General features: G+C 42.1%; 1 protein-coding gene across 1 annotated transcript; it reads left to right on the forward strand.

Moving 5' to 3' along the window:
* The first annotated feature begins 1,870 nt into the window (after nt 1-1,870).
* MFAP3L (microfibril associated protein 3 like) lies at nt 1,871-36,098 on the forward strand. Its single transcript, XM_066573534.1, has 3 exons — nt 1,871-1,959; nt 25,609-25,949; nt 30,657-36,098. Exons 2-3 carry the CDS (start codon nt 25,622-25,624, stop codon nt 31,472-31,474), a joined length of 1,146 nt encoding a protein of 381 aa, XP_066429631.1. The 5' UTR covers nt 1,871-1,959; nt 25,609-25,621; the 3' UTR covers nt 31,475-36,098.
* The last annotated feature ends 35,991 nt before the right edge of the window (nt 36,099-72,089 follow it).

A 72,089-nucleotide genomic window follows, 5' to 3' on the forward strand; every position in this document is an offset into this window, starting at 1 on the left:
ATGCTGTGATTTTTCTTCTGCTTGTGGAATATGGAAGGAATGTTCGAAAATGCGTGCCTTTCAATGTTTTACCGTAGATCGTGAATCCGCAATTCAAATCTGGCTGTGTAAGAGCGCCTAATACACACAAGCAGCTTTTCTTTCGAACTAATGGTCCAAGTTTGAAAAATCACCCCACATCTGATTTTTGTGATTCTTCTTCAAGAATAATCCATTATTTTCTATGGATGCGATTTAAAAAAAGGGCATCACAAACGCACTGTGATTTGTACGTGAGTGTAAAGCTGGGGTCACACGGGACGGGAGTCTCGCGGAATGACCGCACCGAAAAACCGCAAGATTTACGCAGCTTCAAAACCTGCGGCCTCTAACCGTGGGTTTTAAAGCGGCTTTGCCACCTGCATCTCTGCTGCGGCCGTCTATCGCCATAGAGAGGAGAGCGGCCGCTACAGAAACGTAAAAAGAATTGACATGCAGCAGCTTTGTTTTCCGCGCCACATGTCCGTTTCCGCGCGGCTTGGCCACAGCGTGTGGACGAGATTTTTGCAAAATCTCGTCCACTTTGCTGGCTAATCCCGGGATTTGGAGCCGCGGGCGGAATTACCGTGCCAACATTCCGCGGCAATTCCGTCCTGTGTGAGCCCAGCCTAAGACCGGTTTCACATCTGCGTTGGAACCTACTCCGCGGATCCAGCTCAAAATACCGGAAGAAAAGCTCTGCACTGCGCACCCTTACTTCTCTCTAAATACCGGACAGCTGAGCGGAAACCAACAGGCCCCAATTATAGTCAACGGGGTACGTCCGGCGCTGTTCAGGTCCATCCAGCGGCAGAGCGTTTGGCCACGGGGATTCCCCTTTCCTGCTCCCTGAACGTAGTAGGAAGGTGGACCCCCGCCGACGTGCGACCACCGTAATGCATTTTTACTATAGGAACCACATGCCATTTTCATTACGTGACTATAAACATGTCAATCTAATTTAAATTGCGGCTTTTTATTGCAAAAACGCATCGAACATGCATGAAAATCTCAGTGAAAACTCTTTCCCTGACCGCCATGGCCGCCGCCCGCGTGCGTACACCCCGATGGTAGATCCAGTCCTTCCAGGTCCTCCATCCATAATTATTCACGTTGCCAACGCAATTTGCTGTGTTGTTCCGCAGCAGCGCTGTGATGGAGACGCCGACGCGAATGGGAAGAGAACGTAAAGTTCATGTGAAGCCCCGCCCACAATTACGGAACCTATAGACTAAATATGGTAAAATGCAGCACAGGCTCCATAAATATGACGCCCATCCTGGGGTCACCGGCGCAGACAGGGAACTAGTATTATACAGGCATGGCTGAATGCTTCCATATTGACACCCTGAAGCACAGACTACCAGTGCTGCCCCTATGGGGGGATCACTGATACTGTGATACCCCCAGATGACGTGCCAGCAGTGTGCAGCCTCTCCTTACACAGCGCCGCGCACACCCGCATTACGTTTCCACAGAGACCCAGCCAGAACCGCACGAGAACTCACAAAGCGCCGGTATCAGTGATCAGCGCCTGCGCCGTTGCCCTCACTCTGCAGTGAACGAGATTACAGATGAAGTGGGCGTGGCTGAGTCGGGGTGGGTGCAGAACTCTGTTATGGGTGGGAAGCGTCCTCTGTGAGACTACATTGAAAGACAGGCGTCATCTATATTATTTTAGGGGGCGGGGCTATATAAAACCGTCCTTGTGATTGGGTATTTGCTGTGTAGACCCGCTGCTGATTGGTCACATTAGCAGGGGTGTGTTGGGGTGTGATGATGGGCGTTTACCTTGCGAAGTAAAGGCGTGCTGTGAAAGTAATGGGCGTGCCTAGCAGCACTTGTGGGCGGGGCAAAGTGTCAGCGGCTGTGGAGGCTGTGCAGTGTCCTGAACGGAGCGCAGCATTGAGCCGGGACCGGAGAGTGGAGCCCGGGGTGCAGGTGAGGGGGTGACCGCTGTGTGGTCGGTCAGGGCTGGGGAGTTGTAGGGAAGTCCAGGGGCTTCTCTGCCTGCACTTATCGCTCTCTCATCTGTAGTTCTGACCGCTGTGGTTATCTGTGCGGTCCCTTTAACCGTGTCACCTCCAGGTGTTCTTCTCTGTCTCCTACGATCTAGTTGTCTGCACGGCGGTCAGTAGGTGTGGAGTGCAGCACATGGATGTGACGCTGTACACACCAGCCGCATCCACCGCCTGCTGCAGGCATCATCATAGTCATCAAGTTTATCCATCCGAGGACAATCAGCCTGCCCTACACTGACTGCAGCCCCTTCCTCCGGAGCATCCACTAGGCACACAGCTGAAGCCACCAGTAAATCACCATTAAGACATTTGCTGAGTTCCATCTGAATTCTTATATTTGTTTTAGCTACAAGGACAGAAGTAGTCCTACAGTAAGACCCTGAAATAGTCATAAGAGGAGGAATTCCCAGTTCTTGCCATAAACCTCATGTGCACAAAGCCGTAAACACATAAAGTAGTAAAGGCGGTGGAGCCTGTGAATATACTGGCTAGACCAACACTGCATTGTGTGGCCGGCTACCATACTGCTGACTTTCTGGAACACTGTAATGTCACAATATTACGTCTTTCATTGAATCATATGTGTGCCGCGTCTTCTTCTTGTGGTCACTTCCAGATATTTGGGTCACTAATAGTCATTGCACTCCCTTCATTCTCTTCTGACTTTTTTGTCACAATTCCTGGAAAGTTTTCGCCTTCATGTTGTATAATTACAAACAACTTTACTGCAATGTCTGCGGCGTGAAAAGGAAGTCTGTCTCTATGTTGCGTAACTGATGATCTCTGCCGGGATCCAGGCTTATTGTATCACTGGAGTGTTACTGTTACCGTGTACCAGTGTTTGACTACCCCAAGAAAAGTTTCTAATAACTGTATCTGCCAAAGTTCTGCCACTTGGTAGGGCCCTTTTACACAGAACAATTATCGTTCAGATCAGTGGGGTCTCACCACTGAGATGCCCTCCAGTCTTGAGAATGGGGGTCCTGTGTCCCTCGTCCTTCTCACTATGGGGTTACTGCACCCCCTGCAGCGAGGAGGAGATTGAATGGAGTGCTGGTCGCGCCAGTGTGCTGGCGCTCTATTCATTCTGATGTCATTGCGTGGGAGAAGCAATCCTTGCAGTGACATACAGCACCCTGCCCCCCTCTGCCTGTCACTGTTGAGATTAGCAGGGGTCTCAGTGGTGAGCTCCCCATCATCAAGTTATCCCCTATCCACAGGATACATTAAAGGGATTCTCCCGAACGTTTATTGTGGATGACCTTGGTCATCTACTGTTGATTGATGGGTGTCCAGCGCTTAGGGTCCACGGAAATCAACTGGTCCCCAAGCCCTCCGTCAGTGTAGACATTGCTGAAGGCAGATAGCAATATCAACATTGCAGCAACCTGGTTTGGTACTGCAGGCACATCTCCCATTGAAATTGAAGGGAGCTGTGCATGCAGTACCAAATTGGGCCACTACAATGCGGACAGCACTATCTTCTTCCAGCTCTGTACACACTGACGGCTCAGGGCTCAGCTGATTGGCAGGACCCTGAGTGGTGGAAATCTGTCAATCAACAGTTGCTGATCTAGGACATCCAGACATCCACAGTAAAAGTCCTGGAGAATCCCTTTAGTAGATATCTGTATGCTGTCCCTGTAATCACAATCACTGAGGTTTTGTACCAACACACTATAGACAACCAATCACTTTCGCTTATTACATGATGGATTTGTAAAGCAAATATGTATTATGTAAACTTTCCTAATTCGGGTAATGTTTGCATTCTGTCAACTACCATGCAAATAGAGAAAGTGTAGCAGACGGGTGCTACAAGACATATATGGTAGTAGAGCAGGTGTATCGTGTGTAGTTCCAGGAAGAGAAGATACAGGTTTATTATGGAAAAATCTACAGGAAGGGGTAAGAAATGTAATCCACACACTGCATGTCCTAAGTGTCTTATAGTAAGGGCCTATTCAGATGACTACAGTGGGTCCAGAAGTCTTCAAGATTCTTTTACTTGTTTTGCATCTTATGTTTTGACCAAATTTTTAAAAACCGTTTCTAAATTTCCCTCTATCATTCTGCACTCCATAATGACAAAGTGAAAACAGAATGATAGAAACACTAGTATTTTGCATTGACATAAGTATTTACACCCTGTACTCCGTACTTAGTGGAAGCACCTTTGTCAGTGATTACAGCCTTCAGTGTTCTTGGGTATAATGCCACAAGGTTTGCACACCTTAATTTGGGGATTCTCTGCAGATCCTCTCAAGCTTTGTCAGGCTGGTTGGGGACCATCTTTGGGCAGCTACTTCCAGAGATGTTCCATTGGGTTCAAGTCAGTGCTCCATCTCGGCCACTCAAGGACATTCATAGAGTTGTCCCTATGCCACTCCTGTGTTGTCCTGGTTGTGTGCTTAGGGTCATTGTCTTGTTGGAAGGTGAACCTTCTGCCCAGTCTGAGGTCCCTTGCGCTTTGGATCAGGTTTTCATTAAGACTATCTCTGTACTTTGCTCCATTCAACTTTCCATCAACCCTGACCGGTCTCCCTGTCCCACTCGCTGGAAAACACCCCAACATCATAATGCTGCTACCACCATGCTTCACTGTAGGGCTGGTATTGGGCAGGTGATGAGCGGCGCCTGGTTTCCTCCTGAATGTTTACAATTGAGGCCAGAAAGTGCAGTCTTGGTTTCATCAGAACAGAACATCTTGTTTCTTACAGGCTGAGAGTCCTTTAGGTGTGTTTTGGAAAACTCCAGACGGGCTTTCATGTATCTTTTACTGAAGAGAGGCTTCTTTCTGGCTACTCTGTCATTAAGCCCAAATTAAGAGTGCTGCAGTGATGGTTAATCTTCAGGAAGTTTCTCCCATCTGCACAGAGGATCTTTAGAGCTCAGCCAGAGTGATCATTGGGTTCTTGGTCACCTCTCTTACCAAGGTCCTTCTGCCCTGGTTACTTAGTTTGGTGGGTCGTCAGGTCTAGGAAGATGCCTGGTTGTCCCAGTTAATGGGAAATATCTATGTGCAGCCGACTCGCATGAATTTTGCATGGAAACTGCATCAAGAATTAATACACATCCATTTATTTATTTTTTTATTTCTGTGATGTAAATTTCAAAATCTGCCTGTATGAACTATGGCGCTTACTTCCATAGCATTCAAGTAAATGCTAGAATGATGCAAATTTCAGCTCAGAATCCACACCAGAATTATTCTGTGTGAAGAAGCCTGAAGGAATGGGACATTAAATTGAATCAATGGAGAAAGTTGCTTGGAACATGCTCCAATCAGTAGTCTGTAGTGTCCACGGTGGTTGGGTGAGTGCCGCTATCCCTTCACTGCATACCAGGCATAGTCATACATTTCATAGCTGCTGTGCCTGATATTGTAGTTCACACCCATTCATTTGACTGGAATTGAACGTGTCGTCACAGGCTTGAGAAGATGTCTCAGTGCTCACCCAAGTAAAGCAACCTCTTTAATAAGCTGATCATTGGTGGACCCACACTGATCTCATATCAAAAACCTATCATGAAGACTGGTCATCAATCTATTAGTCCTGGAAACCCTTTTTAACATTGTTGCCTTGAAGTACTGAGCTTCCAAGTTCAAAGCCAACCAAGGACAACGTCTGCATGGAGTTTGTATGTTCTTCCTTTTTCAGTATGGGTTTCCTCTGGATACTCTAGTTTCTTCGCACACACCAGGACTTAAAGGGGCATTCTCATCTTGGCTTTTCAGGGTTGAGATAGGAAAGCATGGAAGTTCGTTTCCAACCATGTGTTGGACAGAGCCGAGCGCTTACCACTATGTTCATCCCGTAGCTTTCGTTAAAGTAAATGGGAAATTGCAGAAACAGTATAGTGCACTGTGCTACACTGTTTCCATGGCTCCCATTCACTTCAATGAGCGCTACGGAAAAGCACAGCACTAAGCATTCAGCTTTTTCCGTAGGCCTGGTAGCCATGTAAATAGTTTCTCATCTCTGCTATGAAAAGCAGCGATGGGAATATCCCTTTTCAAGGGGTTTTTCATGAAGTGAAAAAAATGCCTGCCATCCTTGCAGCCCATGATAAACTCATCCTAGCGTGTGAGTAGAGGATGGGTAGAAGGCATCTCCAGACCAGAGGAGGAAGAGGGTATGGCCGCGCTAGGGTAGAGTCTAATACCATGCTATTGTTCTTTTCTGTCAGGCTTTGTGCAGTTAGCCTGAAAAAAATGAGCAGTGTGAGCCCTAGAGACCCCATAAGGTCTATCTTCCCTATAGGAGACCAATACTGTAAATGAAGCATTATAGTTGAAGGGCCCCATTACAGATTTTAAAATTGGGCCCATCAACTTGAAGATATATCTCTGCACGCAGAGTCATCTTTGATGCAACATCTTTTCATGTTGCCCCAAAATAGTGGCACCCATCGTTTGATGTCCTGCATGAATTCAAGTGCATGCTCTGCTAGTCAGAAGTCACAGGCAATAGGAAATGGTTTGTGAGATGCGACCCGGGGTACAAGCACCGAGCACCCCATGCTGCGGCCCTTCTATATGTATTTACAATTATGTTTGGAGTATCTTAACCAGCAAAGCTTGAGGCAGACGTGCGCTTGAACTTGCTTGCCATTAGCTTCTGGATTTACGAACATGTTTACACAAGTTTAGTGTTTGAAGATTCCCTGGCATGCTTCTTTAGGAATGTCTGGAGTTGTAATACTCACTATGCTGCAGATATACGACATGTGGAATCCAAACCTGTGTCATCCTGCAAGACTGTTAATGCTCTCAATCAGAGAAACAAACCAACTGATCTTGTAGATATGATACAAAAAAAATGTTACAGCAAGTTTTGAGGCTACTGAAGCCCCTTCATCGGGCTTGTGTAACAAGGTATCTGAAGAAACGCATACCATCCTGATGAAGGGGCCTATGGCCAGTATCACACAACCCAGATTTAAATTGTGGATTCCACGATCGCCGTCCGCGTTAGAACGCAGACATTGAAAGGCATGTATTTTCTTTCCTACTCGTGGGTAAGAATCTATTTTTATTGCGGATTCCCCGCTGATGTCACGAATGCGTGTTTCCCGCAGCCTATACGCCGTTAACATGGAACTTGGTATGAGAATACATAGAAAACCCTGAATTCTGCCCAGAAGAGACAGAGGCAGAGAGAGAGAGTGAATCTGAGCGATGTTTTACTACTTTCTGGTGTCGTATCCCTGTCGGCCATCTTTCTTTCTACGTGGATGATATTCTGTACATTCGCACGCATCCGCAAGTTGCAGGAAAACCACAATTTGTATCCGCGAATGTGCAGGAAAAATAAAAAATGCATGCTATTCAATGCCCATTTAGACACAACGATTATTGCTCAAAAGATGTCGCTCAAGCGACTTTTTAGCGATAATCGTTGTGTCATTCACAGCGCAAGATGATCGCTCAAGATGAGCCATCACCTTGCGCTGCCAGCAGAGGATGCAGTAGACAAGCGAGGTGTCCCCACTCTAAGCGCCCGGCTATTATACAGCTGAGCGCTCGGAGCGGAGGATGCAGAAGACAAATGGGTTGTCCCCGGTTGTCTTCTGTATCCAGATGTTTTCTGCACGGAGCGCCCAGGTATTATACAGCCGAGCGCTCCGTGCTGGGTATGGAGAACAGAGCTGGACTGCTCTGTTCCTCATACCCAGCCTGTCATCAGGGAGTGGGATACTGCTGAAATAATAGTATCAGCTGTATCCCGCTGTGAATCCCTGATAAGGCTCATAGCTGAAAGACAACGATGAGCGACAGCATAACGAAAACTGCATGATGTCAGTGCAGTTACACACAACGATTATCGCTCAAAAGACGGCTTTTGAGGAGAATTTTGAGTTATAATCGTTGTGTCTAAATGGGCCTTAAAACAGGGAGTGTTAAGCCCACAATTAGGCTGGGTGATCAGTTAAAAACTTAAGAATTTTAGGATTTTTTTAATATAGACTGTGACATTAAAAATTGAAAAAAAAACAACAAATTATTAAAAACTATAACATAAAAACTTGATTTATATAACAGGTCATTTTAAAGGGAAAAATAAATATATAGATTTCAATTTAAAGGTTATGTTTTCCCTTTAAAATGTCCTATTGTATAAATCAAGTTTTTAAGTTAAAGATAAGTTTTTTTGTTTTTTTCAATTTTTGACATCAGTCTAGATAAAAAAAGAAAAAATCCTAATATCCTGAAGTTTGCAAACTGATTACCAGGCCTGATTATACGGCTTAACACTCCCTATTATATTCTGAAATCTTTGCTGCAGTCATCTCATTATCATCACGAGTAGGATTACAGTGAAAGAGTACACCAATATACAGAAAACACAGGATTCGTCATTCAAAATAGTTGATAGACACAGCCCCCCCCCCCCCCCTATGACCTCTGCAGAGGTCATAGAGTATGCCTAAATTGGTCTACTATAGAAGTGTATGGGTCAACTCCTGTCCATTGTGTGAATGGTCCATGATTTCTGCCGTAAAGTGCATCTCCACAGTTTTAGCTGGATGGCAGCCCCCATAGTCATATGTAGGCAATAGGAAAAAATCTACAGCCAGAAAATTTAAAAAAAACAGTTAAAGAAATGAAAAACGTTTGACTACCTGGTGTTAATTGGTAAGAAATATAGGTATGCATATGCTTTAAGATACCTATTTTAAAGTTGTGTTAATTCAGTTAAGTATTTCACAAACTTATACAGTATATAAATGTACCCTGAAACTAGGTTAGTTTCCTTATGTAAAAAAAGTCATTGTGATGAGATGAGACAATGCCTCGAAGCAACTGTCATTCTTAAGCATGATTCCTGCTTAGATCCTTAGACGTGTAAGGATATGTAATTGGTAGACTTGTGTGCTGAGCCCCCTAACATGCTGTGTTCCTCCATCAAACCTCTTAAGGTTAAATAGGTTGTTCAAGATTGGCCAAAAGCAGTAAATATGAGTAATATAAATAATAACCAATATTCACTCGTTAAATCCACTTCGGCTCTAGCATTGCCTTTCCTGCGGTCCCCACCCAACTTTGTGCACTCTACTGCAGAGATGACATTTTGTCCACTCATGTTACTACTGCAGCCAATTGCTGGCCTGATCAGTGATGCCTGCATGAACAGCATGAGTCCGCTAAGGTCAGAGGTTGGCAACAGCGGGCATATTGGCAACAGCGGGCATATATTACAGATGTACAATCATTGCTGCGACAAAGACAGCCAGGGATCACTTCGGCAGCGGCGCTGCATATTTAACAGGTGAATATCGGTTATTTTATTACACTTACTGCTGTTAGTCAAACTTTTTAAATCCCAGACCGCCCCTTTAAGTTATACACACACGGTTATGTTTGATTTTGGCTTGTATAAAAATTAATGAATTCCATACATTTTTCATTGTATTTTTGTGGCTTTCTTTTTTTTTTCTAGGACACGTTTAAACATGCATTTTTTTTCTACTAAGAAAAGCCTAAAATACTCTGAAAAAAAAACCAAAATTCCAGATCGTGAAAATGTAATTTGTGTGAGCGACACAATAAATTTCCTAATATTTTCCCTCTAATTGGATTTTCTGATACCTAAACCATCTGCAAGTATTCCAGATGTTAAAACAACAATATCCTAATGTACCTTTCGAATTCTGTGCTGTTCCCATGCTGTCAATCCACATGCTTGCCTGTTGCAATTTGTCCTCTTGTGTCATGTGACTGCAAAAGTCACTTGCTAGCCACAGGCCGGAGGTCACTGTGGACGACCCATTGCTGCTGTAACCGCCAATTGGCTGTGGGTGTCATGTGGCATCAGGCGACGCGCCCTTATGCAGTGATGACGGGAAGCAAAGGAGGACCCTGATGGCCAATGGAGCAAGAACAGCCCTGAATTTACAACATTATTGGCTTAAATTTTGCCTTTACCATTTAGAGCCATTGGCAAGTTTCAGTAGAGCGTGACGCAACATGAATCACACCTAGTTGTATGCACTCTCGCTCTTCTCCAGAATTCTTAGTGTCCTTCCTACTTTGTAACATCTTGTGAGCAGGGTTCAATCTCACTGTAACAAGCTTATGCTGGATTTATTGTTATCCCCATAACAAACATCATTTACACTGTATTGTTTATATGTTGCCATCTGCGATTTTACTGCCGGTGAATGTTTTTCATAGTATGCAACTCGTAGGAACGTAATGTGCTACATACATATATAATGGGATTTCTAAATAAACTCTATGTAATTAATGATACAACTGCATACCATACTTCATTGTAATCATACAGTAATGTAATTAGTAAGAGTCTACTATAAATAGCCGGAGAAAGCATGATGAGCCATTCAAGTACAGTAATATTCCCGTAAAGGGGTTGTACCAAGATTAGACATTATTTCCTATCAACAGGATAGAGGATAACTTGCTGATTGGTGGGGGTTTTCACTGCTGAGACCACCGTCAATCCTGAGAACAGGGGCCCCGTGTTCTATGTCCTCCTCAATGCAGGGTTACTGCACCCACTTCAGTGAGGAGACTAAATAGAGCGCTAGGTGCACTATCACTCCATTCACTTTCAATGATATTGCGGTGATAACCGAGCGTCACCTGCTTGGCTATTTACGGTGACCCAATTGAAATGAAGGGAGTGCGGACAGCTCATGCTCGCTCAGCCAGTGCTCCACTCATTTTTATGTTACTGCAGGGGTTGCAGATGACCCCCACAGTGTCAGGCAAAGCATAGCTCCCATTCTTGAGATCAGCGGGGGGCTCAGCTGTGGCACCCACCGATTGGAATGTTATCCTCTATGCTATGGATGGGGAATAACTTGTAATCTTCCGGTAGAACAATCCCTTTAAAGAGTAGCTGCGCTTCTAGAAAAGTTTTGACATGTCATAGCAACATCTCAGAAGTTTTAATAGTGTGGGAGAGGGCTGGGTACGGAGACCCCCACTGATCGATGAAATGAAGTATCAGCAGTGTGATGATCACAGCAGGAGAGGCACTGTGCTTAGCTTGGTGCTTCTGCGACTTCTTCAATGATTGGTGACCGGTCTCAGCACCTGGACCCCTACCAATCAAATTTTCCAATGTGTTGCTATGACATATCAGAAGTCTTCAAAAGTGTAGTTAATTTTTAAGAAGCACATGTCCCGTCTTCTGATCAGCGGGATGGGGTGCATAGCTTTACGACTATATCACGTCTGACTGACATTGGGTGGTGGAGACTGCCCATTTGACAGAAGGATATATAATGGGAGCCATTACGGTGAGGGAATCAGCAGAGACCTAGCTGAAAAGAATGCAATCTGTGGATAAGTGTCCAATCAGTAATGGTCCTATCTTTGAGACTCCCAATAATCATAACACTGGGGGGGGGGGGGTACTTTGTCCCCTCCTATGAATGGAGAAACTGCCTGGTATGCATGCTGCTGCAACATTCACCTCTGTGATACTTGGCTATTGCTTGCAGTACCATAGAGATTAAGAGAACATGCTCGACCGCTGCTCTATTCATCCGCGGGGGTTTATTTATGATTTATATATTTTATATCTCATAATTTAGGTTTTGTGTTTCTAAATTGCCCTGTCCTCTTGCCATTTGTTTGATTGTAGCATATGGTGCTTGCTTTTAGGGCTTATTTAGATAGGCATGGTTCATTGTCCTTTTCAACAGAGTTCTGAAAAAAATCACATCATGCGCTACTCGGTGCATTTTCGGGGACGAGAACAGTCCTTTCAATGTTAATAGATCTGTTTAATTTAGATAGCACATGGATAGCGCTTTTATGCTGTCTGATCTTCAGTGGTCAGTAAACGGGCTTGCTCATGTGAATAAGCCTTAGATCGCGGGCCCTCGTATCTTGGTGGTCTGTATCATTTTTTCACCAGATTCCAGACGTGTTTATTTCTTATATTGAGCTGCTAGATTTGTGCCAACTTGCTGACATAAAAGGGCATTGCAGCTGCTGTTAGCATTGCAGCCTGCTGGGAGAAAGTAAGCACTCAGGCAAATGACAGGGCTTGCTTCGCCTGAATGGAGGCAACATGCGTGAAAATAGTTCACTAGTTTAGTGCATTTGCTGGATAAGCTGTCTGCTCTCCCTGCTTATCTCAGCCAGCATCTAAAATTAGCCGGGTAGATGTTTTATAAACTGCTTTTAAAATCTTATCAGACACATTATATATTTAGTTTCTTTGCATCAACTAAAGCATGAAACCCCAAATAAATATTTACAGAGTGTTTTTAAACATCCAGATGCAAAGAACATTTCTTGTTATATGAACAAAGTATAATATGTGTCATTATTACGCTACGTGTGAACTTAGGGAAAGTGTGCAATTGTATACTTTTTATATTGCATGTTTTTATTGAAATGTAAAAAAAATACACATACAAAATCCAAAGACTATCCAATAAAATAAAACATAAGCCAGCAAATAAGAAGTCTGTGTGATCTTCTTCCAACTGTAGGAAAATGTCTTTACTGGATCCCAGCGTGTTCCATATAAACAGCCATCATATAGTGTCAGTGTTCCTTGTCAGTCCCACTTGATCAGAAACCACATACAGATGATATTGACATGTAATAAACTTAGTATAGGTAAAAACCATGCTGTACTCTGCATTCTTAAGTGGTATAGAACATTGGGGAACAGAAACATTTTTTCAAGGTGCCTGTAATTTTGCACTATATTCTGGGTATTTTTGTGCCACTGATACCAAAAAATACCATCCATTTTGTTCTAGGAGCTCTAGTTTTTGAGAGATTCCTGATATCATTATCTATTTTTGTGATATTTCCGTTTTTTTTCCCGCCAGCATTTGTTTACTGTTAGTACATATGATATATATCGCCACCACCGCACATCACACTTGGGTTGAGGAAACAATGTATAAAGACATTGAAGAGAAATGGAACGTGTTTTGGCTACAAATGTAGAAAATTTCCTGCGATGAGCATGGAGAAGCTAAAAGCAGGTAAATTTGATGGACCACAAATCCGGAAACTCATGAAAGACCGGCGTTTCCAAGATTCAGTGTTTTGTATGGTTGTAAAGTATTTCCTTGGGAACTATAATGCCGCTAACTTTGCTGAACTTGTGGAGAGTATGTTCACGTCTGTTTTTCAACATTTGGTTGTAATATGTGCATCGAATTGCAGTACCTGCAGTCATTTTGGATCGATTTCCAGATTGTTCCCTGTATCTTTAGGCCCCCTGTCAACGGCCATTGCGGAATATCGCTAGCCATATTCCGCAGTGGGGGATAAGGGGGGGAGACCTGTCGGTTCTCTGCGGTGAGCCTATCTGACAGATGGGCTTACCGCAGAGAATCGCGACATGCCGCAAATTGAATCCCGCGAGTGGAGAATCGCTATGATTCTCCGCTCGTGGACAGGGGGCTGCGCTTTCTATAGCAACACTATGGAAAGCGCGCACTGCGTTACCCGCGGCTGGATTATCGTCATGGATGACACAATGCAAGAACGTCCGTGGACAGGCAGCCTAACTCGCCATGTTCATCTTTTACATCACAAAGACAATCAATGGGATTTACTACAGATATCTGGAGAACTCCTTCTAGAATTTCTCGCCATTGCCTGTCCTCAATAGGACTGATATCCTCTTCCCATTTTATTTGTTGTGCACAGGATGTTCAGCTACGGTAGTATGACATACACTAAAGATGTCTATAATCTTGATCTACAGTAACTCCAGCTGACGTTCCCATAGTAGCAATTAAATGAGTTATTTTATTTGACCTGTATTGGTGATCTGTAATTGATAGGCATGCCTGAGTTGTCGATATTCCTAAAACTCAACTTGTGGTGTGTCATGAATAGAAAATAGTTTGAGGATGTAGAAGATGTGATCGTTTACGGAGACTCCTCAGCTTCTGTCTCTTAAACCTCTCTGCATGATAAAGGTTAGGGAGCCGGGGAGTAGCTCATATAGAGGTATACTATGTGGCCCCATGGATGGATTGTTAATTAATTTCCAATCATAATTTATGCATGACTTTAAGGCCAGGTTCACAGGAACGTAATTTCGTTGCATAATATGAATGCAATGTGTGCGCATAATACTTGGTGAATGGAGTCAATGCAAGTACATTGATTTTCATTGATCCATTGACATTTGCGAATATTCATGGCGTTTACACTCATAAAAAAAATTGAGTTTGTTCGTTTTTTACCGCGGATTACGCCCGATAGACCCCTATTGTTCTCTATGGGTGCGTACAAAAACACTCTGTACATGTGCAATCACATTGACTATGTAAGGCGTTTTATTACGTCTGTTGCTAGGAAACATTATTTTAAAAGCTGAAAAAAACAAACAGGTGATATGCAACTTTACACGCCAGTAAAACGCTGCTTTCAAGGCCTCCTTCCACGGCCACATCAGTAAAATGCTGTGGGTCTCCCCGCAGTGCTTTACTGGTGTTTGTAAATACCCTGTCTGCCAGCAGAGACCACGTATGGCTGTGAGCGTACTGCGCATGCCCGCGTATCACACGCATATGTTCATGCGCAGTGTGACTTTTTTTTTCTCTACATTTCCCGCTCTGTTTCATAGCGGGGTTGCATATGAAAACGTCGTCTATACACAATGTGTTGCATACACTGCTTGTACCAAAGTATAGGGCTCACACTGCGTGGAACGCCAAGAAATGGGGCATGCCGCAATCTGTTACTAGAGCATATGGATCATGCACGTGGATCAATTGCCTTCCATTGACTCCATTCACCGTGTATCACTCAGCTGTGCATCGCACTCGTAATACGTGGTGGACATGAGCCCTCACCATACAGTCATGTGAGCCCGGCTTTAAGACCCATTTAGACTCAATGATTCTCACTCAAAGCCGTCTTTTGAGTGAGAATTATTGGGTCTAAATGCACGGACATCGAGCACTTTTCGTTAACTATTCGTTCATCGTTGTCTTTCAGCATGCTGAACGACAACAATGAGTCTTATCAGGACCACGCGCTGAGTTTTCAGTGGGATACCGCTGATACTATTGTTTCAGCTGGTATCCCACTCCAAAAATACAACAGAAGTATGCGGAAGACAGCGCTCTAGCTGTCTTCCATATACCCCACTCGGAGTGCTCAGCTGTATACCAGCTCTGCGCTCTGTGAACACAGCAGGGGTATGCAGAAAACAGTGCTCCAACTGTGTTCTGCATACGCCGTTTGGAGCGCTAAGCTGTATGCAGAAGACAGCGATCCCGCTTGTCTTCTGCATACAGCATAAACCTTCATTTGTGTTTTGAGCGACTTTTGAGCGATAATCGTCTAAATGGGCCTTTAGAATGGGTGTAGGGAAGAACTATGTGCCAACGATGAACTGAGGCGTGAAAAATTTATAGTGGCCCGGGCAGTGTGGAACTGGTTTCGTGATACGCCGGAGCTGATTAACTGAGTTTCTAATGGAAGTACTCCTCCCCCACGATAATCTTAAACTTGTGTTAGGTTGGCTGAAGGTTGACAGATTGTAGTGCGACGGTGGCCAAGCCAGTAACCCCTCCCCCTCCCCTTCCCTCCAATGTCGCTTACTCTTATCTCTATTCTTTTCTATTTTATCCTTTTCTCCTAATTTTTTGTTGTCCTCTCGTTTTTACAATATTAATAGCAGGGACAAATTTTGTGTTGGAACAAGCCAGTTTCGTATATTTTTTAACCCTCATTGACGGGGGGTTAAGGGTTTTATATTGCCACTTAATAATGTCTGTTACATAAAGAAAAGGAGACTGGCTATTGCAAAACAGTTTTATTGTCTAAACCAAAGAGTTTTTCGATGACATTGTAGTTATTGCTTTGATTTGTCAACTCTTCTATAAAAGAAAATAAAATACCTTTTGAACCATAGAATGGGTGTAGGATTCGCGGACATCTCAAAACTATGTGCTTCTAGTGACTTCTATAAATTTGTACTACCAAAATCATGTTTCAGTTCTTATAGTGAGCCACCTGTGGTTTCCCCCCCTATCCACAAAGAGGGTGACTATTAGCCACTTTACAGTATGCTCACAAATTTGGTTCCGTTATACCTTCATCCTCTTTGCCCCATAAAGTGAGCATTAACTTTATAAAAATACCCCAAGGGTATTCTAATGGCTGAATTGTGTAACATGTATATTAGGCCCTCGGTTTGAAGGCTTCGATGTGCAAGAAATAGCTGCATGTCCTATTCTCATTTGTTTTCTCGAGTACACGTATACTGGGCAGCACATGAATAGGTCTCTGTGCTGTCCGATGCAACTTGCACCTAAGTTCCTGGGCTGTAATTCTTATATGTAGCATGTTAAGGCCAAATTCAGACAGCCATAAGCCCATAATCCCTTTTCCTTAATGGGGTTGTCAGAGTTAACACTTTTATATTACAGCTTTCCCAGGGTAAAAATACAAGAAAGGGCTCAAACCTATCCACACTTGTCCCTCGGTGGCGGCTCCGGGATTCCCTCCTGACTTAATGTTCCCAGGCTGCCATCAGCCTGTGCCGTTCTGTAAACCCTCTGCAGACATGGGGAAGCCGCCTGTAACATAAGTGTTAATTCAGACAACCCCTTTAAGTATATCTTCCCATGCCAAGTATTACATATACAGTAGGGTAGTAGGTGGGCTTTCTACATAGTTGATGGAGCATTCATCATGCATTGGTCTGGAACAAATCCTACTGGCCCAGTGTCCAGGATTGGACAAAGATATCGATTCATATCCTCTGTTACTTGGAACAAAGAGGGGTTTCACTGATCCTCTTAATTGTGGGAATGCTCTTGTTTTCAAAGACAGTGCGACTAGTGTGTTTACAACTGAGAAAACACGGGGACGTAGAACGCTTAGCAGGGTTTCCATGCGGGTAATTATACAATCTTCAATGTTTTAACTTGTAGGGACGCACATAATTGGGTTATTCCATCTGAAATAAATGTACTGCTTGCTGTAGATGCTTATATATAATTCTGGATTTGTGCATGAATGATTAAAGTTATTGCATCCCGTCGTTTTATAATGCTTCAATTTCTGTATCTTGAGCAGCTGAGGACTTACAAGCCTATCTGGCTGCATGCTATTTGGAATAAACATGTTTTCTCTTAAAAGGTTTGACTTCTGAAGTCCGTATGCCCTACACTCGAGTTTCAAATATAAGGAGCAAGGCTACTATCATGTAATAAGCCTCCATTTATTGGATAGGTGATGAAACGGAACTACATGAATACATTGAGGGTCATTAATTTAAGAAGTGTTTGACACATTTTCTGTATAGTGTTGAATTATAAAGATGCTTGCTGCAGGTAGTACCTCCTTATACGGCATACAATGGAGAATGCCTCTGTATGCATCCAATGGCATAAGGAAGTGCAATAAAGCACTGTAGTTTTCCAAGGGCATGCTCACACAGCAGAATACAACATGGGTTTTTCCACGTGGATTTCTTCCCTAAAAACCACAGCAGAAATCCAAGAGCAGTGCTGTGAATTTCTGTCACGGCTATGTGCAGCGTGGGAGATGGGGCGTGGATGATGTGAGGGGGTAGTTAGCCACTAATCTGAACTATCACCAACACTTCCCCAAATGGCAGCATCTGCAGTGGTAACACTGTAATTGGTAGTGATGAGGAGGATTTGTTGTGACGCCAGTGCTATACAACACAAAAGTTATGTGAGAAGCAATGATGGCAGAAACTGAGGGTTGTAGTGAAACAAGATGCAGCCGTTTACTGAACTTCAAATTTTGCAATAATATACGATTTCTTATAATAGCTTTTTCTTCTAGCATGCAGCAATAACACTTTGGCAGTAGATAAAGCAGAATACCCTGTTGACACTGTGGAGATGGGAGAGTACTTTAAAACTAGGCCCTTCTGTTTCCTGAAGGAGGTATATCGGACTTTTACTGTGGAGGGCTTTAACTGTTAGGGAAGACTATGGTGTTGGCGGCTGTATACTTTCTTCGGAAGGTGGTGGTGATATGCACAATGGTGCTAAATCACTCGACCAGTTGTAGGTATCTTGGCGCTTTCGCTCCCGGCAGTAGGCTTACTACGGCTACTGACTGGATGAGAGATCTGTCTGGACTCCTTCCTCACCACTGATCCCTCTCCTATAGACTGTATTCTTTCGTCCCTTTTCACACCACTTCTTCTCCTCTTCTTTTCTTCTCTGGGCCACTTACTATTCTCACCCTCACTATCACACATCTGCTCCCATCACTGACTCTCCCTAAACTCACCGCACACTTCCGTTCTTCGGGGACCTTGCAGGACCTTCCTTCTCCAATCACAGAACATCTCTCTTACACCACTTTCTTCTGGCCTATCCTATTACTACTTCTATTTGTCAGCCTGCCAATGAGAAAAATCACTGCCTGCAACCAATAGCAAGGGTCTATGATACCATTTTGCTAAGCAGACTTCCTCACTTATTGGGTGCACTGTATTAACCCATTCTATGCTATATGTGCTTGCCTACGTTTCTTCACTGTAGTTACTGGTAGTTTCTTTAGGGACAATTTTTTTTTAAACATAATTTTATTTCCTTTCTTTTTTCTTGTCCCTCAGATGGCCTTGAAGATATGATAATTCGATTGCTAGTTTACTACACTGCACTACTTATGTGCATGTTTTAACCATCCCAGGTTTGGCAGCCAGTCCCAGATTTGGTCACTATTACTGTGAGGGGGCACTGAAAGGCAGTATTACAGGATATGGCTTAGGGCTCATGTCTACGAGCGTCTTTTCACCACTTATTACACATGCGTTGCATTGATTTATGCACGTGCATGTAGACACTGCGCATCGATGCATGCGAAAAATTGATCGCAGCATACTCTATTTCTCGCAGCCATACGCAGTCTTTGCCAATAGACCTGGCATTTTAAAACACAGGTGAAATGCAGGAAGACCCACAGAGTTTTACCAATACAGCCATGGACATGAGGCCTTAGCATAAAGGAGCGTGACCTGGTCCTAAAATTTGCTGCGATGTGCTACACGTACTGCTATAGTTGCCCCTCTTTTCATTATTCAAAAGTTGGGCAGTATGAACTGAAGATTGTCCTGTATTATGGCATTGAGTAGTTGCCTTTATTTAAAGCAGGGGCGTAACTATAGAGGGTGCAGGGGATGCGGTTGCCCCCGGGCCCAGGAGCCTTAGGGGCCCATAAGGCCTCTCTTCTCCATTATAGGAAGCCCAGTACTATGAATAAAGCATTATAGTTGGGGGCCCTGTTACAGGTTTTGCATTGGGGCCCAGAAGCTGCAAGTTATGCCTCTGTGCAGCATGGTTTAGGTATGGGTACGGGTACAGATACAGATAGAGGGGGGGGGGCCCAGCTCACCTTTTGCATCAGGGCCCCTGAGCCTTTAGTTACGCCCCTGATTTAAAGAGATCTGTCTAGTGAGAAATTCTCTTTAGTCTTATGTAAATTCAATCCTAAAGCAAATTCTGGGTCATACTGCCGTCAGGTTCTCTTTAATATGTAGGTGGAATGATTTGTGACTATATATCTGTGTCTCCTTGCAGCTAGACCCACTCCTCCTTGTGTTTTTGCAGCACAGGCAATGTGTGCTGGGGAGGATATGTATAATTGGTACTTGCATAAAGCGCACAGCACACCAAGCAATTTACTCATTTCTGCTGCCTGGTTACAGTCTTTTCACATCTTTGCTTCCCTTATGCAAGCCAGGGTGTTGGCAAGAATGATGTGCTCACTGTCTGAGGAAACCAGTGTGCAGGTGGTGCGGGACTGGTCATTTCATCCAATTACAGAATTATGCGCAGGACTAACCCGCCGCTGCTCAACTTGGCCATTGCTTGTTGCTTTGTTTCAATCTGCTTCATAGCATTCCGAAATTGTAAATGAATATTTATCATAAGAGCAATAGAACTGAATAATTGAATACAGCTTCAGTTGCATTAAACGTTTTGTTTGCCAGTTTGCTTTAGTTCATTGGGTTCCACAAATGTCCTTATGGCATTTAGGGCTCTGAGCCCAAATTATATAATGTGCCAGTGGCCTGGTGACCTGTTGTCAGTCAGTAACCTGCCAGATAGACTTCTAATGCTTGGTTTCTATCGGACAGAAGGTGCTGGTAATAGGAAAAGCCAATGATTAGGTACAGTGTGAAGAGCGTTAGTCAGAGTTGTACAATTAACCCCTTAAGGACCATGGGGGTTTTGGTCCTAAAGGACCAGACACGTTTTGGGGATTTTACCCATGTGGTAGTTTACTGCCCTATCTTTTTTTTATTTTTCTTCAGCTACCTAAATTATTTTTGCTGCGTTGTCTTTTTTAATTTCACACTTTTCCACTGTAGCTGGGGCATCCATGGGAGTCCCAGTTACAGGTGAAAACATCCCTCTGTAGTGACAATAGTCACTAGCAGAGCTAATCAGGGTCTGATGGGACCCTGCAGCTCTGTCTCGGCAGGGAGCACCTGGTGGTCACGCAATCGCTGGGTTGAATAGTGGAAGCAACACTTCCCCTACTATGTAGTCTGTAAAGGAGAAGGCAGAAGCAAGTAAAAACTGCTTCTGCCTTCTCCTCCGGGTTCTGACCTGCTCCTGCTACATTGCAGGAGCTTTAATCCCATGCCGTATTTATACTATCAGCCGGGATTAAAGTCCAGGACCAAGTGCCATAAATTCAGTATTCTTTAAGGGGTTAAATGAGTTATCCCACCAAATATACTTATTATCACCTGTCCACAGGATAATATGATAAATGTATGATTACTGGGAGTCAGACCACTGGGACCCAAGGGATCATGAGAACACCGCACCCAGAGCCCCCCCGGATGAATAAAGCAGCAGTGCCCATGTGTGACCACCTCTCCGTTCACTTCTATGGGACTGAGAGCCAAACACATGGCTCTTTCCATAGTGAATGGAGAAGCAATAACACATGCACATTGCTGCTCATTCATGAGGGAGACTCGGGGTGTGCTGCTCTGATGATGGGGTCCAGGCAGTTTATGGGATATGCACAAGCTGCTGGTGCATGTTAACTTTGCGAGGATCCAGTGCAGAAACAGGGCACCCAGGGAGTATGGAACACAGTTCCCCAGATTCACTATTCCCTTATCTTTGAGCCCCATAATGTAGTTTATGAGGCTTTAAAGTGTTGACTGTTTTCCTCTAAGAAACCAAAAGGCAGCACAGATGGGGTTTCATATAGACTGAGAGGCAAATCTGAGATCCTCCAGTACCCTCTATGTTAGCATCGAGCATGTTTTTCCTGAAAAGGCTCTGCTTTTTTTTTTTCCACGGCCAGTGGTATTTTGGATCATCACACTAGTATGTTTATTTTTGTATATTTTTGGCACGATTTCCTTTGAAAGCTTTTCCACAGTATTACTTGGCTCCAGATTAAATGTGAAATGTTCTTTTCTTTCATAAATGGTAATAATGTTCCTTGGCTATTTTGTTTGCCTTGTTCAGGAGCCTTTCAAAAGACAATGCTGAATGAAGTTTTGTGTGACCTGCATTTTGGCAAAGAGTCTTGTTACTGTTTTAAATGGGGTAAAATAGTGTTACTATTCATTATTTAGATTTGTCGTTGTTCCTCCCTGATTTGTATAGAGACTGACAGAGCTGATAAATATTTGAAACACTTTTTCTTGTCCTCTTACATTGTTACTAAGTACCATTGGGACATTGTAAACGCACATAAACAAGGCATAAAGTATAGCATTTAATCAAAAAATTTCCTGTCTCTAATAACCTACATAGGTAATCCATTCAAAAAAGAAAAAAAATGGACAAATTTGCCCTTTCACCCATGACGGCACCTAGAGACGTACTGTGAATCTTCTGGGTTCCAGTACAAAACCTGTAACAGGGCCCGCAACTATAATGCTTTATTAATAGTACTGGGCTCCCTATATGGAGCAGAGGCGCCCGATGGGCCCCCTAATGCTCCTGGGGACGGGGTGCAACCGCATTCCCTGCATCCCCTATAGTTACACCATAGATGGCACCACTGTAGACTACCTCTCACTGCTGGACAGGAAATCTGAGGAAATAAAAACAGGACACATCTCCTCTCCCCGCCCCCACCCCCCACCTAAGTTTAGGTTTCCTATTCGGCCGGATGGGTCACTGAGGAGTATCATTCGTACTTTTGGGATATACCTTGGGCTACAGGGCCCCCTGGCTTACCTGGCCTCTTGGGATGGTTCCTGAATGTATACGTCTCCTGTTGGAGTTGTCCTTAAGTCTAGTCAAGGCCCTGAAATCCGTTGCAGAAAAAGTATATGGTTTTTCTGCAAGTATATGGTTTTACAGTTTTTTAATTTTATTTCTCTGTTCCAAAACTGAGCCGAGATAAGGAAAGCAATAACAGAGCTCTAACTCTTATGTAAATGTGCCCTAAAGCTCTGTTCACATTTTTGTCCAGGAGTTCCATCATAAATACCAGAAAGAATAGCACAGGCAAAACTAGACGGTACCCGTTACAGTCAATGGATTCTCATCAGGTGCTGCTGGTTTATGTAATTTGACAGATCTGGCGTGCAAATCTTCTTGTTGTCTTTCCATTCCATGATGGAAGAGAAAACTAGAAATTTCAAACTGTAATGCGAACAGAGCCCAACATGCCTGCCTTCTATTTATGAGTTGGCTCTACTCCATCAGTCAAAATTTGGTGTCTATTTCAGGGTACAAAATATTTTGGACCTCTGGACTAAGGTATAGAACAAAGCAAAGATTAATATAATTTTAATGTGATGTTTAAGTTGATGGTTTCCCCCTTTGAAGAACAACGGCAGACCATAAGTGTTCAGCAGAAGACTTCTGATTTTTTTTAATTTCACAAGCCTAATGCTTACAGTTCACTTTTAAAAGCACAATAATTATGATGGTTGCAGATCACACTATGTGGTGCAATTAAGCTTAATGGTTGCCGGGCACGTATGTTGATAAGGAAGCTTGAACGTTCTGGAACCCAACTCAAACAATCTCTTACCCCAGATAGCTTTCACTCCGCACAAGTCACTGTTAACCTCACACAGACAACTTGTTTCCCTTCACAACATTCGATCAATTCATACAAATGACAACTCTCAACATCACACAATCAATATAGCTTTCTATACACAAACATAAGGAGAGTCACTGATACTCAAGCCCTGATTTCAAGAGCCCTTCCTCTATCGACCTGTCATTTTTGGCATACATTCGGTGTCCAACATGCCTGGACCGAACTACCTTGCTTAATGTTATAGAATGCAAATGAAGCCAAATTCAACAGCAATGCCCCTCTCGATCTTGAGTCACTGTTAATTCCCCAGGGGCCCACCCCAGGCCTGTTCCTTTATATGGTTCTGCTCTCTTAAGATTTTCACCCTGACCTCAAGTCCCATCTATCTCCACCCGTACTATCAATGGTACTGCTTCACTGCAGGACTGAACTGACCAGGCCACAGGAAATAGGTGTGAAAAAAGAGCTAAAGGTGCTTGTTCTGTACAATGGTCCAGCCATCATTTAAATAAATGGGGTATAGTATACATATAGCTGTATTAACCATTCACTAGCCAGTATCTGTGCTCATACAGATAGGAAGTGTAGTAGGATTTAAGGGATGTTGTAGATACACTGAGCCAAAGGGGGTCGGATTTTGAGGGGGAATGTAGAAGAATAAGAATACAGATGTGGTAGGCTTCTCTAAAGAGATGTGTTTTTACGGCGTGCTTAAAACTGTGGTTGTTGGGGATTAACCCAATTTTCTGTGGTAACACATTTTAGAGAACTGGTGCAGCATAGTGAAAGTCTTGGAGAAACAAGAGAGAGGTTTGCATTAAAGGGAGAACTAAGTGTAAGGTGATGGCAGAATGGAAAGCACAGTTAGGGTGATAAACAGATGAGGGAAGAGATATGTGGTAGTGCAGCACTGTGGAGAGCTTTATGGATGAGAGTGATGAGTTTAATTGTATATTTTTTAGTGGAGGGGCAACCGGTGTAGTGACTGGCACAGTTTAGAGGCATTAATGTAGCGGTTAGACAAAAAGATGAACCTGCGTGCTGCATTCAGGATAAGTTGGAGAGGAGAGAGTTATGTGAGGGGAAGACTAATTAGTAGTGAATTGCAGTGGATTAGGATAATAAGCATTTTTGATGTATACATAGTAAAAGAACGATGGGTTCTGGAGATGCAAGTGCCTGCACATAGGAAGTGAAGGAGAGATCAGAGTCAAATATGACAAAAAGACAGATGGCATGCTGCCTAAGAGTTATGATAGCACCACAGACCAATGCAAGATATCGGGTTAAGGTCGGTTAGTAGATGGTGTAACTTTAGTTCATTTTTTGAAAGATTCAATTTCAAGATAGAAGAGAATATGATGTTGGAGACGGCAGACACACAATCACTGGTGATTCCTGTGCAATCGCCTCTCATATACGCAATGACGTCTCACAGGGGCTGAGTTACAGTGTGTTGCAACCACTTCATCACTGACAAGTCCCTCTGCAGCATTCTTCAGTCTCTTCTGAGGCTTCCCTTTTGTCAGGCCCCTTCTTTGGGAACTTTTCCATGCCTCCAGCTTAGTTCCTGTCCTCGCTGAGCACAGGGAATCCCTGCACACACTGTGGCAGACTGACTTCCTGGTACAGATATATATTTTATATATATATATAATATATTGCATAAAGGATGTATAATGTTAACCTGCATCACAATTTCTCCTGGAAGGAGAGAAAGTAAGGAGGGGATGCATAGATTATTTGATCATCGTAATTTAAATGTCTTCTGCCTCAATTTGGTGTTTCTTTATCTTATTAATGTAATTTTATTAGCTTTGATAATTTTATCTCCTAGCGACTCTCGGGGCCTGGAAAAATGGAGATGGCCGAACCACTTCTCTGACTTCCTGATGCGTAGTATGCACTGGTAGTCTTAAGTCTTCATGCTGCTCTGACTAGTCAGCACCGCTAATGTGGACAGCAGTGATCAATCAAAGTAGTAATAGTGTCTTAAGCCCCATTTACAGAGGACGATTATTGCTCAAAATTCACTCAAACGATGTATGTAAATGTGACCATCGTTTGCTTTTCGGCTGACCGATGATTTTATGTTGAGTTTAAAATCCATCATACGGCCGGAGAGCTGATAGCAGGGACTGCACACTCTAATTCTCCACGGGAGCGCTGATAACATTTCATTCAGTTGCAGTCCCACAGCAGAACAAAGGGACTGTAAGCAGATAACAGACAGCCTGCTGTTATCTGCATACAGCACAGGGTGGCTCATTTACATGCAAATTACGCTAGTAAGCTACTAATGTGCATTAGTGCCCACTAGCAGCTTATGCAAAAGGATCGTTTAAACTGTCATTCAAGCTTTTGAACAAATTTTGAGTGTAAATGGGGCTTTAGACCAATGATTTATACTAGGGCACAGTCTGCAGCACGCAGTCTGAGAAACATCTTTGTTTCTCCAGGCCCGGAAAGTCGTTTTAATGATAAAAATAGAAAGTCACAATAATAATTACTACTGTTTTTTGTGTTTTTTTTCGTGATAAAATGCACATATCTAATATACATATGTTTGTTTTGCAGGTTTGACATCCTGATGGGGCATCCCCGCTCCTGCCCCTTAAACTTGCTCAAACGTTCATTTAAGAAAACCATGAGTATCTCCAACTTTTTCTGGTGCCCAGCATTACCCATTTTCCTCCTGGCCTCACTATCTACAGCAATAAACGCGGAGGAGACTAATAATCATACTACCAATAGTTCCGAAGCAGTACTAGAGTCCTTACCTGTGATCACATCTAAGGTAGATCACATCATTGTGAAAGAAGGAAACAGCGTGGTCATCCACTGCAATATTGAGGGCCATCCAGATCCTCACTTCCAGTGGTATCATTCCAATGGACACCTACTAAAAGAGGAGAATGGTAAATTCAAATTCTAACAAATCTGCAATATGTAAAGATATCATGAATTTATGTTGGGCTCAGACAGATAATAAATAAAAATGGATTCCAGGACAGCAATAGCTAGCGACAAGGCCTACTGGGAAGAGTTCATGAGATATCAACTTCAAGGCAGCATTTAGCAGTGCTATCATGGATGATTGCAAAAATTAACCAATAAGCTCTTGAGATTTTTCATAATCTTTTTAAGGAAATGTCTTAAATCCACAGCATACACTGCGATCTGTAATAGACACCGTAAGGTTACGTTCACATGAAGCAGATCTGTTGCAGAGGTTTTAATTAGTTATGGCCTTATTCAGTTGTATGCATCTGCATCACGTTCAAGCCCCATTCAGATGACTAGGAGATCCACAGAAACTATGCACATTTTTGTATTTTAGTTGATTGTTTTAAGTGTTTTTAATTTTTTGGTTTTTTTTTATGCCTGGAAGCAAGTCTCTTCAAAGCCTTTCATCCAATCGTAATCACTAGACAGATCTTGTGCTTCATATTCTGTAGCTGAACTAGTCTCTTATACAACACAAAAGCTGAATCTGGTATCAAAGCACCTATTCATTAAGTGAAATTATTATCCTTATGAGCCTGTGTGGTGTCTCTGGATAAATTATCTTGCTTGAGAACATTTTCGGTAACTTAGGATACTGAACAATATCAACCTTTTAACTCCTTTGCAACTTTATTCTGCAGGTCATTCAACCATTTTGGTGGAATATTGCATCACTGCGTTACATGACCATATAATCCAAATGGTGGTCAATCATGTTGGGTTTTTGGGTGGTCGCCTGAAGCTATATGTGTATTTATGTGATCAACCAATTATGGCAGAAGACCCTACACTATGAGCAAGGGCATTTTTAGGTTTTTATTTTATATATGACTAAAAAAGTCCCTTATCATCCAGTTCAGTCTTGATGGGTTATATATGATCTCAGCAAATAGGATCAATTCTAAGTGGGCTGCACAGAGCCTAAAGCTGTGTATAGACATAAGATGGAAGATGGGCTATGTATGGGAACTAGTCAAATCAAATAGTTTAAGGGTTGTCTTGCATATAAATAATGTCCAGTGCTCTTGAACATTGTAGCTCAGCAAAATATAAATGCATTCCTATATGTGATGTTACATGCAGAGAAGGCTGGAAAAGACATTTGCAAATCTTTTTCCAGAAGGCTGAAGTGTGGATCTTTATTTTGGCCCACAAGGACCTGTATTTCCATTATTGTGTTTATCTCTGGTGTACATTACGGAAATTCCAATATGACTAATTGGGTGCTGGATTAAGAAACAAGGGATAATATGTGAAGCTTGGGAAAATACGCATTAAAAATTCAACAATTTTTTTTGTTCAAATTGAGTCAGAAAACATACATGGTTTGCACCACATTTATCATGTTTTGTTTTGTTTTTCAAACTATTAATTTGTTTATCATGTTTTTTAAAGACACTTTCTACAATTTTTGACAGAGCCAAGGCTGAGAAGGGGGCAAGATGTAAATTCAACAGTGCACCAAAAACTGCATCAAATTTTGGCAAAATTTTTTCGTAAACTAAGACAACTGATAAGTGGTAAAAGTTAGACGAGATAGTTTAAAGCTATGCCAGGTTTATCTTTCAGTAGTCACTGTAATAAATCTTATATATTCAAAGACTGTCTAGTCTAAGGGTGGCTGTACATGGAACAACTATCATCTGAATAGTCTCTTGATAGAGCAAATGTAAGTGACAGTTGTTTCATGTAAACATGCCCACCAACTGAGTAACCAGCAAGATGACTCCTATTCAGTCTGATCTATTAGTATAGCCATGTCTTTTTCATATGTGCTGTTGCTTAGTCCAATTCCTCCCATTCTATATGTGCTTTTTTTATGTTTTTTGCCCAGATGTGGTACCTTATATTTCTCTTTGTTAAATACCATTCTGTTAATCGTCATCCACTGTTCAAACTTGTCTAGATCTTTTTGAAACCTCTCCCTCTCTTCTCTAGTGTTAGCTATCCCTACCAGCTTTGTGTTATCAGAAAATTTGATCAGTTTCCCTTCAATTCCCTCCTCCAGATCATTTACAAAAATGTTGAACACTGGGCCTAGGATAGAGCCTTTTGGTACCCCACTTGACACATTCTTTCAATTAGCTGTGCAGCTATTTATGATCACTCTTTGAGTACAATCACTCAGCCAGTTGTGAATCCACCTAACAATTGCCTTGTCAATTCCATATTTGCTCATTTGTTCAATAAGGATGGTAGGAGATGCTTTGTCAAATACTTTTCTAAAGTCATGATATACTAGATCTACCAGAATTCCAGGATCAACCCAGTCGGTGATTCTGTCATTAAAAGAAATTTCATTAGTTTGGCATGATTTGTTTGTTACAAACCCATGCTGGCTCTGGTTAATTACTCCATTTTTATCCAAGTATACATGCTGTTTAATGTTTTGTTCAAAGATTTTTCCCGGTATAGAATCGGGCTCACAGGCCTGTAGTTTCCTGGATACACTTCCTTCCCTTTTTTGAAGATGGGGACAACATTTGCCCTTCTCCAATCTTCTGGGACTTCTCCTGTTCTCCAGGAATTTTCAAAGATTATGGCGAGTGGTTCAGCAATTACCTCTGCTGCTTCCTTCAGTATCCCAGGATGTAATTCACCTGGACCTGGAGACGTGAATTCAATTAAGTTAGTTAAGTGTTCCCTCACCATCTCTTTGCTTATAGATAGCCTGCATTCTTTTATTCCTTCAATAGGTCCAAGATAGCAGATCCCCTTGTTTGTATATTCTACCTTTTGGAAGATAAAGTTGTCATTAAGAATGGATAAGAATTTGTTGGACCCATTACTTTTGCCTAAGAGAGATGTCTAGATAGTGCAAATCTCCCATGATCACTATTTCCTGCTTTTTTGAAAACTTGGCCATCTGATGTACAAAGAAATTATCCATATCTTCTGCTTGTCCAGGGGGCCTATAGTAAATGCCTACAATAGTGTCCTTTCTGTTGTTCTCTCCTTGTATTCTTACCCAAACAGTTTCTACAGAACTCCCATGCTCTGAAGTTTGAATCTCCATGGTGATGTATGCTTTTCTAACATACAAATCAATACCGCCTCCCCTTTTTTTAGGTCTGTTTCTTATAAATAAGTTGTACACTTCAAGTCTTGTATTCCAAACATGTGTGTCATCCCACAAAGTTTCCATGATGCCTATGACATCATATTTCTCTTCCTGTATTAGGAGCTCCAATTCTCCCTGTTTGCTTCCCATGCACTGTGCATTTGTGTAAAACATTTTAGTTTGTGCTTGGTGTTACTAGGAGAGCCAAGTATTGACGTTCACAGGGCATGGTGCTTAGCTGATTGATGCTGCCCCTTCATTTTAGTGATAAGTAGGGGTCTTGGCACCCCGATTCCCACTAATCAAAAGTTCTGACATGTCAAAAGTTTTGTAAGCGTGCAGTTACTATCAAAATAAAGAGAAGTTATAGTGTATGAGTCCAGAAACCAATTTAGAATCCTCTATGTAATTTTCATATGAAATGAAATCACCATTAATATTGCTATGCCTGTGTTTAGTATTATGTGCAAGTAGTCTTGTGTAACAATCTAGAATTACCATAGTATGACGTCACCACAAGCTAAAACAGTGGCTATAGTCTGAACAGTCAGTCTACTGTTACTTAGACTAAACATTAGTACAACCTGTTACTGCAGTGCCGACTTATTTCCTGTTGTTCAGATAGTGTTCTAACTCAGGAAACTGGAGCAGTGGACCTGTACTCAGATCTAAGTAAAGCAGATATGAATGCTTTATGACCATAAAAAAAAAGTTAAAAGCATTGGAATTGTGATATGAATTCTTCTGTAATAAACTGCAGTGCAAATTATGATAGACCTTTCTTAAAGAGAGGCCCAGCATACAGAGATTTCCAGCTGTTTTAGACACTTGATACCATCCACACTTGCCGTCAGCGCTGTGTAAGTAAGCGCTGTGATTGGATCAAGTGCCAGCCAATCACAACCGGCGCTCGATAAACCAATCACAGCCATTCAGTGATGTCATTCATTGAATGGCTGTGAATGATCGAGCGCCGGCTGTGATTGGCTGGCACTCGATCCAATCACAGCGCTTACTTACACAGTGCCGATGGCGGGGGAATTCAAAGCCGAGTGGGGAGAATTTTCAAACAGCTTGCCGCACCACCAGGGAGACCATCGCGCCGGGTACACAAACGCCGGCTGGGAGGTGAGTATTGCATTTTTTTTTTTTTTTACCTCACTCGGGTATAAGTCGAGGGGAACTTTTTCAGCTCAAACAAACGTGCTGAAAAACTCTGCTTATACTTGAGTATATACGGTACGTTAGCTTTGCCATCTTCTTATCAAGTTCTTCTGGTCATCTGAAGTGCTCAACTGCTTTAGTGTTATTGCAGATGGTTGAATATGGATGCTCTTTTTCCCTCCTACACATTATCATATTGTCCAGTCTTTGGTGAGAGTGACCAACTATTTTTGTCTCTTACCAGGAAGGTGAACACATTTTTATGTTACCAACACCTTATGCTTGACAATTTTCTTAAAATCCTCTTCGCTTAAATTTCTATGATGGTGTACACAACACTTCCACAACAGGTATTGTATTTGGCAAGCTAATGTGCGTTTCTTTTTTATTTCAGAAGGAAAATTGTGGATTCTTGATAGCGGACTATTAAACATTACTATTGTGTCATTTGAAGACAGAGGAAAGTACACTTGTGTCGCTACTAACTCTTATGGCACTGTGAACAATACAGTTACACTGAGGGTCATTTTTACCTCTGGGGATATGGGCATCTACTACATGATTGTCTGTCTGGTTGCTTTTACAATTGTGATGGTGTTGAATATAACACGACTGTGCATGATGAGCAGCCATCTGAAGAAGACCGAGAAAGCCATAAATGATTTCTTTAGGACAGAGGGGCCAGAAAAATTGCAGAAAGCTTTTGAGATTGCAAAGAGAATACCTATTATCACTTCTGCCAAGACACTCGAACTTGCCAAAGTAACTCAGTTCAAAACTATGGAATTTGCCCGATATATCGAGGAACTGGCTAGAAGTGTTCCCTTGCCACCACTTATCATGAATTGTAGGACCATAATGGAGGAGATCATGGAAGTGGTCGGTTTAGAAGAACAAGGACATGCATTTTTAAGACAAGGAGCTGTTGGTGATGTGGATGAGGTGTTCACTATTCCTAATGCTTTACAGCGAAGTGATTCTCCAACAGCGGATTCAGATGCCTCCTCTCTTCATGAACCCCCTCGGCAAATAGCCATTACGGTTTCCGTACATCCATTGACAAAGAAACAGTTTCTCGACACAGACTCTCAGGACAGTATACAGTCATGTGCAAAAGAAGACACTATATCAAATACATGCACAGACGATTGTGAACCAAGTGTACCTCCAGATAATACTACTACATGCATAATATACGAAAGCCATGTCTAGATAGGAATTCTATGCATATCACTAATAGACACAAAGAGCACCTTAAGAGAAGATTTAAAGAATTATTGCCACTTAGCCTTACTAGAAGAAACTACCATTTCTTCCCATTGTCCCAAATCATTTTGTGGCTGCATTTGCTCACTGAGTAGAGCTGTATGGCATTAAATACTGCAGGTACTACTGGATGTTCACTCACACATTTATAGTATAATATAGAGAAAACTCAATCACACAGCCAAAATAAATGCAGTAGAAGCTAATATATCAAATATGTATTTATTATTTTGTTCTTTCACATCTTTAATTCTTGAGTGTTCTGCCAAGTGAAATGTATCATTCATAATACATTTGTGAGTATTGTTTCAGATTGAAATTGCATTACTAATGAAGGTGGAAAACGACAAGGCGAAAATGCTTGCCTAATGGTATCTCACCTTCAACAACTAACGGAACTAGCCATGGATATGTCTTGCATTAGAAAGCCCATGGGCCTTGATACTAGACAATCTTGATTGCTGCTGTGTAAGATCAATACACTGTGTCCTTCTAAACAGATTAGTGGCTTAAAAGGGTCAGGTTAAGTGATCACATTTTTCCCAAAATCAAAGTGTGACTTCATTTCTGTGATGGCTAAGCACTGCTATGGATTGAGATCCTGTATAATAAAAAAAACACTGTGAGCTGAGCTCATGCAAGTCGTAACAAATACCAAAGACCAGTGATTACATAGTTCCTTCCTAATTAAATCTACTGTACTGTGAGCATTAGTGGATATATTCCTTGACACACCCTGGGAATTGTGCAGAGTTGCCCAACTACAGACCTGTTTACTATCAGACAGGATCTGCCATCTTTATTTATAGAGTATGATTTGTCCATCAGCCAAAAACAGTAAATACGTTAAAAAAATGCTTCTTTGTAAACCCCCTTATAAATGGTGAATACAGTTTGTTCTACTGTGTTACATTAGACATTAGCATTTTACACCTAAGCCTTTCGAAAGCAACCACGGGCTTTGTAAAGTAAGTCATGTTTGTAAGCTATGTCTTGGCAGGTTCAGCTAATTTTAGCAAGATCAAGTTACAGTCCAATGTATCTGGAGGCTTCCCTGTTGGAAGTGAAGTAAATCTAATAGTTAGGATTTTCCCTGTCTAGACCTATTATTCCTTTGAAGATAAATGGCGATAGATGCTCTTTCAGTTAAGCTGAATCTCTGTTATTGGGAAAACTTTCCATTTAAAAAAATTTTTTTTAACGTCACATGATCTGACACACTGGGCTATATAGCAAAAACACTGGGCCAAAAGGTCAGGGGCGTAGCTAAAGGCTCATGGGCCCAGGTGCAAAAGTTTAGATTGGCACCCCCAACTTCTTTTAAGCCCTTCTTGCCTCCCATGGAGAACACAGCATGTGGTCTATTGAGAGACACTTTATCTCTCTGCGGCTGTGATGGATTTTAAGTTCACCTTAAAATAACCGTTCAGACGAAAAGTGCAGGATGCCCACGTTTACATGTAATGATTATCGCTCATTTTTGGTTGTTTGAATGAATTTTGAACTATAATTGTTACGTGTGAATGGGCCTTAAATTAGGATTCGGTTTGTTTAGGTGTTTAAGTCAGGACTCTGTTTTAAAGGCCTTGTACAGGACTAAAAAAATATGGTTGCTTTTTTCCAAAAACAGCATCACACCTCTCCATAGTTTTTGTGTGGCATTGCATTTCTTTAATTTTAGCCCCTCATCCCCATCCTTCCAGTATAGTTTAGGAGAAGCTCGGTTCGTTTGGCTGGAAAAGGACACTACAGTTTTGGACGCACAAATATTATTAAACAGCTGTAGCTCTGATTTTGCTAAAATTCTAGCAATTCTAGCACATTGCTAGCACTTAGAGAACAGGAACTACAGTTATTTGAAGTGGAGTCCAGGAAGGCATAAATTACAGCAGTCACATTTTCAGTTAGTGCGTGCAGAGGAAAGAGGAAGGGTGATGAGCAGGCAGCAGAGATTTGTGATTCTCCAGTCTTTCTACCTGTCCCAGGTGAGTATTTACATGAATTTTTATTAACCCCTTTCCCCCATCAATTGGAGATCATATTTACTCTCTGATTGACACATTTGTGTGACTTTCTTTCCTTGGAAAAGGAATGAAATGATGAGGACTTCTGGTCTTTTCTTTTATTTATTCATTTTTAACTTTTTTTATATTGTGCTTAAAGTGGTAAAATGTAATAAAACCTCTATACATTTGATGTTAGCAGAATCGTAATGACCTGTAGAATAGAGTTAACATAGTATTTGTACCATGTGAGGACTGCCATAAAATAAATCACAAAAAACAATGGTGGAATTGATTTTTTTTTTACACTTCTCCAAAGCTAAAAAGATTAATCAAAGTTTTGCAATGCATTAAATCTACCCAGAATTTGATCCTATAAAAAAAATTGGAACTCATCCTGCAAAATACAAGGTGTCATACATCTACATTGATGAAAAAATAAACTTATGGCACACTAATAACTTTCTCTTAAGGCTAAAATTAGCTACTGTATATACTTGAGTATTAGCTGACCTGAGTATAAGCCTAACAGGTAAAACTTATTAACTCGAGTATAAGCCTAGCTATACTTGAGTATATACTAGGTTTAAAAAAACGCAATACTCCCCTCTCAGCCGGCGTCTGTGTCCCCAGTGCGATGTTCTTCCCGGCGGTGCTGCAAGCTGCTTGAGAATTTCCCCTCCTGTCATCTCCCTGCTCGGCTTTGAATTCCCTCGCTGTCCGTGCTGGGTAACTAAGCGCTGTGATTGAATCGAGTGCCAGCTAATGGAATTGAGCTGCAATACTAAACACAGCCTGCTGACAGGTGTGGCGCTGTTCTTAAAAAAAGCAACCATGTTGTTCTAATCTTGTTCAACTTCTTTAAAGGAGAGCTTTGGAAACTATATTTAAAACATTTGGCTCATGAAAAATGGAGGTTTCACCCATAATAACCAATGTGACCTCAGCACTCCAATTTGTACTGAAACTGGTGTTCTTACTCCTTTAGTTTTTCTTTGTTAGTGTAGGAATAGTCATGTTGTCTAAGCTAATAATTATCAGTTCTGGAATTGTGCCCCAAACTCAAAGTACCTCATGCCTCAACTAGGCTTCTTTCACACGAGCACGGTTATAGCGCATGAAAAGATTGCCTCTAATAGAACCGCTGGTTTCCTATAGAAGCGTTCACATGAAGGAATTTTAGATGCCCAAAATACTCGCACCAATCAAAAATAGAACATGTGAATGCAAAGCTCTTATCTGAGGTAGAAAAGATAGGACCTGACCTATCCTTGGTGTGTGCTGGGCAGGAGTTTCAATGGGAGCTGGATAACACGCACCTCCCGATCGTGTGAACAGGCAGTTTCACAGCTAATTAAGCTCAAGACTTTATAGTTGGAAATCGTGCGTACACGTGATTTTTTCACAAGCAAGATGCGATTAAAAAATGTTTTTTTAAGCTATTTTAGCGCCAGAAGCACGCTTGTGTGAAAGAGGCCTTAGGCTGTTAGGTCGGTAATATTCATGACTGCTCAATCATTAACCCTTTCCAATCCAATTTGTATCCTGGTTTTCCTAGGGGGCTTACTCTTTTTTTTGCCCTTATACAACAGCGCTATATGCTGGCTAAAGCCAGTACTGCATGAGGTGACACGTTGGATAGGCTCCAACAGCAGAGAGGCTGGCAATATACAATAAGAGAACCCTGACGAATTTCTACCAACATCGGAGCTGTACAGCCTTAAATCATAATGTCTTCAGAGGTCAGACAGTGGATTGGAAAGTGTTAAAGGGCCTGGTCATTTTGGACATTTTCTAAAAGGCCATAATCTGTAATATTGGGATATGGATACACCAATAAGTAACACATATTGTCATGCGCAGTCTTCCCTTTTTTTTTTTTTGTCTAAATTTCCTGCGCTGTCACTTCACAACAGCATGTATATACGCCGCCCACACGCAATGTAATTACATTGAGCACATAATGCATGGTAAAATTATGCTTGATTGAGCTGAATTGGGCTGATTTCCTTCCCGTCTGTAGTACACACAGTAACACAATTTTTCACTAGTCTACTTACTTGGATTGCTCCTGTCTCCTTCCCCACTGGATGATGCATCTAGTTCATCCTCCGATTCAGGTGCCAAAGTTTCTTGCACAGTATGTGTCCATGCTTTTGAAGGCATTCATTTTAATCTTCAGCAGTGATGTAGAAGATGCCAGGGGCAGCCCAAGGAAGTAGTCACTTAGGATACCATCACATGATATCCCCATGAATAGGGGAGGCCAGTCATTGCTGTTTATCCCCGGCTCTGACAGTACGGGTGCCCCGTTATCAGTGATAAGTATAAAGTCACTCATAGTTGTGACCAAAACTTCAATTTATGGCCTTTTTGGACATTTTTATATAACATGGCCAACCACCTTTACTATACCTAATAAAGTTCATGAGAGTAAACTTGTAGTGAGGGTCTGTCAACCTTCACGGCCATAGATATTGGATATTTACTTTGTGCATTCACACATTGATAATTAACAGTGTTAACAAGGTGTCCTTCATTGTGACATCATGGACTTTGCCCTGAAACACAGGGTATTTCAAGTATTTTCATCAGTAGCTGTAGGCAGGCACTTGGGCTTACAACACAAGATTGTCTTAAGGCTCATTTACACACACACACAAACATTCTTTTAAATGATTGAAAGATTGACAGTTCTAGCAATTATTTTGCATAATTAATACTTTATTAGCTTCACTTGCACGTAAATGAGCCTCCTGGAGCTCCTTGCAGAACACAGCAGGTGGTCTGAGCTCTGTAATTAGATCCTTTGTTCTCGCATGGGCTGTCTGCAGAATACAATGTAATCGGTGCTCCCATGCAGAACACAGCCTGCGGTCTGTGTTATCGCTTCTCCGGCTGAACGATGGATTTTAGGCTCCTCTAAAAATCATTGTTCAGCCGAAGAGTGAAAGATGGAAGCATTTACACACAACGATTATCACTCAAAATCCATCGTTTGAATGAATTTTGAGCGATAATTGTTGGGTGTAAGTGGGGCTTTAGTTGTAGCTAAGATTTTGCCGATGAGATGCCAGCATTAGGGGTGGATGCTTTCATGATTGAGGCTCATGAATGGCAGCTAGACATTATTATAGCTCACAGATGCAAGCTAGCTGGTCATCCCTGTTACACTGTACATTCTACACCATTCCAAAAAGTGGAAGTCTTTTGAAGTTGGGCTGCACTTACCTAACGTTGCACTCTCTTTCTCTAGTAGGATAGTTTCTTAATAATCGTTCTTACAGATCTCTCATATAGTGTAGTGGATGCTGCAACAGCTTAATATTTTGCCATGTCTGTGCTTTACCTCTTGAATCAGTATAGATGGGAGAGTATGTAATCTGTATAATCTATACTGCCTAAAGAATGTGTCCAGTAAAAATGAAAAGCTGCTGCTTTTGTATCTTATTAGAATCACATTAGATGACTGTATGTACAGCATGGGTCCATACAGCTCAGCTGGCCAATAGAGCAAAAAGCCTCCCTTTTACTTACTTATATAGTAAATGCCGTAATGATTGGTTAGGCTTCCTTTATGCACAGATTTTTTTCTGGTGCATTTTTGGGTAAAAAAAATCCATCTAAAAATGTTAATGTTACATGTGTTTTCCTGGCATTTTTGCAAAAAGTGTTATAGTACGTGCGTTTTTGATGTGTTTCTAGTGCCATTTTCTATATTAAAACCATGGGATTCAATAATCATCTAACTTAAATATTCCAATCTTGAATCACATGAGTTTTATGTTAACTTTTTTATTTCTTGTATCTTTAAGGCCGCCTGCACACGAGCGTTCCGGATTCCACTAGCGGATTTTCACGCGCGTATGGTACCTAAATGTGCTTGCGGATAGGTGCGGATGCGTGAAAAATCACGCGCGGATATACGCGGATGTGTTGCGGAAAAAACGCGCAGAAAAATCCGGAAGACACCCGTATTGTAAACCCAACCCCTAGAGAACTGCCCATTCCCTGGAAAACAGCTTAAAAACCAACACCCAGACTCCGTTTTGTCCCTCTTGCTTGTGCGAGCACCGTTAAATTATTCTGGCAACATGCTTTCACCCGGTGAGCAGATGTCTTTGTGGGCATGGTTGATCCATGTAACTTTTTTCGGACGTACTATAAAAATACTATATAAGTGTGGTAACGTAGTAATCGTACTGACCCATAGAATAAAAATATCGGGCCATTTTTGTTGCACTTTGCGCGCTGCAGAAACAGGACGCACCGAAAGATGGTGGAAAGTCTTTTTTTTTCTCTCCGATTACAATTTTTAAAGGTTTTTCAGTAAATTATAAGGTACAATAAATAGTGCCATTGCAAAATACAACTCGTCCCGCAAAAAAATAACAAGCCCTTATACAGCGACGTCGATGGATAAATAAAGGAACTACGATTTTTTAGGGAGTAGGGGGAAAAAAAGGAAAAAAGCAAAAAAGCTCCGTCACTAAGGGGTTAAAAGTGGGGATGGAAAAAAGCACAATAAAAACAAAAGTAAAACTGCTTGGCCACTAAGGGGTTAAAATGAAAAAAAAAGTACATTTGACGCAATAGCGAATAATACTCACGCAAGTTCTTCTGTTCCGCTTCTACTGCGTTCGTCCACGCATCCCCATAAACCTGCGCGGACAGTAGACGCCAGGATTGTTCCTTTCTGTTCTTGTCGAGGTATTCTGGGGAGTTACTGTCCCATAGGCTGGGGAAGTCCTGCATGATTGCCACAAGTTTCCCCATGTCGATCATTATGGCTTGTGGCAGGCTGGTGTCTGCTGGCTGCTCTCTGGTAGATGAGGGGACTGAAAGGACAGATCTGCAGTTGAAATTTGCCTGTGAAGCTCTGTGCTGTGTGTTGGGACGCCTCCTACCATGCCTACTTCCTGTAGTCATAGCAACCAGTGACTCCATCCGCAGCTGCACTCCAGATGTACTGCGTGAAAAAACGCACCCATTCACTTGTATTGGAGGCTTCACGCGCATGATCCGACCAAAATTAGAACAGGTCGCAGATTTTTTCACGCGCGTGAAAAAACGCGATACACATCCGTCCGTCTGGGGACAACTGCGGATCCTCATAGGAGTATATTGGCTGCGGTCTGGGGCGGATTATGTGCCTAAAATCACGCGCTTGAAATTCTGCTCGTGTGCAGGCACCCTAAGTCATATATACCTCAAAATGGTACCACTAAAAATTGCAAGTTGGCCCTCAAAAAACGAGCGTAATCAACTGAAAATTACCAATCCTCTGGTTCTAGAATGTGGTGTCACACAGTCTGCTTTTTTTTTCTTAAGAAAATTTAAAAAAAGACGCAGTAAACATTTATAAAATTGTTTTTTTCATGCAGAGACAAAAAAAAAACTATGGGTGGACAGCTTCCACTAACTACTCTGAAAACACCATCCCTTTGTGAAAAAAAATGGCAGAGAGCCAAAAAAGTGAAGAAAATGCCATACAAAAGAGTTTGTTGTGCTTTTAACATTTCCCTATTGACTGCCAACTAACATTTGGCCACTGTGGACTCCCCCCTCCCCCTAAGAAAATGCAGGACAAAACATCTGCTTAAAACAATGTATTGGCACAAAACACTGTGTGAAACTGCCTTTATCGAGATTGTACACCTTGCTGAATCCAAAGTCCATATTGGGAATTATTCTTGATAAGTGGGTTTATTTCGTATAAAGTGGGGGCTGGCACATAGCCAATGTTAGAATATAACTAGAGTATATGCTAGTTTCTGAAGAAATTTTAACTTACCGATCCATCATGGCAGGCCATGTATTTTTATACTTTTTTCATAAATGGACTTGTACCAGGATGTTGGTAATCTATATGTGTCCTTGCTATCCTAGCAAACACTTGGGTTTGTAACTGACAGAACGATGATGCCAAAATCCTTCTATGCCTGCAAATGCCTTGTATGTTGGCTGACCAAATAGCCGCTACTTCTGTGCAGTGACAGGCATGGTATTGTGTATTTGTTGAACTTTTTGTTGTCACTAAACTAACTGTAAAGCAGTCTATAAAGCAGCAGACATTAAAGAAGCAACTGCAATATGTCTTTGGTTTCATTTGTTCCAAAACGTAATTCGATTAACCCCCTTTGTGACCAGCCCATAGTGTTTTTACGTCCTGGCCTGCTGGGCTTAATTCCCAGAGGACGTAAAAACATGCTTCCTCTGGGAATGACAGCCCTGCAGGCTCTGGACATGACAGCTCCATGCTGCCGGTTACCGGAGGTAGCCGACAGCATGGAGCTGTCATTCTGGGCCGCCGGACCCCACTCCCGGTCACGCAATCGCCGGTGCTCACCGGATACTAACGATCGCGTTAAAGTCAGTGGACAGTCTGGCGTCTTCCTCGTCCTCCCCGGACCAGCCGCCGGTGTCTGCGCATGCGCGCCAGACACATTACGTCACGCACATGCACAGAGGGCAGGGAGGCCCAGGAAATTTTAAAATTCCTTGTTCTCGGCTAGTATGAGTTGCCGAGAGCAGGGAGCTGTCACTGGGAGCTACTGTATGCGGTTCCCGGTCACATGATCGCTGCTATCCAATGGGTAACAGTGATCATGTAAAAGTTTTTTTTGTTTCTTTTTAAGTTTAAAAAAGTGTAAAAAAAAAAATAATTTTTTTTTCATTTCCCCTCATTTATTATATCAATGAGGCGAGATGAAATTAGGTACCTAAGCCGGTACTTTATCCGTAGACTTGACTCCGGCTTCTGTGCATGCGTCCATAGCCAAAATGGCGGATGCAGGCGCAAAAGCCGCAGATTGCTGGAGTAATTTAAAATCTTCCCGCACCTGGCTACTAAATCTAGCCAAGAGCCTGGAGATTTCATGGGGAGCCACAGTATGTGGGTCCCAGTCATGTGATTGCTGTTATCCATTGGATAACAGCAATCACGTAAAAGCAAAAAAAATAAAAATAAAGTTTCACCACCCGTAACGGATCCTATCCATGAGGAGAGGTGAAATTGCTTAACCAAGGCCACTGGCGATGTCCCCCAACAGGATCCTTATCCGTGGACCTTTCCCCAGCTTTGACGCATGCGCCTATTGCCGAAATGGCAGACGCAAGCACAGAAGCTGGGGAGGGCAAGAGGAAATTTAAAATCTCCTTGCTCCTGGCTACGAAAAGTAGCCAAGAGCTTGGAGATGTCACGGGGGGGGGGGGGGGGGGGGGGGCGCAGTAAGTGTGCCTTGGTCATCTGATCGGCCTTGGTCATCTGATCGGCATTATCCATGGATAATGGCGAGCACGTAAAAGTTAAAAGACAGTTAAAGTTTGCCACTCCGTTCAGTTTGGCCCAGTTGTGCATCCAGACAGAGGATTAGGGCCACAAGGGGTATGTTTCTGAACACGGGACAAAGAGGGGTATCTATTTTGGGCTGAAAGTCTTCATTCCTATATATGCTGTATAAAAAAACTATTTTTAAAATGACACAATTGGCAAAAAAACTAAAATTGTAATTTTTTCCTTCTGCTTTGCTTCGATTCATTCAAAAACAGTGGGGTCAAAATACGCAGTACACCACTAGATGAATTCGTTAAGGGGTCTAGTTTTCAAAATGAGGTCATTTGTGTGGGTTCTCTGTCGTTTTGGCTGCTCAAGGGCTCTACAAGTGGGCAATGGGGCCTAAAACGCCTTCAAGCAAAATGTCTGATCTGAAAGCCACCGGCTGCTCCTTTCAGTTTGGGCCCCGTTGTGCATATAGAAATAAGATTAGGGCCACAATGGGTATGGTACTGAACAAACAGAGTTATCTATTTTGGGGTGTAAATTCTCACTTAAATTGTCTTTAAAATGACATATTTGTAAAAATATAATTTTTATTTCCCCATGGGGTCATTTATGGGGGTTTTCTATGGTTTTGGCCGCTCAAGAGCTCTACAAGTGGGCAATGGGGCCTAAATCACCTTCAAGCAGAAAAATTCTGTTCAAAAAGACACTGACTACTCCTTTTGGTTTGGGCCGCATTGTGCATACAGACAGAAGATTAGGGGCCACAATGGGTATATTTCTGAACACAAGACAAACGGGGGTATCTATTTTGGGGTGCAAATCCTCATTTTCATGTGCTTATAGAAAAAAATCCTGTGTTTAAAATTACATATTTGCAAAAATATTAAATTTTATTTTTTCTCGTCTAAATTGCATTAATTCCTGAAAAGAAACTGTGGGGTCAAAATACTCCCGCCCCCCCCCCCCCCCACCCCCCTCAGTGAATACATTAAGGGGTGTAGTTTTTAAAATGTGGTCATTTGTGGGGGTATTTATCATTCTGACACCTATGAGCCTTTGCAATCTTGGCTTGGTGTAGGAAAACAAAGTGTTCCTCAAAATGTTAATAACTAATGTTAAATTTGTACGTCTCCTGAATGGTTTAAAATAAACGAAAGTTTTTCCAATGTGCATCCAGAGTAAAGTAAACAGATGAAAATATATATCTGATCAAAAATTTCTATATTATGTTTGCACATATTTGAGATATTGCTGTTGGAAATGTGAAAAAATGACTATTTTTTTTTCAAAATTTTCCCAATTTTGGCGCTTTTAATAAATATACACAAATTCTATTGGTCTATTTTCACCACCTAAATGAAGTACAATATGTGGCGAAAAAACAATGTCAGAATTTCTTGGATATGCAAAACCTTTACGGTGTTATTCCCTGTTAAAGTGACACATGTCAGATTTCCAACATTTGGCCTGGTCATTAAGGCGCAAGTGGGCTTCGTCACTAAGGCATTAACGGACTGCAATTTGAAATAAAGCCGGTTTCACATCTATGTCGGAACCTCTGGCCCGAAGTACCGTCTTAGATCTGGCTCCAAATACCCAAGAAAAAAACCACTGAGCCGAGAGTGGATGGACTCCATTATTGTCAATGGGGTCCATCCAGCACTTTTTGCTCCTTGCAGAGACGGAGCCATTCGGCAGCGGGGATTCCCCTTTCCTGTTTCCCGAATGGAGCAGGAAAGTGGAACCCTTTAGAACCTCCTATAGAAGTGAACGCTTATATAGGAAACAATTGGTTCTAATAGAAGCGCTTTCTGTGTGCGCCTATAGTGCATGCAAACAGCGCTCGTATGAATGAGGTCTTAGGGTGCATGTGCACATAGCTGATTTGCTGCAGATTTAGCCCGTTTGAATTCTATTGTACCTTGCGGTACATTCACACATTGTGAAAAATCTGTATCAAAGTCCGCGTCAGATTTTACCCAACTAATTTGTAGGAGCTACAGCTCACCCACTCACCGATGCATTGCGCCCCGTCACATGTCACCCAGCAGTCACTAGTAAGCGCCTAGCTGCTGGTCAGGAGATGCCACTTCCAAATTACCTGATCAGGAGAAGAATACCACAAAAGCACCATGTCTGAATTTACTATTGTCCCTTTTTCAAGAAAACTAGTGCTATAATCCATCAATCATTAAAACCTGTACGATCTACATGACACGACGAGCCGGTCTCAGGATATGTTTAGTGGAACTATTCAGTTTCCTGCAGGAAGTGATATCTCCACAATCTATTCCAGTGATGGGATGAATTTCACCTTCATACTCCACAGACTATACGGCAGCTGGCTGCTCGAAATATACAGCTATAATTAGCAGTGGAAGGGAATAAGCATCATTTGTCAGCTACTGTCCTCATAGACCGTCTTCCCAATGTCTTTTAGAGTTGCAGTCTCTAAAATGTAGTTCAGTCTCCATCGCTGAGTAATAGTTTTATTCTGCAACTGCTGGGATTACAAGCCTTAAATGGAAAGAACTTGTAAATAAATTGCAAACATATTCTAGAAGCAGTAAGTGAAGAGACGGACATTTGGGATAAAGTGCTTGCAGAACATTTTTTATCTAAATCCATCTCTGGCAGGACCTAATAATAGGTTTACATATAGTAGACCTGTGGACCATTGTTAAGCCCCCAGCTAACAGGGCAACCTAAAGAAAAGGGCGCCTCCATCTGTGAAACCAGTTATATTTCAGGATTGCTATTGACTGCAGCATCTAAAGTGTTAAACAGATGGGACAGGAATTCTCTTCCGATCCATTTAGGTGGTTGGGTCGGAGGCAAATTCGGGAGATTGTGTTTCATACATCTCCTTTTTTGCATCTGGTCGTCGCTGTGCCCTTGCTTTAGAAATCATCTTTCTGAAATTAAGTCGATAGAGAAAAGACCATTGGGTTTGTTTTTTTTTACTAAAGGCACATTTAGACACAACGATTCTCGTTCTAAAGTTGCTAAAAAGACATCTTTAGAGCGATATTCATTGTGTGCGTTTACACAGCAAGATGATCGCTCAAAATTCGCTCAAACAGCAGTTTGAGGCTGCATTCAGACTAACGTATATCGGCTCGGTTTTCACGCCGAGCCGATATACGTTGTCCTTGTGTACAGGGGGGGGGAGGATGGAAGAGCCAGGAGCAGGAACTGAGCTCCCGCCCCCTCTCTGCCTCCTCTCCGCCCCTCTGCACTATTTGCAATGGGGAGAGGTGGGCCAGGGGCGGGGCTAAGTTCCCAGAATTAGCCCTGCCCAGCCCGAGCGGGGTATGCAGAAGACAAGCGGGACAGCTTGTCTTATGCATACAGATGTTTTCTTCTCGTAGCACTCAGCTGGTATACAGGTGAGCGATCTAACGGGGTATGCAGAAGAGAAGCTGGAGCGCTTGTCTTCTGCATAACTGTGATTTGTTCTCCAAGCGGAAAACAATAGTATCAGCGCTATCCCGCTGAGAACTCAGCGCACAGCCCTGATAAGACTGATCGCTGACTTTTAGCAAATTAAAAGTCAGCGATCAGCGAAAAGTGCAAGATGGCCGTGCATTTAGACACGACGGTTATCTTTCAAAAGATGTCTTTTGAGCAAATTTTGTGCAATAATCATTGTGTCCAAAAGGGCCTATAGACTTACATGTTATATGATGGTCTAAATAAAGACAGAGCTGGAGTGAAGTGTACCAAGTTTATTAAGAGTTTGTCCAGTCCTTGTACGCTAGATGAGCTGGTGTAGATTTCAGCTATAATTTATATTAGTTTCTTGTGTAAATTGTAGTAAATATGACCTGCCTGGAAACCACAACCCCTTTTCGTTAATCTGCACCCACTTTTAGCAAAACTGCATACAATGCAACATTTATTTTGGGCAAGTAGGACTTGTGCACAGATGTATGACTTAAAGGGGTTGTCTAACGAAAGCAAGTGGGGTTATACACTTCTGTATGGCCATATTAATGCACTTTGTAATGTACATTGTGCATTAATTATGAGCCATACAGAAGTTATTCCACTTACCTGCTCCGTTGCTGGCGTCCTCGTCTCCATGGCTCAGTCTAATTTCGCTGTCTTCTGGCGTTTTTAGACGCACTTGCGCTGTGCGGTCTTCTGCCTGGTGAATGGGGCCGCTCGTGCCAGAGAACTAGTCACCGCGTCGTCATCGTAGCTCCGCCTCCGTCATGTGGTGCCGATCAGCCAATGAGGTGGCTGTATCGGCAGTGGAACGCGGAAGACAGAAGAAGAAACTCCACGGTGCACCATGGGAAGACCCACGGTGCACCGTGGGAGAAGACCAGCGGCGCCATCTTTAAAAGAGGAAATGAAGAAGCTGCAGAACGCTAATGCAGGTAAGTGCAATGTGCTTGTTAAAAACTAACACATGCTTTCTTTTTCACAGGGCGTAATGCAGGGGTCCATTTAAAAAAAAAAAAAACGCTTTCGCCGCGAGACAACCCCTTTAATGCCAGAAAACTGGCATAAAAGAGTTTGTGAATCCCCCCCCCCTTAACGATTTCTTCATTAATTAGACTTGCTTTCATTGTGCAGATAAATATTCCTTCAAAGCCAATGTTCAAAAACCCAGTCGTCTTTGACTGTAGTTACTTAGTACAAGCCAAGCAGGCTGATAAGGTATTTGTTCCCTTGCCCTTCACAAGTAGGCTTGGCACGACCACCATAGAATGAGTAGTGAATAACAATCAGCTTGCTGGGCGAATGCTTGAATTTTAAGAACCCTGATGGGAATCCAGTCAATACTTCCCTTGTGCGCTGATACAAAGCATTAAACTCCAGTATCTTGGCCCTGTGAGCTCTCCTAATCAGAGATAAAACTGTGTCAAAGACAAATAGTAGAACCGCAGGATCTGCGGCGGAGGTGCAGTAAAGGGCTGTCCAGTTTTTGTAACTCGTATGTGTTTTGTTTACAGGGATACAATAGTGATACAATAACCTCTATCCTACACTGTTGTCAGTCTTCGGCGTTTGCTTTAGGTATCATGTACAAAATGTTTTTTTTTTTTTTTGTGTGTGTTTTATAAACCTTATAAGACCTCATGTCTATGGGGACAGATCCGCAGCGGGTGTCCCACACGCATGATCCGCGCCCCATAGGGATGCATTGGACGCCCGCAGGTAATTAAATACCTGCAGATGTTATTTTCCCTGGAGGCGCGGTTTGCGTGTGCGGGAAATCACCCGCAGCATGCTCCATTATAGTGTGAGTCTCCTGCGGGGACTGCTCCCACAGGCTTATATTGAAGCCTATGGAAGCCGTCCGGATCTGCGGCACACCCGCAGCTGAATTCCTGCTCTCCAGCGCGGGAGAGCAGGAGTTCAAGAAAGATATAGTGCACGACGATTGCGCGCGGCACGTTGCCGGTGTGCCGAGCACATCCGCCGAGCCGAAGAAAGAGGATCCGGCCGTGACGGAGGGCAGATCCGCAGCGTCCGGACAGGTAAGTAAATCTTCTTTTTAGGCCTCATGCCCGCGGGGCAGGAGGGACCCGCTGCGGGATTCTCCATGAAGAATCCGTGGCGGGCCTGATTTTCCCCGTGGACATGAGGCCTAATACTTCTGAATCAGAAATAAATGAACAAATATTTTCACTCGTTTTTTCTTTACTCCAGTTTAGCTAGATGTCGCTGGATTAGACTTTTTACAGACTGTTCGAATGCGAATGCTAGTGATGATGTCACCCACTTGTTTGCTATGGCAAATGAGAATCGGGCACTTCTCATTATGTCTAAAAGGAGCTTAAAGCTGTTTTTTAGGCAGGCCAATTCTAGTTTGCTCGAGTTTTTATGCTGTTAAATAGTAAACAATTTTTTTGCATTTACACTGGACAATTATCGCTCAAATTTGTTAGTTTGAACGAATTGTGAGCGATAATCGTCCTGTGTAAATGGCCTTTTATCACCAATTGCCAAGTGGGATGCAGGCAGGTTCAGCAGGCAGTCAGACTTTTTATCACCTATTCTGTGGATAGGTAATAAAAGTTGATTTTGGTAAATCCCTTTTAAGGCCCATTGACACAGCTGTGTATTCGGGGTATGTATTCCACAAACAGTATGCAGCCCCATAATACCCAGTGAGGTTATTCGTACTGGATGGTTTCTATAATAAAAAAAAATCACTGTATGTCCTATTCTTGTCTGTTTTTGTGGATGAGAGTAGCACATGCAATATCCAGGTGTCTGTGTGCTGGCCAATGTGTTTTGCACCTGATATTTATGGCGGCTACAAAGAAATCACAATGTGAATGCGGCCTTGGGCCGTTTTCAGACAAATGTGTTTTTAGCCTGTATCTGGTCCGTGGTTTGCGGATCACAATACAGAGCTGATGTAACTATATTCATCTATTCACATAGCCTGTTTTCCCAAACATAAGATCTACCGTGAAAATAAACCCTACCCTGATTTTTGGGGATTTTCGGCAGGACTTGAAATATAAGTCCTACGCCAAAAATAAGAACTAGCTGTATTACATAGAAAAAAATACCACCCACCTCTAGAAAGCGATTTGGCTCTGATTGGCTGAGCAGTGCTCAAGAACCAATCAATGCAGAGTTCGATGAACCAATGCGATAGTTGTGATTGGTTCATCAAGCGCTACATTGATTCACTTAGCAGCTGTCAAAGAACCAATCACAGCCATCGAATTGTGGAGGCGAGATTTATGAATTGGCCAATCAATGCCGCGGGTCAGTTCATCAAAGCTCCGGAGAGCAGCAGGAAAGATCTGGACTAAGCCTGCTATACTTACTAAGTAAGTATAATAAGACATCCCCTGAAAATAAGACCTAGCACCTATTTTGTGGCAAAAATTAATATAAGACAGTGTCTTATGTTCGGGGAAACACGGTAGCTGGATTTTTCTTGGCCGTATTTTAAAAACACAGTATGACTTATTTTTTTCCATTTTGCCTCTATATTGGTTTTATTTTTTTACTTTGGGCAGATACTGATCAGTACTTGTTCTGTAGAAAATGAAACCAATGACAGCAAATACTGTACAGAGGCAAATCCTGATGACATATGGTTGTAATTTCATCCATATAACGGGTCTTTATTATAGATGTTATAATACACTCGTCTGAAAGAGGCCTTCGCTTTTATATTGGTGCAGTATTTTGTTATAACATGGTAGTAACAAAAGGACACTTTGGGAGAGAGTTATTAGCACACAATCTGAACACTTACTCTGTTTACGTAGTTGATTTGGTGCAGATTTTGTCACGGATTGTAGCGCAGATCAGAATTTTAAAATTCAAGGGGTGAAATCTGCTGCAGATCTGCAACAAAATCCGTTATACAATTTGTGCCAAATCAAAGATGTGTACATGCACCGTTATGGCAAAGTCAGACAAGCGTGTATTTGTGCGTGCAAAGCTGCGCGTCTATTAGAACCATTGGTTTCCTGTGATGTGTTCACATGTCCGTGTTTTACAGGCTGAAAATACTCGCACCTGTAAAGATAGGATATGCGTGCACCGCATAGGTCCGTGCTCCACAAGAATCCCCGCGGGGAATTCCCTCATTACTGAACACTGTGACAGCACTGTCACAGTGTTCAGTGATGATGGGACTCCCTATGGGGATGAAGGAGTCCTCTGCCACAGCTGTCACAGCTGTGACAGAGGACTGCAATGTTCTCCCATTGCTTTCAATGGGGCCGGCGCTACAGCTGTCCCATTGATAGCAACCCCCACAATGATTTTCAGGGAAGGGCTTAAAATATAATATATGATTGGTCACAGCACTCGGCCAATCACAGGCAGCGCTCAGCTGTCCCTCAATGAATGGCTGAGCGCTGTCTGTGGTTGGCTGAGTGCTCAGCCATCAGATACAGCCCTTTCAGGATGCAGGGATTTTAAATCCCCGTCTGTTAAAAGAACTTTAGTACAGTGCTGGGGAGCCAAGTGTCAAGACGCACTGAGCCCTGACAGTAGCGGACAGGTGGTGAGTGTATATATATATTTTTTACACAAGTTAGGGATGATTTTCAGGGAAGGCCTTCCCTGAAAATCACTGTGGGGGTCGCCTGCATCCCATTGCTTTCAATGGGGTCGGCTGCTGTAGAGCCAGCCCCATTGAAAGCAATGGGCAGGGAGCTTCAGTCATGCGTATTTTGCACATCCGTGCAGTGCATTTTTTTGCGCAGCACGGATGCATCAAAGTACACACTTGTCTGACCGAGGCCTTAAAATGACTGTGTGGCTACAGCTGCTGTACCCTATATAATGACAATCATGACAATATATAGAAGATTATTGCGCATTAAGAAGATATGCAAAAAAATTTATGCAGAAGCAAACCAAAATGCTCACTTAATCTACCGTATTTTTCTAACCATAAGGGCCCTTTTTACACGGCACGATTATCGTTCAGAAAATCGTTGGATTGTATAAATTTGAATGATAATTGTTCAGTGTAAACATAGTTAACGATTGTTCATTTCTCAATTGTCGTTCATACAAAAATGATCGTTCGCACATCATTGCGGGTGAATGGCGATCTGATACAGTGAATGTGAACAACTGAACTACAACACACAATTGTAAATGATTTTTCTACCTGTATGAACAGGCTGCACAAGCAAACTCTGTCATTGTTCACTCTTGCAAACTGTTTATCACTCCATGTAAAAGGTCATTTTACGTTGAACGAGAACCTCCTGATTCTCACTTGCCAAGGCGAAGGAACTGGTGATGTCATCAATAGGCCGTTCACGCTTGGGCAGCCTTTTTAGACAGGTAAATCATTATTACGAATCACGAACATCTCGTTCACTTATCTTCCTATGCGAAACATTGAGCGATCACTGTTTACACGCAACAAGAAGCCAACGAGCTGTGTGTGTATGTAGCAGAGTTGTGCATGCTGCAGCGCTGTGTGTGTTGGGTGCATGTACAATGTGCAGGCAGCAGTGCTTCGTATGTGTGTCATGTGAACTTATGTGCTTACGCCATTGTTTGAATGGACACACTAGGTTTAATAGGAGCTGACTGTTAACTATTAACCACATTTACTATACTAGAACACCAAAGTTAATGACGGTAGCCCCTCCACTTTGTTAGACCCCCAGAGACATTTAAATTAATATGAAATATTTTTCCTGTTTACTGTAGTCTAAATCTGGGGTGCATCTTATCGTCTGAAATATATGGTAAATCCTAGGTGGCGAGGGGGTGCCAAATCATTCTGCACAGGGAGCCATTTACGCTCAGTCCAGCATAATCGAAAAGAACATGGTGTGGTGGTGCTCAGGATTATGCACACTCCCAAAACTTGGCTGTTCAGATAGTTGATGCCAATCTCTGCATCACCACTGTTGTCCTTTATCCTGTTGAAATCTCGGAAGCTGTTGATCACAATCGGGCAACTCTCCTCCACAACCAGCAGAATCTGTTTCTGGAGCCAGGACTATATTTGTGCTGCCTCGCTGATTGATTCTCTCTTTCTCATACTCTCTGAAACTGAGAGCCCCATAGGAACAGGACCTCTCTTTTATACCTAGCCCTTCAGCCAATCAATCTTCAGCTTAGGTCCTGTCCATAGCACCAACAATTAGAGTAAACAAAGTCATGTGACCTCTCTCTGAAGGTCCTGGTAGAAACACAAAAGTACAGCAGTGATATTCCTTTACACACGCGCACGTATGCATTTAACCCCTTACAATACAATCATAGGAAGCACAAGACATACATAATGGCAAATACTACAAACAGTTCTGACTGGATGCTGTCAATAAGAGCTTCCAACCCTAAGTACAAGTGTTTGGCAGCAAAAACAAACTCATTTTTCTATGCCAAGGACATTATCCTTTAAGTTTGCAGACCAGGGATGACCTCTAGACTTACTAAATATAGTCCTGTACACTTAGCTGCTCTGCTTTGGTTTGTTTTAATTGGACTTCCAGGAAATTATACTTATGTTACCTCAGTCAGCAGTAAATCTAGTCTTTGAGATAAGTGCATTACAGGTTCTCTTGGTGTCGGTATGGCTGCCCTTAAAATGACAAAGTTTCTTCCATGAAAAAGTTCATATTTTATGGGAAAGTTTAGATTAGGCTTGTCTCCACATGGGGAGGGGGGGGATAAACAAAAAGGCAGCAAAGCTTTCTAATTAAGGGCTTATGTACACAACAGAGCCCTGTGTAACCCCTAACAGCTATTCAGTAATGCCATACAGGCTATGGTGGCCACCATGCATTGCCTCAGGAGGAGAATACATCTGTGCATACGAAGGCTGATGGAACATGCCATCATTTGTTTAACTATGGGAGACTAAGTATTTCATTCCATCAGTACACTTTTCTGAGGAGATTCCCCAGCCACATCTGCATCTTTCGGCACTAAGGGAGCTGCTCTGAATACTAGTTGCATTGCAACCACCTTCCAAATGAACCTTGCTAGTTCTCTCACTCCCGCTGTCAATAATCTGCCTGTTAGAAAGATGTCACATGATTACCGCACATTTGGATTCAGGAGCATTCATAGCTGGAGATATGTGTTAGGCTACTATCACTCGGTAATATTTTGGTCATTCTGCATCAGTCTTTGAATTTCAAAACTAGGAGTGGAACCTACAGAGATAAAGAACAATGGAAACATTTGTACCGCTTCTGTATTTTGACATGCAAACCAGAAATAAGCTCCTCCCCAGTTGCTCCGATGCAAGGACTGGCTGTAAACCACAACAGATGCACAGGAAAATGGAGTAGGTCCAGCGTAGGGTAGAAAACTCTTTCGCTTTATTGAAAAATCCAGAGACAGAAAGAGGAACAAAAAGGTCTATAATTAAAGGGGTTGTCCCGCGGCAGCAAGTGGGTCTATACACTTCTGTATGGCCATATTAATGCACTTTGTAATGTACATTGTGCATTAATTATGAGCCATACAGAAGTTATCAAAAGTTATTCACTTACCTGCTCCGTTGCTGGCGTCCTCGTCTCCATGGTTGCCGTCTAATTTTCGCCGTCTAATGGCCAAATTAGAAGCGCTTGCGCAGTCCGGGTCTTCTTCTTTTCTCAATGGGGCTCCGTGTAGCTCCGCCCCGTCACGTGCCGATTCCAGCCAATCAGGAGGCTGGAATCGGCAATGGACCGCACAGAAGCCCTGCGGTCCACCGAGGGAGAAGATGCCGGCGGCCATCTTCAGCAGGTAAGTAAGAAGTCACCGGAGCGCGGGGATTCAGGTAAGCACTCTCCTGTGTTCTTTTTTAACCCCTGCATCGGGGTTGTCTCGCGCCGAACGCGGGGGGGGGGGGGGGTTGGGTTGGAAAACAAAAAAACCGTTTCGGCGCGGGACAACCCCTTTAAGGGCCACATATTTGCCTGAAGCATGTAAGATGGTACATGCTTCTTGTTTCTCTATGTCTGACTGGATATTTCAATAAAGAGAAAGAGTTTTTCTCCTATGCTGGACTTACTTCTGTTTTCCTGTGCTTCTGTATTTTGGGCCCATTCATGGTTTTGGCTCACAAATACCGATGATGAATACTGACCAAAATTCTGCCATGTTGATGACCTATCCTGAGGATAGCTCATCCATAGTAAGAGTCCCAGACAACCACTTTAAATATTAGATGTTAAAATATATGAAAATGTTAGAAATGCCTGATTTCTTTTTATATACAATGATGTGTTATTTTTTATTGAATATTTCTTGCAAACATAGAAGTCTGCATATATATAAAGTATATAAACAAAACATAGCCAATAATTGGAGAGTAAAGGGCTTCGCAATTTGGAATTCTAATCAGGATGTTTGTTAGTGTCTAGAATATGGTCATTTTTACGTTGGCTAATTAAGGCAAACAATTTCTATCATCTGATGATAAGTCTTCATATTATCTGATATACAATTCAAATGGTAAAAGATAACTTGGGTTTATACGCATAAATATACACGGATCTGTTTATCTAAAGAAGGCCGTACACTTTTTGCTGTCAGATGAATACTTGTTCGGCCGGCAGCTATTCCTTCTGATCCCCTCATACACATGTACAGTGCGCTCAGTAAAGCGTTCTTGTGTTCTCAATAGGGAGAAGGGAGTAAAGCCTCTGCCAGACACCTCTGGCAGCATCTTATCTCTCCTGAGAACCAAAGGATCAGCATATTAAATTCAACATGACCAAACCTATTTTTCTCCTGCCATGTGCCGAATAAATGTCAAGTGAACGCCAAGAGGCTAGAGTGCACACTTGGGGCATGCAATTAGTTTTTTCACACGGGTTCATGCCTGTGTGAAAAAATTTAGTAATATGTGCTGCCTCGTTGAATATTATGGGTCCATATGCTGTCCATATGTCATCCGTTTTTTTACAGCCGGCACACGGATTTAAAAAATGCCACGCTTTAGATGGATGGCCAGTCCCACAATTTCTGCATATCCTGACCCTTTTCATCCTTCTATTTTTTGGAAACCTGACTGATCCCCTACAGGGGTTTCCTGTAACTGTCCCAGCCCGGAAGGTAATATTCTTAAATAGGGTACCTGTGACTCTCCAAAGAAGGCATGATGTATAAATGGCCTGTTTCTATTCCTATATGTAGGTTTTCTTTTCCTGGATTTTAATTTCCTCATTTCCTTAAGGGGCTAGAAAAAATGTATCTAATTTTTCTGCAAGCCACCCCACATCTGTCATTTGATTGTGTTTGCCATTTTCCTTTTCAAGTGAATGGGGATAAGCCGCGATACCTGACACAGCCACACAGAGATGTGGTGCTATTTTTGGCAAAAGAAAAACCAAAACAGGACATCTCCTTTGGGTTTGATCACCAAGCTCCAAGGGATTTTGAGAATGGTTAGATAAATGCTGCTTGAGTTACTTGTTTAACTAAACAGCACTCAACCTACACAACTATGGACTCTGTAATGCATCTAACCAGTCCTTGTTGTCAATTTAATGGTGAAAAAGTTCTGTTTCTTACTTCTCTGTCTTTTCTTATTTCTTTCTTTCCCATATTTTCCTTTTCACTGTTTTGCAAAATTCCTTTAGCTGTGATAGATCTTTGCTCATTTACCACCTTGAGAGTATAATTGTTAGATCATTACACTAAATATATTCATGACCCGTACTCCTCATTCTGCTATATGGTGAACTGAACTTTCTGTTCTCGGTGCTACATCTTATAACTATATGCAGTACAATTAATTTTTAGAATGTTTAAACCTTTTGTGTAAAACTTGTTAAATAAATGAGATTTCTACACTGGTTCACTCTTATATGAATGTAGATCCTCTGCAAGATTTTTTTTAAATGATCTCTCTAAAATGCATTTTCCCAAGACAATGACATATTTTGCATTTTAGTGGAAGACTCTGTAATTAGTTGAAGATCTGAAGAAGGTGCATTTTTAAGGAAATGCTTGTTTATCAGTTGTGGCTACATTATGTCCCCAACAAATTTGTAGGTGCTTTTATAATATATTTTACTGTAAAATAAAACTCTGAAAATTAAGAAATGTAGTGAAGACAGCTTCATTGTTCTTTGACCATCATACACCTAAGATAACTGTCTGCTGCACCCTCATCCAGCCAACAGTTATCTCCCATATATCCCATACAACATGCATGCTCCCATCAGGAGAGCATGCACAATGACTGCAACTGGAAGTTCTTATCACTTCAGGGTCAAATAGATAGAATATAATGAAATCCAATATACCGATTCTTGTTACCCGAATGGCAGATACCATTCAGGCTGCAACCATTTACATTAGATTGTCGGCAGGTGATGATAATAATCTTTATTTGTATAGCGCCAATTTATTCCGAAGCGCTTGACTCCAAAGCCTAACTGAAATATATTCTATTTCCAGTTTGCGGTATAAATGAACAGTCTGTACATTAAGGTGATTATTGTTGCTAATACCTGCTGGAATTATACGTAATCATATGTCTGAGAGCAATTGTAGGAGCCAAGTACAAGCAATATAGCTTCAATAAGCCTATAGAACAGATCAGGACAACCTTAATAGTCATGTACCAAGTTCACACTCTGCAAGTAAGAGATAAGGTAAACCGCCCAGATTCATTCATTTCCTGCTGTTTATAAGTGATCTGACAATTATTATACAATAATCAAAAAAGGTACAAAATTAGGCTCCTTTCATAGGGAAAACTATGTATAGACTGCAGATTCATTAATATACATATGGAAAACTAACATATAGAGCTGCCTCAGTTTGAGAGCAACTGTATCTCTGAGGATTCATTGACAGCTGTATTACAGCAGTATTATATGCGAAGCCACATTACTGCTTTCTAAGGGTACCCGTACCCTCTACTGTATCTATGTATGTCCCCTACCCACACACATCATACTGAGTTTTTTTCCCCTGTTGGATACAGTATGCCTTAATTATTGATGCACTATGCAACTAGGATGTATGTATTTGTCCACCGTTTTAACCCTTTACAATCCAATTTTGGGTTCAGGGTTTCTTAAAAGGCTCTCACTTTTTGCTGTTATACAATGGTGCTATCTGCTGGCTAAAGCCAGTGTGTGTGCGCCAGAGAGGCTCCGACAGTAGAGTGGCTGGCAATAGACAGTAAGAATACCCTGTTGGACGTCTTCTGACATTGGTGCTGTATAAGCTTCAATCAGAATGTAGGAAGACGTGAGACAGTGGATTGGAAAGGGTTAATGGTAAATCTCCCCGTATAACCCTCTATCATTAAAGTAGGAAGACACTTTATGAATCCAGTCTTACTAAACTGATGAGGAATTTAAAATGATCAGTTTTTAGTTACAAAAAGTACTTAATGTTGTGATCACAGCAAGCCCATATAACAGCCAATGGAAGAAGACACACAAGAATAAAGATGGGACCTTTGCTCTAGAGTATTACAGGGATGATGTCCAGTAAACCAAGTACATATTTGCTATCGTTCTGCACGGGAGGGAGTGAATGATTTTGCTTTAAATTTTTTCATTAAATTACAAATAGAAAAAATATTTTAATTTTCAGCCCAATTTTCTAAGACTGTTTTAGTATTATACGAAACGATAAACTATGCTGCATAAAGATTAGTATCAAATTAAGAAATATGCACACAAGCATATTTACAGGCTCATTTTTGCACCTGTATTACTGACTAGCGCCCCAGTTTGACTGCAGGTCTACTGACGCAAACTCACAGCATAATGGGGATCTACAATGCTGTGAGTTCCAGTCAGCAAACCCATGGCCTGGCTAGAAAACTTATCTATAGTATAGGTGAAAAATTGCATCTATCTATGCTCGTGTGAAAGTGGCATAAGAATGTATGGTCTTGAAAAGATATTTTAATGTGAGCATTTAGGCACCAAAGGTCTTGGTCATAAAGGGGTTAACAATAACTATGGTTAAAGAAAACCTTTCACCTTCTATGCTTGACATTAACTAATTACTTGCAGTGGATTCTTAGACTAAGGCGGTATTATTGTATCTTGACGCCACCAGGAAGCTAGGGGTTTGACGGGGAATGCCCCTCTCACACCCCTAGCTCCCCATAGGCTGACATCGCAAAGGTCCTAGCAGCACAGTGTGTATTCATTGTAGCCTGCCGTGGATGGTTAGGGTTAGGGGTGATGTTCCTTTTAGGCTTACATTATTATTTGTAAATAATTACATGTTACAAAATGGAAATATTAGCAACTAATAATGTAATCCCTACCCCTAACCGTCCACGGCAGGCTACAATGAATACACAGGATGCAGCTATAAATCTAGCACTGCCCTGGATAGCCAGCCGCTGCCAGGCAGGACAGAAGGGAGTTCCAGGCATCCGCGGAGAAGAACCAGGATGGGAGCTGTCATGTTGTCTGTGAGCAGGAAGAAGGAAGCGCTGCCTGGAACATCCGGTGGCAGCAATTGTTGCAGCGGGCAGCACCAGCTCAGGCACTACAGAGCAGCAGTGGGGAGCTTAGCGCCGGACACCCAAGTGCAGCAGCGGGGATTACAGAGGCGGGGACCAAAGTGCAGGCGCGGGTAGCTGCTTTAGGAGGCGGGAGGGGAGTTGCAGTGGCAGTGAGCATGATTAACAGGCGGTGAAGCGGCCACAGGGACCACTATTAACAGCAGGGGAGCCTGGTGCGGAGAGCACTATTAACACCTGGGAAGCCAGGAGGGGAGACGAGCAATGGTGGGACGCCATGGGAACACTATTAACACCTGGGGAGGCGGGAGGGGAGATTACAGGGCCGGGGATGACAAAGCAGGAGCATACACCAGTATTTACAGGGGCTGGGATAAATTAACTTAGCCACCAGGACCTGATGTCGAGTCTTCTCTGAAGCCAATGAGCTTCTGGGGGCGTTACTAGGCAGTCAGTCTTGCTCCACCAGGACTTCCTGGTGGCGTCAAGATACAATAATACCAACTAAGGCTACATGGATACTTTGTCCCTAACAGATGTGCAAAATCCTAACATAATATACATGACATTAATATACTTGTTTCCTTTACCAGTGTGTTCTTAACATACACATATATGACATATCAAAAAATCATTTTGAAGGGGTTACCCCGAAAATTTGTAAGTAAGCAATATGACGCTTAATACATCTGAGTCAGAATGAAGAAGTGTGAATATTATTGTAACTCATAATTCAGTGGCTTGTAGAAAACCACCATCAGCAGCAATAATAGGATAATAATTGCTGTCTATGTGCAATGGATTGTTTGGCTCTGCTTTTAGATCTACAGTACAGGCATATTTCCTTGCCAAAAGCTGCTACATTTCCCAGATACTTGCAGTGCCTTCTATGGTCCATAGGTGCCAAATTACATTTTAATCTCACTGTATAATTATTTCACAGCAAGATAGCAGACGTAATTTGGAGCAGCCAATCATGAATGTAAAGGACAATTTAAGTCCTGCCTTACATAGATGGGATATTTGGTATTGCACATTATTCAGAGTCAAAGACTTTCTTCTCTTACATTTGAACATTTAATTTTTTTTTTTTGCTCCTTTGAAAACTCTAGGCAGGATTTTTGTTTTTAGAGTTATTTAGATCCCAGTAGACTCGGCTCTCCAGTGTTGTCTTATGCTACACTGCAATTGTGATTTGTCAAGCATTTGATAGTTCAGAGATGAAGAATTTCAAGTGAATGAAACTGACTGTCAATCAAAAGCGTAAACTACATAATAATAGTGTGTAAGGCTGAAAAAAGACCTATCTCATCTATTTAAGCCTTGTACTGTCAGTGTTGATCCAGAGGAAGGCAAAATCCCAATGATGTAGCAGCCAATTTTCCTCATTTTATGGAAAAAAGAATCCTTCCCGACTCCAATCTGGCAATCAGAAAAATCCTTGGATCAACAAACCTTCTGAAGTAATCTAGTCATTAGAACATATAATACTACCGGTATTACTCTCAAGAAAGGCATCCAGGTCCCACTTAACCTCTTTTCACCACGTCCTCAGGCAGAGAGTTCCATAGTCTCACTGCTCGTATAGTAAAGAACCCCCTTCTATGTTGGTGTAGAAACCTGGGCAGAGGCGTAACTTAAAGCTCCTGGGCCCCAATGCAAAACCTGTAACAGGGCCCCCAACTATAATGCTTTATTCATAGTACTGGTCTCCCTATATGGAGAAGAGAGGCCTTATGGGCCCGGGTGCAACCGCATCCCCTACATCCCTATAGTTACACCCCTGAACCTGGGTATAAATACTGTACATGCAGATTTTGAAACAAAAATGAAAAAGAAAATGGGCGATGTCCTTAACCCTTTCCAATCCACTGTCTGACGTGTGAAGACATTATTATTTAAGGCTGTATAGCTCCGATGTTGGAAGGCATCCGTCGAGGTTCTCTTACTGTATATTGCCAGCCGCTCTGCTGTCGGAGCCTATCCATCGTGTCACCTCATGCAGTACTGGCTTTAGCCAGCATATAGCACCATTGTATAACCGAAGAAAAAGAGTAAGCCCCCTAGGAAAACCAGAATACAAATTGGATTGGAAAGGGTTAAGTGATTAATTAAATGTTATCGTTTTCAGTGCACCCAAAGGATGTAATGTTCGCATTTACTGTTTAGACTACATTTTTTTCTTTCGCAAGTATAAATATATACTATTGTAGTTGTAGCCGTTTTCCTGCGAGCATACCATTACCAGTAATAAATAACTACCATAACACAGAGATCTGACAAGAAGAAGGTACAACAATAGGAACAAAAGCAAACCAAATAGAACAGAACCTCAGGGTGCTATTGTGTTTCAGGAAATGAAAGGTGTGCGTCCAGCATTCTCTGCAAGCGCAGCAGCAATATGGGTTGTTTTTTATCTTTTATTTATACCTAGAGTACAAAGAAATGTTGTTACCATGGTAAATGCTATACTTATGTAAAGGTAATACAAAGTTGTGACACCATTAAGATCGAATGACGCGATGGGGAGAGACTGAACAATGTGCGGCGGCTACGTTTTTTCTAATTCCACACAGTGATGATGATCAGCGAGCACGCAGCTTTCCAAGACTGTGGGTTTTGCAGCACAATGAGCCATCTGCTATTGTTCTAGTATTTATTTTGTATTAATAGCTCCTAGAACTAAGCTTTTGTATTCTCTCCAGAATGCAAACACATAGAATGCTGTGAGCCCACACATTACAAGGGTTGTCAAGGCTTTAGAAATCGATGGCCTACAGCAGGGGTGTCAAACTCCTTTTCACCCAGAGCTACATCACCCTTATGGTTGCCTTCAAATGGCTGATTGCAAGGGCTAAATCGGCCATCATGATTTACGATGCTTTTGGTGAAATCAGCCCAATCGCAACATGAACCAATGAGTCCACTAATCACTCATTCCTAATCATGACTGTATACAGTTGGTGTATCCTATAAGCTCTACGAACAGCGTGGCATGGTGGTGGTGGGGGGACTCTTATTGCTGGAAGGAGCTCTGTGGGGTGCTCTGATCCTTTTGAGTGGAGTGCCATATTTATCACCTAAAGCTGGTTTAGAGGGGACGCTAGATGCAAAATGAACAAGCTTCAAAAAGAGTTCAGATAGACCTTTATTTGTCCAAGGTGAACATCCTGCATTCTATTGAGGGGGAGTACAGGATAATTGACTGTTTAATATCCATTGTATTTATCCCTTATTACCTCCCTGTCAAATCCTAAGCCAGGAATTTATAATGGACAAATGGGCAGTTCTGCAACCTGAGCCAGGAGCTGGAAACTGTAAGAGTTGTGTGGGGCAATAGAAATATTTCATGTTTGAGAGAACAGCCAAGCTGAAATATGTTCCAATTTTCATCCCAGCCTCGGGGGGCACACAGACGTTAAGAACTTTTTGTAAGTTTATGTTTCAAACATATTTATTATATTTTAAATCAAGAAGTGGCAACACTCTGCCGCAGTCACCCCGCGCAGGGAAATATAGGCACTTTAGATAAGCAGTGTACATGCCATCAAAAACATAACTTAATAGGATATTTAATCCTTGCTAACAAGGTCTAATGCCTTCATGCAGCATTATCAACGTCCATAAATTCATACCCATCCAGGGTGTCAGTCTAGGGGGCATCCTCCCCTGTCTTATTTGTGGCTCTTTCTCATGACAGTGGACCAACAAAAAAACCAAGCTTTGGTTTGTTATGGACTCTAATGGACACCAAGTCTGGATTTTTTCTGTCCTGCAGAAACACCCACCCATGTGTCTGCTGATTAATTGGCAGAAGAACACGCTAGCAATGACATATGCGCGCTAAACTTTGTCTGCCATTCCCGACAGTAATAGTGACATATGCAGCTACCTCGTGCACATTAGTAACGATGGTAGGGGGTGTAATTTGGTATTTTTATAGCTATAGACCTTGGGGTACTAGCTGACTGAAGACTTAACTGGAGCAATCAATGCTAATCAGCTGCTGCAAAGGCGAATAAAGTTTCGGGGTGCATTAACCCCTTAATGACGCGGCCATTTTTCGTTTTCCATTTTCGTTTTTTCCTCCCCCCTTTAAAAAAATCATAACTCCTTTATTTATCCATCCACGTCACTGTATGAGGGCTTGTTTTTTGCGGGATGAGTTGTATTTTTCAATGGTGCTATTTAAAGTACCATATAATGTACTGAAAAACTTTTAAAAAATTCTAAGTGGAGTAAAATGGAAAAAAAACGACATTTTGCCATCTTTTAGTACGTCTTGCTTCTACGGCGCACAAATGGCAACAAAAACGACATGATAACTTTATTCTATGGGTCGGTACGATTACTACGATGCCAAACTTGTTTAGGTTTTTTTTTACTATACTCCTCTTTTTTTTTTTTTAAAGACATAAAATTTTTTTCAATTATTTTCTGTCGTCATTTTGTGCGCGCGATAACTTTTTTATTTTTCCGTCGACGTAGTTGAGCAAGGTCTCATTTTTTGCGGGATGTCCTGTAGTTTCTGATAGTACCATTTTGGAATACATATGACTTTTTGATCGCTTTTTATTGCGTTTTTTATTGGAGACAGGGTAACTAAAAAAGTGCATTTCTGGCGTTCTTCATTTTTTGTTTCGGACGACGTTCACCGTGCGGGAAAAATTATGTGCTACTTTGATAGATCGGACTTTTACGGACGCGGCGATATTAAATACATATTTTTAATTTATTATTTAGATTTTTTAATAATAGATATGGCAAAAGGGGGGTGATTTAAACTTTTACAACTTTTTTTTTTTTTCAATTAAAAAAAAACTTTATTGATTCTTTTTTTTACTTTACTTTGAAGTCCCCCTGGGGGACTTTAAGATGCGATGCTTTGATCGCTCCTGCAGTATGACGTAATGCTATAGCATTACGTCATACTGCTTTTTGACAGGCAGCCTATGAAGCCACCCCACGGGGACGGCTTGATAGGCAGTCTGCTAAGGCAGCCCTGGGGCCTTTCATTAGGCCCCCGGCTGCCATGATACGTGCAAGGCTCCCCCGATCTCACCGCGGGGGGGCCGCGCGGGACCCCCGAACATCGTTCGGGGGATTTAAATGCCGCTGTCAGAATTGACAGCGGCGTTTAAATGGTTAATAGCCGCGATCGGCCGCGCGGCCGCTCGCGGCTATTGCCCGCGGGTGTCAGCTGTTATAAACAGCTGATGCCCGCACTGTATGAAGAGAGGTTGCCACGCAACCTCTCTTCATACATACCCCGACGCTCCATGACGTACCAGGTACGTCATTGGTCGTTAAGGGGTTAAAGAGGTATAGGGGCGAGGCATGAGAACATTATTCTTCCTCTATACAAGGCATTTGTCAGGCCCCACATGGAATACTGTGTACAGTTCTGGACACTGGTGCTCGAAAAGACATTGCAGTACTTGAAGGGGTTCAAAGAAGGGCAACTAAATTAATACACAGAATGGAAGGATTAGGATACCCAGAGAGGCTATCAAAATTGGGATTATTCACCCTAGAAAAAAAATAGTTAAGGGGCGACCAAATAACTATGTATAAATACATTAAGAGACAATACAAGGATCTCACCCATGATCTGTTTATACCCAAGGCTGTGACGGTAACAAGAGGGCATCCACTACATCTAGAGAAAAGAAGGTTTCATCATCAACATAGAAGGTGATTCTTTACTGTAAGAGCAGTGAGACTGTGGAACTCTCTGCCTGAGGATGTGGTGATGGCAAAATTCATTGAGGAGTTTAAGAGGGGACTAGATGTCTTTTTAGAGCACTATGACATTACAGGTTATGGACCTTAAATAGCCAGAAGGGTTGTTGATTCAGGTATCTTCCGACTGCCAGACTTGGGAGTCAGGTAGGAACTTTTCAAATGTTGATTCCGGGATTATTCTAACTGCCATTATGGAGTCAGGAAGGAATTTTTTTCCCCAAAATTGGGTAAATTTATTGGAGTTTGTCTTTTTTTAGCCTAGCCTATGTTACATGACTCACTTTTTATTAAGAATTGCAGGTGGACTATAATATACACACTTCCCAGATGCTATTTATTTTTATTATTATTAGGCATCTTCAGTCATCTAAGACCATTATTGTACATTATCACTATCTGGATTTGTCCCCTGAGGAGTTCATTGAAGGATGAAATGCATTGGGACATTGTGTGACCCATCTGGTTAGGACTTTGCAGGGACTTTCAGTCATAGTGTCACTGTGGGACTGCCCTTTTCAGGGTGTTCACTCCACCTTCCGCCTGCAGGTAGAGTGATTTAGATGACAGGGGCATCTAGGGACAGCTGTGTGACTGGTCCACCCTGTTCTTCTCCCCCACACATACAGATCCTCTCTTTGCTTTTAACAGTATTCAGAGGAACAACATCTAAGACTTTAAACTTTTCCAAAGTGTCTGGTAAGACTGTTTCAATGTTATATCCTGTGGTATGGTTGTGAAACGAAATGTTACTTGAATGACATATATTACTTTGCTGCAATTTTTAGGATAACAGTATATTGGCAAGTGCTATTGTTCCTATTAGCACCATTTATTTTAATCGTTAGCAATAAAAGTTATGTTTTAACCCTTTGCAATCCAATTTTGGATTCAGGGTTTCCTAGGGGGTTCTCTCTTTCTGCCATTATACAATGGCATCATCTGCTGGCTAGATTCAGTACTGTGGTATGTGACATGCTGGAGAGGCTCCCGACAACAGAGCGTCCAGTAATCTAAAGTAAGAATACCCTGCCGGACGTCTTCTGACATCGGAGCTGTACAGCTTTCAATCAGAATGTCTTTAGACGTCAGACAGTGGATTGGAAAGGGTTAATAGTGTCCTCAACCTTTCTTGTGAACATAATATATATTGGTGATATCTATATGAGAACAATACCAATCAATTTGTATATAGTTCACGTCCTTCAAACTTTCAAATATATCTCCTAATAAGGTTTTACACAAAATAGAAGAAATATTTGTTGCTTTGTTATGACCCTGAGGACAGACGGGTAATTCATTTCCTGCATGCTGTGACTGATTTCATTTAGATACGTAATATCACCAATAAGACAACAGGAAACAGGTACAAGCAAGATCTTTCTGTAATATGATGAAAGGGATAAGTGTTTCAATAAAACAAGTTAGGATTATTCTTTAAGTATGAAATCATGTTTATAAATTACTTGTAGATTAGTATTATCATGTTTAAGGATGTGAATCCTATAGAGTATATACAATGAAAGGCCACTTTATTCTCTCTCTCACTCTGCCCCCGCTCCCCCCCCCCCCCCCTGCTCCCCCTGCTCACTCCCGCAACTCACCGCTCTCCCCCGCCGGCACCAGAATCTTTTTTGAGACAAGCGGGCAGGTACTCGCATAAGGCACTACTCGCTCGAGTAGTTTGCCTTAGCGAGTACGCTCGCTCATCTCTACTCATATTGTCTTTATTTTATCTCCTGTTTAGGTTGGTAAGCATGGTCTTCTATTTTGTGGAAATTTTTTGGCTCTGCTTCTGCCCATCCCTTTTTTCTGTAGACCTCTTATTTAACTATAAGACTTCAAATGAGTTTGTTTCCTCATTTGTTTTCATATTTGTCTAATAATTTATTCAACATTTTGTATTAATTTTTGTTCACATTTTTTCTCACATCTTTCTTTTCTTTCACTGGTGATGATTATTTCAGCAACTCCCTTTCCTTAATATGCACATTTTTCATATTTGCTATCCGTTTTAATCGATACCTCACTCTGACAGTCTTCTACTTTATTGGGGTCTGAGAGCGAACGCCGTTCTAAAAAGTACACCTAATGGTGATATATCGAGGTGACTCCTGTAAAAATCAATCACCGCAATATTGCTCCAAAAATAAAAAGAACAGACACTACCTGAGCAATCATCGATGAGCAACTGTTATAAATGAGACGACAGTATAAATAAACGTGTGTGTCAGGTACAATATTAAAGACAGTAGACCACTGACTTTAAATAAACAGACATCATTGTACCGTGACCAATCAGAGGACATCAGGTCCATCTGGAGATAGAGAATTAGAAGTGTTGAATTTGATAGTGACATTGATGAGCATTATCAGAAATAGAATTACCAACAACAACTTTTGGTCTAAATCACTGATAGTGAGTGCTGCATCATATTCTAACAAACATTTGGTGGCGCAAGTCATTGACAAATAGACATTTAATCATCCCTGGATAAGAAAAGATATCAGGGAATACAAAAGTGATATATAGATTATTGGGACAGAGCAGTATCCATCTATATATCTAAGCCCCACTGATTTTAAAGGGGTTGTCCCGCGCCGAAACGGGTTTTTTTTTTTTTTCAACCCCCCCCCCGTTCGGCGCGAGACAACCCCGATGCAGGGACCTAAAGAAAGCTTACCGGAGCGCTTACCTGAATCCCCGCGCTCCGGTGACTTCTATACTTACCGGTGAAGATGGCCGCCGGGATCCTCTTCCTCCGTGGACCGCAGCTCTTCTGTGCGGTCCATTGCCGATTCCAGCCTCCTGATTGGCTGGAATCGGCACGTGACGGGGCGGAGCTACACGGAGCCGGCATCCTGCACGAGAGGCTCCATTGAAGAAAGCAGAAGACCCAGACTGCGCAAGCGCAGCTAATTTGGCCATCAGAGGCCGAAAATTAGTCCGAAACCATGGAGACGAGGACGCCAGCAACGGAGCAGGTAAGTATAAAACTTTTTATAACTTCTGTATGGCTCATAATTAATGCACAATGTATATTACAAAGTGCATTAATATGGCCATACAGAAGTGTATAGACCCACTTGCTGCCGCGGGACAACCCCTTTAATTACTGTGTGACTTTTAGCACATATGAGAAAATACAAGGACGCCTTTTTTATTATTTAAGAATCAATAAAAGTTAGGTTTTATTATTTGTGGTCCTTTCGGTGACAAGTTTCAGTAAATTTGAAAAGGATTCCACTGCTACGGTGACAATTCAGAAAGGATCTTCTGTTTCTCTGCTGTGGGATGCCAAGGGAGTGGGTTGATCACCACACTCTACCTTGGGTAACTATAACTCACCAAATTACTCCTTCTCTCTGACCACGGAACTGCAACCTCCTGGCTGAGTCTGACTAACTACTCTGCATCACTTCCTTTTATAACCTCTCTTCCCACACTCTTGCATAGGGACTTGTATCCTTGCGCTCTGCAGCCTGACTGTCAGCCAATAAGAGACCAGCTGACATCAGGGCTGAGCTCTATGCTTGGAGCAGAAGGGGAGACACAGGGTCTCTCCCACAGACTGCACCTTCTGTATTCATGAAGGGCATACAGACAGGTAACATGGGACAAGTGTACCATGAGTGTTCTGTAGGATCCGTTGGGCCACTACACACACACGTTTTCACACCCATTCACATCTCGTGATGAAATGTGTTGGTCTGTAATCTCAGGCTGTAACCCTTTGATGGCTGGAAAAGTGAAGTGCTCCTCGCATAGCAGTGAAGGCAATTTGAAGTTTGAAGAGACTCTATCATCATCTTTTTGCAGTCCTCACTTAGAGCACCATAAGGTAGTGCCCGTCATACTGATTGCAGTGATATGTTTGCTATGTAGATCGGTGCAGTAGTTTTGGAGAAACTTGCATTAAGTTCATAGCCAACAGACACAGAACTAGTCCTGCATATTCATCTAGCCACACCCACCTCACCCTACAGCCAATGATTGGCAGCTCTTCCTTTATGCACAGTAATAAGCAGAGAGCCATCAAGCATTTGTTGGAGGGCAAGGTGGGTGTAACTAGTCTGCAGCTCATGAATATCCAGGACTACTTCCTGTAGTCCTCTATGCATGTGCTGCTACTGATAAAAGGCAAGTTTCTCCAAAACTACTGCACAGATCCACACAGCAGACATATCACTGTAATCAGTATGACTGTCACTACCTTGTACTGCCCTCAAAGAGGGTTGCAAAAAGATGGTGCCAGTCTCTTTAAGGGTTATTCAATGTAAACATTCCAGGGCCACTGAGTCTTGTAGCAAGACAGGGCTGTGAGAGGGCACATTACACACTGAGCCTACCAAGGGATTTTCTCAGTCAACACTTCAGGGGCCTTCGGCTGTGACAAGAACAAGGCAGCACATTGTCTATCATTTGTAAGCTCATGTTAGTTGGAAGTGGGGCCCTTGGACCTTCCTAGCTAATAGGCCCCAGAATTCTGATCCCTATTACTGCTCAGGGAGGGTGCTGCAACCTGTCTGTACACCTGAACACTGGAAAGCCCAGCCAGTGTTTCAGATTACTTGGGGGTCCCCTTGGGGATGGGGATCCTGGGCAATTGCCTAGTTTGCCTCCCCCTAACGCCTTCCCTGCTTGCATGCAGTTCATTTTTTGTAGTTGTATGATATGTGATATAATAATGGCAAATTGCTATTTATGCTTTTTTATGCCAATGAATTGGTATACTCAACTATGAAATTCTCCAATAACCTCAGATACCAGGGGAATGTACTATTTCTCTAACATTCATTGACAGTTTAATATTTTTATTCATTTTTACTGCACAGATGTTACTATCACAGGCAACTTCTTCAGCACATCTTGTTTCAGCAGCATCCCAAGAGGGGTCTTACAACCAGAACAGCTGAATAGAGATTAGAAGAACAGTGCAATGAACCACTCAGTCCCTCTTATGGCTGATTACATGAGACAACAGAAAAGACTGAGCCTGCTAATAAGATTGCACAGTCTCAAGTACCTTGGGGTCTTTCAGGGTAGAAGAACTCTGACATATATATTTGTCGGTATGGTGTGATCATTTAATGTTGGTTTACCTTAAGCTCTTCAGTTTTAGAGATTAGAACAAATGTTTAAACTGAAACCAAATTACATCCACAAATTCATTTTGGTTGCTGAAATTCTTCAAATTTAAGTCAAATCAGTCAAATAATTGGGATACATCAGAGATATAAAAAAAACCAAAAAGGCTCGCTTTAGCATAAATAACGGAATTAAATGACTTTATGCATAACAGAAATGTTTCAATTGTGTTTGCAATAATAAAAAGAAATTCTTGGCAGCACCTACATAAGACATCGTTGGCATGACTTGGCGTGTGGTATAACATGTTCTGGCATGAGTAACACACTAAGCTTTAACACTTGCCTTTCTATATTCTAGGTCTCTCAGACTAGTTCTAAAAAGAAAGCAAATGTGACCATCACGGCGCCGCCAGCAGGTTTGTGTATGCATGGCTAGTAGAGCACCCAAATGCTCGGGCCCTCGTTATTCAAGTCGAGCCTTTCGGAAAATTCGAGAGCTCTACTTGAGTAACGAATAGAGATGAGCGAGCGTCTTCAGAAAGGGTATCATTTTCTGGCTTGCCTAGTGACAGGTCTTTCTGACTAATGTCTTTAAGCCACTCACTAGCCAAGCCAGAAACCTGCTGCTCACTGAAGAGGGGCAAAAACCCTAAAGCAGTTTTCTGTGCATGGTTATCTTCTCCTTCTGTAGAAGATTCTGGCTTTAGCTCACAATTCCCTGTCATTCTTAAAAGGCTTGTTAACAAAGTTGACATTGACTTGCAGGAATGCTGCCTTCGAGATAGGTGGCACTGCAGAGGTATTGTTCCATCTTCCTATTTGCATATTTTCCAGAGGGGCATGGATGGACTTCTAAGCCTCCTCACACCTTCTAGGTTCTCTCCCTAAGGAGCCACAATACCCTTCCTGACCTTCGGTAAACATAAAGCTAGCTTCACACGGCCGGCTTCAATTTCGAAATCCTCCGTCATCACCTGCGCAGACAATACGCAGTAATTCGGGCCTATTACAAAGATAGAAGTTTCGCATGTCCGTTCAGATGAGCGGATTTAAAATCGAAGCATGTTCTATTTTTGTGCGGAATTTGCTCAGACGGCAGATTATGGATAGGCTGCAGGTACCCATGACATTGTCCTAGCAGCGGCGCTGGAAAAACAAATATATTTTTATGAAATGTGTACTGCGTATGACCGACGGTGAATGTCTGTGGTCATCTGCCTTACAAAAATGACAGGTACTCAGGGTCGCCCGACCAAGGTCAGAGACGGATTCCGCTGCGGGCTCTCACATGCGGAATCCAACTTGTTTGTGTGCAGCCGGCCACGTAAAATATACAAACACGTATATTGTACGGGCATAGCTTATATGCATAAATGCATGTTGTCAAACCTCAGATCTTGACATTTGTTTGGGTGTTACCATTAAGGCGTGACGTTTTTAAATATTTGATCCCTAACTAGTGTTATCAGGTGTGATGTATGTTTGGATTTAAATTTCTTCTGTTGCTTTAACTTATTTGCTAAGAATAAGGGCTTATTCAGACGACCGTATATCGGACGGGTTTTCACACCCAGCCGATATACAGTGTCCCTCTCTGCAGGGGAAGGAGGCTGGAAAAGCCGGAAACAGTGCACTGAGCTCCCGCTCCCTCTCCGCCTCTCGGCACTATTTGCAATAAGAGGGGAGCAGAGCTGAGATAAGTCCCAGAACGTAGCTCCGCCCCTCCCATTGCAAATAGTTGCAAGGAGCAGAGAGGGGGCGGGAGCTCAGTGCACTGCTCCTGGCTTTTCCAGCCTCCTTCCCCTGCAGAGAGGGACAACATATATCGGCTGGGCGTGAAAACCCGGCCAATATACAGTTTTCTGAAGCCACCCTTAGGATGTTCGCACTGGAAACGTGTTGGCAAAACTGACATTTTTTATGTATTGTAGTCAGTGCCCTAATGTTCTATATTTTTAATATCTTTTGTAATAAAAGGTACTTTTTAAATTTCTTGTTCTATCATTGGCTGAGCTGGATTTTCCCTTTGGCGCTACGGCTTCCAACATACTGTATGGCAGTATTTTTCAGTTCATTTCTTAAATTCTATTTTTTCTCTCTCCACTGTGAATTTTAATCTCCAGACACATCAGAATGCCACTTTGAACGCATAAGACAGCTAGAAAGTGGTCAGATGGTTAAAAAGAGAACTTCCTAAATCCCATGTGTCTATCTTTTCACTGATATATGTCTTCTCTTCCTCCAAAACAGTATGATGTTGTAGCCCCAGGCAGACAGAATAATCATCAAGCGCACTTTTTGCTATGTTTTACATAGATTTTATTGTTCTTCTTAATATATGCAATCTTATATAGTTTTGCTACTACTAGTACACAAAGGAGTAAAAGCAAGAATTCTTACATTTGACTAGTTGGAAAAGGCAGAATTCTTTATTGGAGCACAAGCTAAAACATCAAGCATCTTAGATATCTAACATTTCAACTATGACAAAGGACGCTTGATGCCTGAAACGCATCAGTGCTGTTGCTCTTTTAATCTTTATTTCTTTTTAGCATGTGTTTCAATGCAAAATGATGCAATGCATTACCCATTAGTATATGGCTGGAAGTTGCTTCTCCTTGAAATTTGAGCTACTTGGATCTGTTAGTCACATGCACTACTAAGGAACCTTGTCACTTAGGAACATGGTGAGCTGGCAAACGTTTCTCTATGTAACCTGTACATCGAGATTTATATCACATCCACTGCAGTGGATAGATAATGTGAAGTATAATGAAAAGATGACTAATATAATTCTCGCTTGAGCAGTCTACTCCTTAAAAACCTAATGGAAAGTGATGAGAAGTAAGACCTGAGTGCACCTTGTCCTCTGGCAGACATCATGGAATTCAGTGTTCCTTAAATAATACTGTAACACTAGCAGTCTGGCTGGCTGCCCTTCTTCCTTGGCACTCATTTACTGCAATACATAAAGTGAGCACCTGCATATGTAGCTGAAAGTAAGTGAACTCTTATTACTGTCCTATTGTAAGTGAAAAGTGAACAGCGGAAAGCAAATTTTCCACTATATAATAAGTATATAAATTGTGAAGTAAATAGAAAAAATAGGAACACTATATAGTAACAACATTTATAATGGCCCAATAGGAGTTCTTGCAGGTTAGAAATTTGGAAAAACTTAATTTGTGGGATACTTGGCATCATACGGAGTGCCACATTGAGTCATTTGTCTTGTGGAATTAATTCTACTGCTTATGTTTGTCTATAGAGATCGCATGGTCATATGTTTGTATTCACCAAATAGCAATGAGTATTGTTTTAATGGTCAGATTTGTAGTATGTTGGGCTATTCAGGTATTCCAATTACTAAATGGTTGACAATGCCTTGCAACAAATAGTATTTTATTATCTAAAAAGTCAAGTTGAAAAAATAAAAATGCTGGACCTTAGCCTCATGCCCACAGCCGGGTGGGATTCCACCTGCGAAATCAGATCCGGCGCCCCCCAGAGACCCTATACTCACCTCTCCGGATCTGCCGCGAGTGTCTCGTCTGGCGAGCCGGTACACATGTGCAGTGGATTCCCATGATACTTCCGCAGTGTGAGCACATACACCTGTGATAGCTATTAACTGAATACCCGGTAGCTATTTCTGCTGATAAATATGAACCTATAGGCTTGACTTAAGGCCCTTTTACACACAACAATATCATTCAAAATTTGTTCAAAAGCCATCTCTTGAGGGATAATCGTTGTGTATAAATGTGTGCCCATTGTGCACTCACTGTGCACTTTTCGTCCATCACTGACTTCAGGTCCGCATGAAATCTTCATCCCTCAGGACGATAAGATAAGACGGACTGCACACTGAGTTCTCCGTGAGCAGCTCTAATAACAGCTGATAACATTCTCCAACAGCTGCTAACCTCCTCTGTCCCACTGGAGAACAATAGCAATGCATTTAGAGAACAAACCACCCGCTGTTCTCTAAATACATGCGATGAAGTACTAAAGCCCATTAGTACCTATGCAAAATGATCGCTCAAAAGTGTCAGTTTCTGAGGAATTTTGAGCAATCATCTGTGTGTGTAAATGCACCTTTAGTGTTACATTTTAGGGCCATGGCTGCCGACATCCCTCAACTTGTCTCTCCCGCAGTCATGGCTCTCTGTCATCAGAGGCAGGCACTGGGTCCTCCTGCGTCCCAGGCCATTTTTTGCTACCATCCATAGGGTACTGCCATCCATACTGCTTTTTAAAGGGCCAGTGTTCGCACCCAGCTCTTCTATTCCTGGCCAATCCTGACAGGTCTTGGTCTGTTGAAGGGTATCTTTTCCACTGGAGGATACTTGATAAATGAATCTCTATAGTGTGCAAAAGTATTATAATACATTGTTCTGATGACTTTCCTGGCTTTAATTCATGTCTGTTCCTGTCAGCTTTCTGTCTTCTCCACTCCTGACCTAAACTTGTTTATTGACTATGCTTACTCCATCTGCTGCCTTTTCTGACCCTTGGCCCAATTCATTGTTACAC

The sequence above is a fragment of the Eleutherodactylus coqui genome, chromosome 7, assembly GCF_035609145.1.
Source record: "Eleutherodactylus coqui strain aEleCoq1 chromosome 7, aEleCoq1.hap1, whole genome shotgun sequence".
In the NCBI taxonomy this organism is placed as follows: Eukaryota; Metazoa; Chordata; class Amphibia; order Anura; family Eleutherodactylidae; genus Eleutherodactylus; species Eleutherodactylus coqui.

Bases quoted from the DNA above. Each gene is read 5' to 3' on its own strand.
- MFAP3L (XM_066573534.1), top strand. From the start codon at position 25,622: ATGGGGCATCCCCGCTCCTGCCCCTTAAACTTGCTCAAACGTTCATTT. The intron at 25,950-30,656 runs GTAAATTCAAAT...TTTTTATTTCAG, and splicing joins CCTACTAAAAGAGGAGAATG to AAGGAAAATTGTGGATTCTT.